Source organism: Bidens hawaiensis, unplaced genomic scaffold, assembly GCF_021521415.1.
Source record: "Bidens hawaiensis isolate Kalapana, Puna unplaced genomic scaffold, B.hawaiensis_p1.1 tig00014720_1, whole genome shotgun sequence".
NCBI lineage: Eukaryota > Viridiplantae > Streptophyta > Magnoliopsida > Asterales > Asteraceae > Bidens > Bidens hawaiensis.
Genome location: NW_027492291.1, coordinates 566,782 through 636,147, shown reverse-complemented (window position 1 = coordinate 636,147; position 69,366 = coordinate 566,782). Strand labels below are relative to the sequence as shown.

At 36.1% G+C, this 69,366-nt stretch overlaps 4 protein-coding genes and 2 pseudogenes across 5 annotated transcripts; 4 read left to right on the top strand and 2 right to left on the bottom strand.

The window, feature by feature from the left end:
• Nucleotides 1-9,182: 9,182 nt before the first annotated feature.
• On the top strand, nt 9,183-19,599 carry LOC143547461 (protein GIGANTEA-like). The gene is made up of 15 exons (XM_077038880.1): nt 9,183-9,351; nt 10,774-11,072; nt 11,198-11,269; nt 11,850-11,904; nt 11,992-12,134; nt 12,202-12,461; nt 13,135-13,190; nt 13,436-13,682; nt 13,762-13,912; nt 16,790-16,978; nt 17,060-18,505; nt 18,575-18,643; nt 18,744-18,962; nt 19,046-19,138; nt 19,236-19,599. The coding sequence occupies exons 2-15, from the start codon at nt 10,986-10,988 to the stop codon at nt 19,470-19,472; spliced, it is 3,324 nt and encodes a 1,107-aa protein (XP_076894995.1). The 5' UTR covers nt 9,183-9,351; nt 10,774-10,985; the 3' UTR covers nt 19,473-19,599.
• Nucleotides 19,600-20,142: 543 nt separating this feature from the next.
• LOC143547462 (UDP-rhamnose/UDP-galactose transporter 6-like) lies at nt 20,143-21,949 on the bottom strand. Its single transcript, XM_077038881.1, has 4 exons — nt 21,819-21,949; nt 21,517-21,701; nt 21,235-21,435; nt 20,143-20,796 (listed from the first exon to the last, which is right to left on the bottom strand). The coding sequence occupies exons 1-4, from the start codon at nt 21,934-21,936 to the stop codon at nt 20,326-20,328; spliced, it is 975 nt and encodes a 324-aa protein (XP_076894996.1). The 5' UTR covers nt 21,937-21,949; the 3' UTR covers nt 20,143-20,325.
• Nucleotides 21,950-25,260: 3,311 nt separating this feature from the next.
• Nucleotides 25,261-27,741, top strand: LOC143547438 (uncharacterized). Its single transcript, XM_077038863.1, has 3 exons — nt 25,261-25,549; nt 27,026-27,106; nt 27,229-27,741. The coding sequence occupies exons 1-3, from the start codon at nt 25,391-25,393 to the stop codon at nt 27,493-27,495; spliced, it is 507 nt and encodes a 168-aa protein (XP_076894978.1). The 5' UTR covers nt 25,261-25,390; the 3' UTR covers nt 27,496-27,741.
• A 1,036-nt stretch (nt 27,742-28,777) lies between these two features.
• On the top strand, nt 28,778-31,363 carry LOC143547459 (light-harvesting complex-like protein OHP2, chloroplastic). Its single transcript, XM_077038879.1, has 2 exons — nt 28,778-29,205; nt 31,118-31,363. Exons 1-2 carry the CDS (start codon nt 28,829-28,831, stop codon nt 31,230-31,232), a joined length of 492 nt encoding a protein of 163 aa, XP_076894994.1. The 5' UTR covers nt 28,778-28,828; the 3' UTR covers nt 31,233-31,363.
• Nucleotides 31,364-32,028: 665 nt separating this feature from the next.
• LOC143547460 (amino acid permease 4-like) lies at nt 32,029-34,147 on the top strand (annotated as a pseudogene). Its single transcript, XR_013137774.1, has 5 exons — nt 32,029-32,383; nt 32,466-32,693; nt 32,765-32,858; nt 32,964-33,178; nt 33,352-34,147. The product of XR_013137774.1 is annotated as an amino acid permease 4-like (transcript).
• Nucleotides 34,148-34,292: 145 nt separating this feature from the next.
• On the bottom strand, nt 34,293-36,807 carry LOC143547436 (putative glucan 1,3-beta-glucosidase A; annotated as a pseudogene).
• Between the last annotated feature and the right edge of the window lie 32,559 nt (nt 36,808-69,366).

The following is a 69,366-nucleotide window of genomic DNA, read 5'->3' as shown; positions in this document are numbered from 1 at the left end:
GCGCAGCAAGGCTACACGCACAAGGCACTTAACTCTTAAATAATTCAGTACTGTCACCTGAAGAAGGAGTGAGCAAGCCGGGAACACTCCCCGCACAAATGAGCCAGTCCGTACGATACTGGAGGATCTTTTGTACTGTACCTGACGAGGTATGGACAAAAGATCTGACCAAAGATACGACAGCTCACTGACAACAGTATGACGAGCAGCACGCTCTTGTACCGTATGTCACTATCAGCCGCTGCCTACTCACCAACTTGTCGGAGGACGTGCATAGCCTGCAGTTGGTAGAACAGGAATAGTACACAGCCGGCCTGGTCACTATCAGCCGCTGCCTACCCACCAACCACCAGCATGGCACGTGCGTAGCCCACAGTTGGCAGAACAGGAATACTATTCAGCCGGCTGTACCTGCTTGGAAACCTACCTTCGGCTATAAATACTCCAACACCTTGGAATGGTATGGACACATTACATTTCCTTATCACGTCTTATCTTTTCTAGCAATCTCTTAATATACACTTATATTCAAGAGCAATCTAGTCTGATTCTCACGCCGGAGGGTGGTCACAAGGAGGTACCCCCCCCCCTTCTAAGTGACGAGCTCACGGTGTCTGTTTTGCAGGTCACCAGAAGAACCATCTTTGCCGGACATAACCCCTCGTGGGAAACATCTATTTAACCCCCAGATTATCCGTAATCTGCTCGGGGTCAATTAGTGTTTCTTCACCATGCTTGATGCTACTTGGGTTCATCAATCCATAGCAACACAGGTGCAAGTGGGAAGAGATTAACTTACACATGTCTTTGGCTAGGCTATGTGTCAGAACTTAGCCATACACGCATTTGCATGTCTGTATCTAAAACTTCGTTGTTATTGGACGTAACTTCCCGAGTGCATTGTCATCTTGGAGCCTTTAAAAATATATTTTAGCATACGCATACCGCAATATACCGTTATAATAAAAATGTTGTTATTTTCAGTGTGAGAAAAAAATATTGAACTATTAATTAAATGTACGAAATCGTCTAAGATGAATGGAACGGTATGCTGCCATAAAACTTCACCAATTTTATAATGACATCGCATTTTTACTCATTAACAATTTTCAAAACTCATATTTAGTGATGTTGGTCATTTTTTAAATATCTTAAACAATGTTAATATTTTCTCTCTTCTCTCCAGACATGCATGGCGCTCTGTTTCTCTCTGACACACACGCGCGAGCGCACAAGCAATGTTAATATATTCTCTCTTTTCAAGTTTTCATCGGTTAATAGTATTTGATTACTGATGTTTCAGCCCCTATCGATATTGGCAGGGTTGTTGTAGCCGCTAGGTAAACATGAATCAGGTAAGCAAACTCATATAAGTTTTAAGTTTTAACAACCATAAGGCTATGTGGTACGAATACTAATTCAACCATTGGTGATTTGGTGTCCTATGTGGCATATTGGGGAATTGAGGACCCCCCCCCCCCCCCCCCCCCCCCAATTTGTGGTTGGTTAGTTGGCATTTGGCAAAGGTTTTTGAAGAATTCCCCAAAACATTTCACCAATCTTCATCCTTTTTTTATAGTAATTTTTCATATTAATAGTGTTTGGTTAATAATTTGTATTGTTAATTAAAAGAAAAACTATATACATAGGTTTGCATAAAAGAATTATGAACATCTCGATATAAATTTAATAAAAACCTTTTTTTTTAAATAAATTTTGGTCTCGTAAACGACTTTGACACGTGTTTGAACCGATAAATTTAGTTTAATATGTTTACATTTTTGAACTACGCGGCGATGATGAAAACTCAAATTCATATATTTGTTCAATTTTATGTATATATAAGTTGTGAATCAATGTTTTCAATTTATTTAGTTGGTAATGTTTTATGTAGGATTAATTTTTGTTATATTCAATGTCAATTTTATTTTAGATATATTAATAGTATTATTTTATTTGAAAGGGGAAGGAATTGATCGATGAAGTCGTGAATTGAGGAGTATTCCCTTGATATTGTGAAAGATAGTGGAAATGAGCGTGTGTGATATGACGATGACGTGACAGTTTAAAAAATTGGTAATTAATTTATGATCCGTACCAGATAATTCAAAGAGATATTAATAGGTAATTATTATTGAACCCCCCCCCCCCCCCTGTTTTGTCATTTTCAAAACCCCCCTCCTTGTAAATTAAACATTACAAGGTGCATTAAAAAATACATATAGGATATGCATTTACTTTACTTTATGGAAACGCTATAGCAGTGATATTAATATCATATCATATAAGCAATTCCGGCACACGATATCCTTCCCGTCGAGGTTTTCGGAAGTTCAATCCACATTAACAATGTACAAATCTGTTACAGAAAACACTCGTCAAGTTGGTCCAAACTTTGTGAAGAGTGGGAGAGGAAATCCGGAATTAAGGAGGGTCTCGAGAGAGTGGGAATATCGCCCTTCTATTGGGGTACCAGTCTTCCGCCTTGTCTTCATACCGTCCACCCAAACATGCATGTTATTATTGTACGATATATGTGATTAGCATGAAATTATATGTTTTATCAGTTCATGTCAACGGAAATAATAATCAACTAGATCACCTTACAATGTATATGGACAAGTCATGGTTTATCTTAGATGATAAAGCTTGTAATTTTGTGAGTAATAATAAAAATAATAAAAGCTAAACTATCTTTTGCAACAAAAATTCCTTTTTGGCAACTTTTTGATTGTTAATGTAAAGAGGCATGCAAGTTGAAGTTGGGAGATATTTATTTCGTACCAACCATGCAAGTTGAAGTTCGAAGATATTTATTTCCTACACGTTGCTCGTCTATTTTCCAACACCAATGTATGAATCTCAATTCTCAAATGAAGGGACCTTCGACGTAGCCACGTAGGGGTGTTTTTCAGGTTTTTAGGTTGGGTTCTTCAGGTTTCAAAGTGTAACATCGTGAAAATTTGGAGTTTAAAATGTAAACTTTCCAAAGTATAGGGATTAGATTTGCCAAATTCCAAAGTTAAGGGTTTAAAATGAAAATTCTGGTTTCTTGTCCTATCGCGCTACGCGACGGGGCAAAAGACAAGCTCATCGCGTACTGCGATGGGATTTGGTCAAAGCTTCTAGACGAAGTCAACAGCGATATGCGATCGCTGTTGAGCCTACGTCATCGCGTACCGCGATGACGTGGCCTAACACGTCTGACACCTTTTCACCACGTGTCCACACGTGGCACACCGGTAGCCACGTGTCCCGACACGTGGCAACACGTGGCACATCGTCCGCCACGTGTCAACACGTGGCACGTCGCCACGTGGCAGACCTACTGTGTGATTCACCTGGGCTACGTCGCGGTACGCGACGGGTGCCCAGGAGGCGGTCGCGTACCGCGATTGGACCCCATAAAATGTCTATAAATAGCAGGTCCGGGATTTCATATTTTCACATCCCAAACAGCTCTCTTGCTTCTCTCTAACCTCTCTCTAGGATCCCGACAATCATATTAACGACCCACCTCGATAAACGTGTCATAATCCCTCGATAAGCGTACCCGATCCCTCGATTTCCGTGTCGACATTTTCTCGAAGTGCGTGCCACCCTCCACCCACATACCAAGAATGTCGTTTGTTCTCGAAGTACGTGCCAACGTGTGTTGAAGATTGGCGTTCATAGATTTGCGTGTCGAGAAAAGAATTGATCGAGAAGTAAAGCGGCATTGGAAGTGCTGTTCGAGTTCATAGAGTTTCCAATACGCCAATAAGGCTAGGTGTAATGTTAATTGAATATAATATAATTTTATATTAAATGCTTAAGCCTTGAGTCGAGGTTATACTCGATACCTCGATAAAAAGAGAAATAAACATAACAAATAAATGAATGAAAGATAAGATATTGGATATGATTATGTATATATGTGTGTAAGTATATATGTATGCTCTTTGTTATGAAAATATTATTTAATGAATAATGAGTATTCTTAAATAATAAAAGAAAAAAATACGTTTCTTTGATAAGAAGAAACGTTGGGTTTTTAATATAAACTAAAGGTTTATAATTTACTTTTAAACTAAAGGTTTTAAAGTAAAAGAAAATGAACTAAAGGTTCATCGAGGTTGAGATATTAAATAAGACTAAAGGTCTTAAGCCGGATCGTGTATCCGACTAACAAATATTTATACTCGTACTATAGGTGCGAGATAAAGAAGGGAAAGACCCTTGGACGGTGAGTGAAGTCGATCCTAAAGAGAAAAGGTGAATACGCCCCCAAACTTTTACTTATTTAAAAATGAGTCAAACTTGTTTTATGAAATTGTTTACAAGGAACTATGTGTTCCTAAAACCGTTATAAATAAAGGGTATAAACCTAGCCCTTAGGCTGTGGTATACGTATGTATGGATCCTTACATAAGTGGTACTATGCGATGAATGGGCATGATCGCACCACCCTTGGTCGTAGGACGCTCTCCTGCAGGGAGTACGACCGTTGTGTATAATTACGGGTACTTAACTAAGTCGAACGTTGCGGTGTTTGCTGAGGTGACCTAGAGTAGAGGCTTGTGTTTATAATGTGTTATTTGACTTTGTTATTCCTAAGCCACGTTGGGCCGAGACAGACGTAGTCTCGAGGGGTAATAAAGTAAAAGAAAGTATTTTTGCGTCAGCGTGTTCACCAACATTCGTTGCTGACGTATTTTATTACATTTTGCAGGTGAACAAAGTTAGAGCTTGGAAATGACGAAGTACTATGATATCCGATGGCTCAGATTTATTTTGTAAACCTAAGTGGTGGTTTGTAAATATAAAACAAGTAATGTTTTGTTAACAACTATAACGGGTATTTTATAATCCCGTCTTTTAATATATGAATATTACATTTTGATCCTTAAAGATTTATAAGTCTTCCGCAAACTAGCGCAACTCTGATTTATTTACAATTATGGTACCAACTATTGGGTCACACGCCTAGGCCTAAGATGGGGGTGTGACACAAAGTTTAAATTTTGACCCAAAACTTAACCCAAATCTTTCACGGTTTTTTCAAGTTTAGGTTCTTAGGTTGGGTTAATCGGGTCTCGGCTATCTTAGAAAAAAACAAAAATATTAAAATTAAAGCAACATATTCTTATTCACTCGTAACGTAAATAACCAATATAACATGATGAAAAAAATCCATAATTTAAAAATCATAATCATAAATCATTTAAGCCATAATAAAACAAATATCTAAACCATAGCTCGATTAAACCTGCTACTGTCAGGTCCTTGCCTGCTATGCTACTACTAGGTCGATGTCGTGATTAGTTAAAAAAACAACTAGAGGTGACTTTTTATTATCCAGGGTGTTCATACAATTTAGTTGCTAAGGATTACCTTATTTGACTATGCTTTAACACTATATAATTCTGTTTTCTTTAGACAAGTGTAAAATTTTCAACTCTTACATCCACTTAAACTATACACGTTAAACATGTATCATTAATAATATAAATCTCCAAATAGCCTTTTGCATTCAAATTTTATGTCGATATATTATACCTAAAATTATATTTTGTTTTAAAACTAAAAGTTTATTTTGGGTTTCTTGGGGTTGGCCCGAAACCTATAAATCAGACCCAAGAATCAACCCGAATTACTTTGGTTCGGGTTTAGGTTAGCATTTCCTCAAGTTCAGGTTAGTTCGAGTTCGGATTTTCTTGGATCAGGTTTCGGGTAAAGGTGACAATCCTATTTTTTTAACGTGTCCTCTAAGGTTTAGTTTCCATTTTTTTAACGAGGAAATCTTATACTTTACATCCAATCATTTTTCCATTCAGAAAAAATATATAAATACAAAACAAAAAGTTTCCAATCATCTATAATTGGCCTTCTGGTTCAGTTGCATGAGATGATCAGTGATGATTAAGGTTTGGCATCTTCATAGTTTCAGGTTCGAAACTTGACTTAAGTGGGTTTTCCTATAGTGTAGAGTTTCCTCCTTAATGGTGCATATTGCTAGGTGAATTAGGCCTGAAGTCTAAAATCAGTATAGACAGTTGAAATCCCGCCTCAGAAAAACTCACTCAGGTATATGGTAGTTTAAAACGCCGGTAAAAAAAGTTTTCAATCACCACTCTAAAATGTACAACAAAAATAAAACTTCATGCTGTCTACATTCATAGGCTAAATGACCGATAAAATCAACACGGTACTTGTACCGATAAGAAACATTAAATTATAAAGAATATATGAGATCAATTTAGTTCATAAATATATATAAATATAACGCTCCCTTATAATCTTAAAACGGTTTTAAAAGAAACAACGATATAAATATAGTAGTTGTTGTAACATCATGAAAATTTCAATCCAAAATCGTCAAATATTCAAAGTTAAAGAACCAAAAATAAAAATGTGTTTTCGTAACCCATCGCAATACGCGATGAATCAGAAGACAACCTATCGCATATCGCGATGGGTATGTTACAAAGCCCAAAAATGGGCGGTGTCGCGATACCCCAAAGCCAACTCGTCATCACGTATCGCGATGACAAGGCTAGATAGGTGATGACACGTGCCCCCGCCATGTGGCACCACGTGTCCAGCCATGTGACACACGTGGCAAGGCTAGTTATGACGCGACATGGCTATTCGCGATACGCGATGACCTACGAATGGTCACGTATCGCGATGCAATATAAAAATAATATATTATGTCGCTGACCCATCGCGATACGCGATGGATCCACGGCAAGACCCATCGTGTATCGCGGTGGGTCATCTAGACAATGCCTATAAATAGGGCAACCAACCCTCATTCATAACTCACACCTCTCACTAGAAACCTCTCTCTACCTCGTAAAGCGTGCTACCGACCCAACGATTATACCTTGAAAAATGTGCAAAAACCCGACGTATTTCTCGAAGTATGTGCTATCACAAGGTGAACCGAAGTTCCACCTCGAAGTGTGTGCCGGCGAATCTCGACGGTCGACGTGCCTCGATTTGCGTTCCAAGAAGTGTTGATCAAGGTTTCTCGATAAACGTACAAGTGTGGAAGTGTTGCCCAAGAGCCTAAGAGTTTGTAAGCCAATAAAGGTAGGGGTTATGACTGATAAATTATTATTATTATTATTATTATTATTATTATGCTTAGACCCTAGTCGAGGGTATACTCGATACCTCGAGAATAAACAAAGAAAATATAAACAAAAGATATCGATATAAAAGTAATTCTTTGTTATTAACATTATTTGAGTTTCTTAAATAATAAGTAAAGATATAAAGTATACGTTTCTTCGAAAAGAGAAGAAACGTAGCATTTAGAAAATATAAATGATCGAACTAGAGGTTCGAACATATTTAATAAAGAAAAGATATTTTGAATAAAGGTTCGAAAAGAAAATATAATCGAGGTAAAGATTATACAAAAAGGACTAAATGTCTAAAGCTAGATTATTAATCTAGTAATAACAATTGGTTATACTCGTACTATAGGTCTGATATAGCAAGAAAATACAACTCGATCAGTGAAGTGAAGCTGATCATTTAAAAATGTGAATACGCCCAAAACTTTTATAACTAGCTTAATCAAGTCAATTAATTTGATTACATGAGATTACGTATCTCTAAAACATTATGAACAAAAGTAATCGCTGGCCCTCAGGCTGTCGTGTACGTTTGTCTGGATCATTTAATATGTGGTTAGACTGTGGGCACACCGCGCCACACCTGGGTAAGCCTCCATCATGACGGACCGGACCTAAGTTATGTCCGAGAGAGGATAATCATGTGTATACTGATGGTAGCTAAGTAACCTCGAATGCTGTGGTGTTTGCTGAGCGGTTTCGAGTTGAGATTTAGTTAATAATTGTGATTTAGTTTTTAACTTGATTATTCTTAAGCCACGATGAGCCGAGACCTAAGTTATGTCTCGAGGGGTAATTAAGTAAATCAAATATTTTATGCGTCAGCTTATTCACCAACATGTGTTGCTGACGTATTTTTAAACTGTTTTAGAGGTAATGAAGAATAGACGCTCGGGATCAAAGTGGCCACTAGGCGATCTGATGGCTCAGATAAATCTTTTGATAAACATACGTAAATGGTGGTTTAACAAACAACGAATCTTCTGTAAACATTAAACATGTATTTTATAATCCCGTATTTTGATATGTAAATATTATATTTTAATCCACGCTAATATTTCCGCATCAATCTATAACTCTGATTTATTTACAAAAATGTTACCAACATTAGACATACGCCTAGACCGTAGTTTTGGGTGTGACAGCTAAGCAGTTAATGCGGGAAAATATCGGATATCGGTTAAGGACCGATATATGAGATATCGGTTATTGCAGTGAGATATCGGTTGGATATCGGTAATTTTAATATCATGTAAAATTCATATATATACATATATATATAGCAATTTAACACTAATAATTCAGTATAGTCACCTACCATTAACAAATTAACCTTTTGCAAATTTCAAAACTCTAACAATCGTAACAAGTAAGAATAATTAAAACTTAAAACACCAACATTGAACACTAAAAGTTGATAACTATGACTTAAAATACTGATATCGGGAATACCGGTGATATATCGGTCAAATATTAGTCCAATAACGGTCAAATATCAGTCAATATCGTTGATATTATCGATACTGATATTCTGAATTGATATTTTGACTTATATATCGCGAAGAGACCGATAACCGATATATCGGTGATACATCGACGATATCAAGTGTGACAGTTGTGTAAAACCCAAGCCTTAACGATCAGAAGACAAATTACTCGAGACAAATATATAAACTACAAAACCTACATGTGTAGACTAGAAACTAGAAAAAGATAATAACATGGAAACCCACTTAAATCACTATGCAATCCAGCCATCCTTTTCACTTTGAGAAAACTCGAATATGCCTTGAAGTGTCGACCGGACCGGACCGGACCTTTCCCTCATCGACCCCACGTGATAACAAGGACACTAATGGTATTTCATGTCATCATAATAATATCAATCACCCACTCCAACTCAAACTCCAACTCAACGTGGCCGCCTTAAGGTGAGAGGAAAATATCATTGCCACGTATGCAACACTTAGATCCCTAATCTCTCACACACACACAGCTAAAGATCTCCTTCCTTTACTTTCTCTCTCTATAACTATTTTCTTTATAAAACTTATTTGTATTTTCTCTCTCTTCTTTCACTCATAATAATAATAATAATAATAATAATAATAATAATCAATCCCTAGCTTTAGCTTAGCTTTGCTTTGCTTTCTTCTCCAAACTTTTAACAGTCGCTGTAAATCGATAACCAACTCCATTTCGCATCGATTCTTCAAGCTTTCAGGTACGTGTCTTGTTCATTCTGTTCAAATTCTCGTCTATTTGTGTTATGTTTTCGTTTAATTGCTGTGTAGATTAGCTTAACGCTTGAATTTGTGTACGACTGTACGTGTGGTGCCTTTTGCGGCGTTAATGGTGATGAATTCGAGTTAATTGTTGTTTGTTAGTGAAATTGATGTCGGTGTGATAAGTTTATGCAGAAGATGAGGAATTCGTCTTTGGTTTAGATGAAACTGAATCGAAACTTTAGTTTAACTTTGATGATTAGTATTTAGTAGTAGTATTATTAATTTGTTACAGGTATTGCTAATTTTATTTAATGTTCCAGCTATTGTTGTTGTTTCATTTTGTTATAGGCCGTTATTAGAGTCCGCGGAGGGTGAGATGTAGGCAAACCACCAGGGCGAAATAAGAGAAACATAGAGTTCTACATACAAACTCAAAACTACATAGAAAGAATAGTAACTTTAGTAATAAAAACAACAAGTAGTACAAATAGAGAATTAATATAAAAATATACTACGATAGCCTCCAAATAACAAAGGAGGTGAAAGAGTATGATACTATAAACAAAACATCATAGGGAGACTACAACAATATAAGGTACCCCCGCTAAAGGTCCTTAACCTTAATCCTACGTCTCCAAGAAGTCTTAACATCGACCATGACCTCAATGAGGTGCAAGTCTAGCAAATCACACCTAATCATCTCATCCCAAGTCAATTTGGGTCTGCCTCTACCCCTTCTCTCTTCTATACTAAGGGTTTCAATTGATCCAACGGGAGTCGTTGCCTGTCTTCTTTCCACATGCCTAAACCATCTCAATCTTCCTTCCCTTACCTTATCTGATATACTAGTCACCTCTAGTTTTTCTTGAAAGACCTCGTTTCTTATTCGGTCCAATCTTGTTTGCCCACACATCCACCTTAGCATCCTCATCTCTGCTACCTCCAACTTATGCTCACATGTCTTGTTGATGGCCCAACACTCTTTTCAGTATAACATTGCAAGTCTAACTGCAACTTTATAAAATTTCTCCTTTAATTTAATTGGGAACGATGTCCCCATCCCTTTGTACAAACGATCCCAAGTACTTGAACTTGGTTGATTGCGGAACCACGTGGCCTTCAATGGTGGTCTGAGTGTTACTAAAGTCAGTAAAGATACTCGGTTTTTGTTTAACCTGGTTATATAGGATAGAAATTGAATAATTTTGTTTTATATTAGATTTTAAGATGTGTTGAATACTTTGATTTTAAAGGTGGTTTGAGATAAATATTTTTGCACATGTTATGCTCTTTGACCTAAACTTATTATTTATATGTTTTTGTCAAATTTGAGACATTCATTTCCTTCTGATTTACGCAGTTGATTGTATTAACAGTAAATCTTACTTTACCTGATGCTGGTTATTCTATGGTTACAGGCTTTAATGTAGTGTTATTTCAACATTTTTAAGTGGCTCTTGGTTGACTCCGGAATTGCTGTTGTAGATAAACTGCTTTATAGAGATGTTGGCTGGTGTATACAAATGTTGAATTACAATCTTCTTATTCTTGATTGGTAGCAGTGAAAGATTTTAAGCTTGCAGCTTTCACCTTTTCTCTGTCACCAGAAAGACAAGGTGAAGCTGTTCATATGGCCACTACATCTGAAAAGTGGACCGATAGTCTACAATTCTCTTCACTATTTTGGCCTCCGCCACAAGATCTAGAGCAACGAAAGGTATGATTCACACAGTTCATTAAGTTGAGATATTGTATAATATTTGCATCTACAAGTTGCTTGCAGTCTACACATAAGTATTTGCTTGTTGATTACATAGGGTATTCAGTTAATTCTGTATGCAGGCACAAATTATAGCATATGTTGATTACTTTGGCCGATTCACATCAGAGCAATTTCCTGAAGATATAGCCGAGGTAGTTCTTTGGATTAGTTACATATATACCTTACAAAGTTGAAGAATTTTATATATACGCAACTGAAACTAAAAATATCACATATACCCAACTTTCATGAATTTTTACTTAATGACCAATCTACCCCTTAATTTTATATATATTTATTAAACCGTATTTTTATTTGTATTTTGATCGACATCAACGATAAGCAAGCGGACCGAATCGTTGTCTCTCTTCTTTTGTTCTCTCGACGGAAGATATTCGAACAATCAAATGGGCAAAAAAGTTTTTAAGCTAAAAATGTGTAGATAAAAAAATTGAAGTTAAAAATCGGCATATGTGAAATTTTGAAGTTTTAGAAAAACAAGGTGTAAAATGGTGTCATTTGTTAGATTTTTTTAATGAATTGGGCATATTTGGTATTTTAACTACTTTGTAAGGGCATATATGATATTTTTACTTTGTACTTCTACTATTAGACCATGTTTTGTCTTTATGGCCAGTTGAAAACAGACAGGGAAGATTCCTGTGTGTAATACATTCTGCAGACTGAGAAGATTCTTTTGTTAAATTGCTCACTGATATATTTGTTTTGCAGTTGGTTCGCAATCGTTATCCAACAAAGGAAAAACGTCTCTTTGATGATGTCTTGGGTATTGTGTTCCATGCTTATGAATTTGCAGTTTTACTTGATTGGATTTTTGTAGCAAACTATTTTTCTAACTAATCTTAACTTCCAGCTATGTTTGTTCTTCATCATCCTGAGCACGGGCATGCTGTTATTCTTCCTATAATTTCATGCATCATTGATGGCACAATGGAGTATGAAAGAAGCATTCCTCCATTTGCTTCTTTCATTTCATTAATCTGCCCAAGTGCTGATGTAAGTCAACTTTATGCATGACGAGATGTGGTCAATTAAGATTTATAATCTAGTTTCTGAAACGCAGAATGAATATTCTGAACAATGGGCCCTGGCATGTGGAGAGATTCTAAGAGTTTTAACTCACTATAATCGACCGATTTTTAAGTTTGAACACACACATGGCGAAACAGAAACTAGCCAAGCATCAACAAGCAACTCTACAGATGGTGAATCTTCTTCACAATCCGTGCATCAAGAAAAGAAACCACTAAGGCCCTTATCCCCTTGGATTACTGATCTTTTGCTTGCTGCACCTCTCGGTATAAGAAGCGACTACTTTCGTTGGTAAGTGGGAATCTGATCATTGTAAAGTAAACTTTTTATAACTTATCTTCTTTAAAGATTCTTCTACGCCGAGGACAGTTTGTGTTGGTCGTTTTTTCAAGGAATCTTGAAAATTTGGGGTCTTTGTTAGCATTTGCTAGAAGGAATTTTGTTACAGCCGAAAAAATTGCTTATTAAGGTTTTAGACTCTCTCTGAATGCTTCATTACATGGACTTAAAAAGTGTAGTGCGTTGCTTTAGGGCTTGAATTTGTAGCTTCGTTCTTGAAACCACACTGATGTATCATTTGATTGCTTGCTACTATCCTTCCAAAATCTGGTGGATCAGTTTAATGATTTTCTGAAAACCGACAATAGCGGGTCAGTTATGGTTTAACAAAGTTTCCATACCCGCCAAAACCTAACCAAACCAATTATATGTATTTCTTTCAATATTACAGATAATTTGCATTCACGGGTAACCAACCCGCTATAACCCTCAAACCTGATTAACCGAAACCGACATAACCAATCGGTTATGGTTATCCTTTAACCGACATCTCGGTTATGGTTTTGGCCCAAAACTGACCCTAAGTGACCATGCACCCCGAATTAGCCTTTCCCAACTTATTTTTCTTCTTTTGTATTATATACACTCTATTCTGTGAGCTTATTAAACCTTTTCATATTCATAGGTGTGGAGGTGTCATGGGAAAATATGCTGCAGGGGAACTTAAACCACCTTCTGTCGGTGAGTGGACTAGATTATATGTAACCAGTTTGTAATCTGCTTGCAATTAAGCTAGAATGCTTTTAAGTTTTGCATATTACATTAGGATTGATAATCATAGTTGTGAAGTTTATTAGTATCAATGTGTGTGTGATCATCTTACTGGCAAGAGTGTTGGTAGAATTTTATTTATATGGCATTGTGTTGGTAGATATCTATGAACTTTTATTGTTGACAGAAGAATAACATATATGCTTTATGTTTAGTGATGGCTTCTTCTCGTGGATCCGGAAAGCATCCTCAGTTAATGCCATCTACTCCTAGATGGGCTGTTGCTAATGGCGCTGGTGTAATTTTAAGTGTATGTGATGAAGAAGTTGCTCGATATGAAACTGCCACTCTAACTGCAGCTGCTGTTCCCGCGCTGTTACTTCCTCCACCGACAACAGCCATGGATGAGCATCTTGTTGCAGGCCTCCCTGCACTAGAGCCTTATGCAAGATTGTTTCACAGGTTATAAAGCAGAATACCTGTTGTTTTATTACTTAACATCGTGACTTCATGTTTCTAACATCTTTATGTGATATTTTAGGTATTATGCTATCGCTAGTCCAAGTGCCACACAAAGGCTTCTTCTTGGACTGCTAGAAGCACCACCGTCATGGGCCCCGGATGCTCTTGATGCTGCTGTTCAACTTGTAGAGCTGCTCCGAGCCGCAGAAGACTATGCATCTGGGATGAGGGTAAGTTGACACTAAGGTTTAATGCTAAAGTTGTTATTTTCACTGGACTATCTCAAAACTGCCAATATCATTGCTAGGGGTCTTCATAAACCACCAAAAATGACCAAATCGCCCAAACGGTAGAAAGTCAGCCGGTTTGAAATATTAATGGTCTGCTTCACGGTTCAGTTTTAACCATTTGAAACTTGGAACGGACATGTAAACCAATCCGGCCGTTTAACATCTATCTTTTTTATTCTTTTTTTTAATGTTAGGAATATAAATTTTGTTTATATATCATATTCATGAACTACCATTGTCATTTTTATATTTTAATACATAATATGATTTTGAAAAAGTATACCTTTTTTGTCTAGACCCATCAAATGGTGAAAGCTAGCTGGTTCGGCAGACCCAATCAACCCGGCCGGTTCTGTTGTCTTTCCAAAACACAGTTAGTGGTTCGACCCAAAACTTTTGTTGAAACCTGCTAAGCCGGACAGTGAACGCCCCTAATCATTGCCATTTGAGTGTTACTTAAATGTTGATAGACCCGCTCATGGGCATTTGCTCATGTGATTTTACCCTTCGGCTGAATCTCATAAAGGCAATTTTGTTGTATTAATTGTTAAAAGAATTCTGCAAGTACTAATGGACTTTCAAAATTATGCTAAATTTTGATGAGGTACACTATAATGATGCTGCCATCTGACTGGTCTATGGCCTACAATGGAAAGTTGGTCGGGTCTTTGCTGAATTCACCTTGTTTTTTTTTCTGGTTAAAATTGGCCTGAGTTCTATGAACTTTCTTGTTGCAAAATGGACATTGCTTGATATACTCAACAGTTTCTATCCATAATTAAAAAGATACATGACTAAAACACCTTAATTAAACTATGTCCTTAGCTATTGCAAAACCAGTGAATCACAATCAACTCTACATGGGTTGTTCTTACATGCGTTTATATCCTCTTTCTTTATCAAACCCGTTCCCATAGACTAGAAAATCACTTGACTAACATGCTAACAGCTGACTGACTCACTAAAACATAATTGGGGAGTTATAACATGAATGATGACAAATAGGGTTGTCAGTTGTGTGCTTATATGATATAGTTACTCATTGAGAAAATAGTATGGCGTTTGCACATTCAGTTCATTACAGGAAGCCAATAATGTTAATCGATCCCGCGGGGTGCAACCACATAATAGGCATATAGAAATTATTGTATGTCAAATAACATGTAAGTGTATTTTCACATGGGATCAGAGCCAAGTTCCTCCTAAACGAAAGTTGCTACCGCCACCAGACGTCACGTCTCATCAACATTTATGAGACGCGGCCTGCACTTAATAACCCTATCTGCCAAAGTTCTATCAGAATTGGCAACCACTTTCCGACATCGCATATCAATTCTGACGGTCATCTTCCGCTGGCGTTTATCAATTCCGACAGCCATCCTCTGCCGCTGCGTATCAATTTCGACAGTCTCCTTCAGGCATCGCGTATCAACTCTGGTAGTCTCCTACCACTGTTCATCGATTCATCAGCGTTATTCCAGCACCGTGTGTCAATTCCAGCAGCCACATTCCGATTCCGTGTGTCACTGCCCAGTGTCCACCGTTGTTTCTATCTCATATTAACCCGAACAATTTTATTTCAGATCTGTTTTTCTTATTCACAGCGAGTCTTTTTCAGTCTCTTCTGGCCTCCTATAATCAGCAGAGCACATTAAAATCTATTATTACTTTGTAAGAGAAAAGCGTTTACATATGAGATTGAATCTAGTTTTCCAACTCTAGTGATCAACCCGCGTAGGTTGTTACCAAGTCTATCATGATCCCTGTGATGAAGATATAGTAATAAGCTTGGAAAGCTTGATGTATACCCTCCATCTTGAAGGGGAGTGCTAGAATATATTAGGGTTTGCCGCATTAAGCCTAGGCTCATTAGCCCATTAGGGTCAGGGTTTAGCATTTAGTCAATTTATACTACAGTTAGATTGTAACAGATTATAAGTATTATTATCAATAATATTTTATAACTCTTTACTTTCATTATCGAAAAACATAAACAAAGGCTATATATACTAAGTACTAAGAAGGAAATTACCCACTACTTTACTGTTTGACTCAAAGGAATACCCTCTAATCCACTAATTGACTAAACAATGAAACACAACATAAAGAAGCTAATGTATGGCACTAACTAAATCGCATGACCCATACAGCCATACTCATCCCACCTCTGTTTGCTCCCACTGAGTCTATGCATGCGATGCATGGATGTGTGTACACATCTCATACTTTTCTAAAGACCCTTCGCTTCTGATTGTACAAACTGAAATCTTAGTTTCAGTTCTTTCATGCAGACATACTTGTTGGAAGGACGATAGACTGTCAATGTCATAGATCCAAAGGTCCCAGGTAGGAGTCTCTTTCTGCTTCTCATTGGGCCGACTAAAATAAATATTTGTTCAGAAAACCTTCTTGAGCGAAAACAAGTAGAACAAAGCTTCGTGGTGTTTGGAGTTATATTTCAACATAAGCACACAACTTCCCTGGTAAATTTAGTTAAACTTTGGTTAATATACATATAAATCTAATGTATGGAGAATTCAGGAGTTCAAGCTACTAATCATGTCATTCGTAGCTTTGATTTTTTTTTCTTTTCTAAATATGTTTACTTAATAGCTTTTTATGATAGATAGGCTTTATTACTTTTTACTTGAGTGCTATGACTATGAGTAATGTACGTCGTTGAATATGATGTCTAGTTATAGTTTCAGTTGTATATATAATTCTCTGTTTGTGATGTTAGCAATGATGTTTTCTTCAAACCGCATAAAAGTTATAACTTGTCTTTGTTGTTTTTTTTGTTTTGTTTTGTTTTTGTAGCTTCCGACAAACTGGATGCATTTGCACTTCTTGCGTGCAATTGGGATGGCAATGTCTATGCGAGCTGGCATTGCAGCAGATTCAGCAGCTGCTTTACTTTTCCGGATACTTTCCCAACCTGCTTTGCTTTTTCCTCCTCTTAGACCAGTTGAACCTACGGGTGATTACATTTCAACCCATAAAAAACAGGTATGAATTACATACACCCACTGTCATAATGGTAGTAATTGTTTGTTAAATAAAATTAAAAACTCAAATTATATTTATCAGAGACAAATGCCAGCATCTGAAGCAACGATTGAAGCGACTGCACAAGGAATAGCATCAATGCTACGTGCACATGGGCCCGAGGTCGAATGGAGAATATGCACAATCTGGGAAGCTGCTTATGGCCTAATTCCTTTGAGTTCATCTGTAATTGATCTTCCTGAGATCATTGTTGCAACCCCTTTACAACCACCCGTGTTATCATGGAACCTATACATTCCTCTCCTTAAAGTTCTTGAATATCTGCCACGTGGCAGCCCATCTGAAGCTTGTCTCATGAAGATATTTGTTGCTACCGTTGAAACAATCCTTCAGAGAACATTTCCAGCAGAATCTTCATTTGAGCACACAACAAAAACCCGATACGTTTTCGGGTCCGCTTCCAAAAACCTAGCTGTGGCCGAGCTTCGAACCATGGTTCACTCGTTGTTTCTAGAATCATGTGCCACGATTGAGCTTTCATCTAGACTACTTTTTGTTATTTTGACCGTGTGTGTTAGTCATGAAGCTCAGCTTCATGTAGGTAAGAAACCAAAAGGCGAAGAGTTGGAGGGAAAACACGGGGGTAAAAGAGTAAATAAACAAGGACCCGTTGCAGCTTTTGATTCTTATGTTCTGGCTGCTGTTTGTGCTCTTGCGTGTGAGCTTCAGCTTTTTCCTTTAATTTCAAGAGCAAGTAATAATCATTCAAATGTTGAGAATGCTGAAAATGCTGCAAAAGGTACAATATTGGTTAAATCTTCAAATGGTTTCCAGAATAGTATCAAGTCGGCGGTTAGTCACACTCGTAGGATATTATCAATCTTGGAAGCACTTTTTTCACTAAAACCGTCTTCTGTTGGTACATCTTGGAGTTATAGTTCAAATGAAATAGTAGCTGCTGCTATGGTTGCAGCTCATATTTCTGAGCTCTTTAGACGGTCAAAAGCTTGCATGCACGCACTCTCGGTTTTGATGATGTGCAAATGGGATAAACAAATTCACTCCACTGCATCTTCACTTTATAATCTAATTGATATTCACGGTAAAGCAGTTGCATCGATTGTCAATAAAGCAGAACCGTTGGATGCACCCGTTCCAAATAATCATCCTCTCGTATCATTAAGCGGTAAAAAACGAACTAACTGTGAAACGGGAGAGTCATCAAGCACACATCAAGCCACTGTAGAAACAAATGACAAAGTTTCTAAGTTATGTGATGACATGGACAGCAGCTCTGAGAAGGGGATAATGAATTTTCCATTTAATGCTTCAGAGTTAGCTAATTTTCTTACGATGGACCGACACATTGGATTTAATGGCAATGCACGGGTTCTTTTAAGGTCGGTTTTGACAGAGAAACAAGAATTATGTTTCTCGGTTGTGTCGTTGCTCTGGCATAAGATGATTGCATCACCCGAAATGCAACTTACCGCAGAAAGTACCTCGGCTCAACAAGGATGGAGACAGGTAATCTTTTCAGTTTTTACCATTTTTGATGTGTTTTATGTCAATCTTGATTTTTGTTTGTTTACACAGGTGGTTGATGCACTCTGCAATGTGGTATCAGCATCACCAACAACAGCTGCAACTGCAATTGTTCTTCAGGTCCCCATTTTGTTCATCTCTAAATGTTTCTAAGCAATGTTATCATTATATTTTATTTACTTTTTAGTCACTTTTGCGCTTTTATGTATTTGCGTGTCAGGCCGAGAGGGAATTACAGCCATGGATCGCTAAAGACGATGATCTCGGACAAAAGACATGGAGAATTAACCAACGAATCGTGAAGTTAATAGTGGAGTTAATGAGAAAACATGACACCCCCGAGTCACTGGTGATATTAACCGCTGCATTAGACCTCCTACTGCGTGCCACTGATGGGATGCTTGTTGATGGAGAAGCATGCACCTTACCACAACTTGAGGTTTTTAACCTTATTATTTTTTGCTAAACAATAACATATAGACGAGTTGTTTAAATATTTAATATAGACATGTCTTGTTTCAGCTTCTGGAAGCAACAGCTAGGGCGGTTCAGCATGTGCTTGAATGGGGAGAATCTGGGCTGGCCGTTGCAGATGGTCTGTGTAATCTTCTCAAGGTAAATAAACAAACAAAAACAACCGTTAATGATGATGAATCATGGTTTAGAAACTGAAAAGAAGGATTAATTATTAATATAATTGTGTTTGTGATAGTGTCGGCTGGCAGCTACAGTACGTTGCCTTTCTCACCCGAGTGCTCACGTGCGGACCTTAAGCATATCGGTTCTTAGAGCCATTTTGCATGTGGAGTCCATAGGCACGGACTGGGAAACGGAGCTAGGGAAATGTGTAGCCTGGGAAGCTCACAGTCGAGTTGCATCCGGAATGGCGATTGATTATCTGGATATTGCTGCAAAGGAGTTGGGGTGTCCAATATCCGAACAGTATTAATGATGATGGGTTGTATAGTATACATGGTTGATTTATATTCACAACTTCATCTTTTATTTACAAATAGAGATGTATTTGAGATGTAATACTTATGACACCTTGGATAGTACTTAAACCTATGTTTGGACTTTGGATAAACTTATCTCTAACTATGTTTTCAGTTTCATGTTTCCGAAAGTAAAATATTTCCTTTTTACTGCTTATCAGAAAATAAATTTCTTCTTTTTATAACCATGAAAACCTACAACAAGAAACTTATGAAGCCAGTCAGTATCCTGCTAACCAATGTAACCGTGTAATTCACAGCCTACAAGTAGATAAACTGGTTTGATTTTTTTTTTCTACTCTCTATTATGTTCTTTTTTAATTCTTAATTCTTGTTGAGGTATTTTATTATTTCTTGTTTCTTCTATTTTGTAACACGTTTTGGTGATAAATTAGGAACATTTTTAGCTAAGAAAGTGTGAAACTCCAAAACTTTACATTGGTTATGTTTTTAAGAAAGTAAGTTATATTGAAATTGATTTTAAAACAAGAGAATCAATTCTTCAACTTAGAGATGTACAAGTTAATAATCAACCCTCAACAGAAAATGAAAATAAAAATATTCAAACTAGCCTTTCAAGGCATTAAATGTATCATAAGAAGTAATAATACTCAACAAAAAGAATAAATAATGAGGTTTGCATCTTTCCAACAGTCTGGACTACATAAATATCACTACAGCTTATAACCCATCATAGGCTAAACATCAAGAAAACTAATTCACCAACATTCTCATATCAGAAAACCGATAAAAATAACAATCATGGTAATTTAATCAGAACAAATTTTGCTATCAACTAACTATTCTTTAAACCTTCTCACCTGCGGTTGAAGTTTGATGACTTGTTTTAGGAAGCAAATGTGCGTGACGTTCTTTGCCACCGGGTTTTGAAGATGCGATTCCATACCAAATCATACCCACTATGGCTATAATCATCCCAACCACCACATGAAGGTTTAACCCTTCTCTTCCAAAGAATATGAAACCTAGAATCAAAACCAGTATGGTTTTCATATGCCCAAGAACTTGAAACGAGACAGCTGTGAACCGCCCGATGCAGATAAACTGACTCAGATTCGTGCCTACTGCAATCGTGCAGGATAGCAGTATCAACACCATAGATGGTAGATCATATTTAAACATGTCGACTCTCTTTTCAGTTAACCAGTAATCCAAAAACGGGCCCAATATTAGAAGAGATCCAGCCTGGATAGGTGCGGTATGGCCCAACAGATTGAAGGAACTTAACGCGTATTTCCTTTGAAGATAATGAACATACTGTAGTGTACATTTATAATCAGTCAAATTGTTGCTCAAGAAATCAAGAAAAGTTTTTTTTTTAGAATCAGTGAAAAGCGGTGATCAAGAAATTAAGAAAAAAAGCAAAGTAAAATAAAAAAATTACATCAGTGAAAATGGTGATCAAGAAATCAAGAAAAGGTGCAAAATTTACATTTAAAAAAAAAGTCAAAACTGGTAATCAAGAAATCAAGAAAAGGTGCAAAATTTACATTTTTTTAAAAAACCAATCAAAATAGTAATCAAGAAATCAAGAAAAGGTGCAAAGTTAATTTGTTTTTTAAAATCAACGAAAACTGATGATCAAGAAATCAAGAAACGTCACAAAGTTTTAACTTTTTTAAAATCAGTCAAAACCGGTGATCAAGAAATCAAGAAAAGATGCAAATTTCGGTTCATTATTCTCTAAATCCTTACATATTGCTGAAGTGATGTACTCCATACTGCAACGAAAGCAGCACCAAAACCTTTGGCATTAACGCTCACATCGGTAACCGTGCAGACGGCAACACCGAGAAGAACCACCAAAATACTTAGTTTCGTGTCTCTTGAGTATCGAATCTTATCAAACGCGACTTCAAACAAGCATGATACAGGGATCATACTCAACTTGGCAATCTGACATTAACATTTAAATATAAATCATTTAAAAAATCAAAATGCGGGACCAACTGATCAAAGTCAAAAAGTGAAAATTACCTGGTAGAATCCAACTGAGTTCCACATAAGACTGACATTCATTCCAACAATCGAGAAATTAGCAAACAGGACAAACTTTATAAGCTCTCGAGTGGGAAGATGGGAAGGTTGGATGTAACCAAGCCACCTAAGAACAACGGTCATCAAGGTGGTGGTTACAAAGTGCAATCCGGTTAACGTTGTTGCTGCATATAAACATACACGTATCATTAGACGGAATACACATACACAGTGTCAGGATCAAATACAAGCAACTCATGTTAGAAGTTGTTTGTACCAGATCTCACAAGTTCGATAATTACCAAAAGTGAAGCCATATGTGGCCATTAAGGCTTTGTTGACAATGATGATCCCAACAGAAGTGAGGATGTTGAACATCCATGCTGCAGCGTCTACGGCTGCCTTCTTATATGGAGGCATTTTCGATCAACTTCAATTCCGCATCAGAATTCTTGTGTTGTCACAGCTGATTATAGGTTACAAAGATAATAATAATAATAATACCTATCAAGAAAGAAAGAAAAATGTTGTAATTAAGTAGCAAATACGGAGACTTTAACTTAATAATTATTATTTATGCCCCCCCAATTGAACAGTAAGAATAAAAACTATGAACAGATTTAATAAGATCCGTAATTAATCAGATCGATAGCGTTTAATGAAAAGAAACAGTAGAATAAATAATTTCAGATCTAGAAAAGAAAGATAAAGTTGTTGGAGGTGATTGGATGTCGTACCTGAATTATATGATGATTTGAATTGAATCGAATCGAATCGAATCGAACAGAATAGAATTGAATTGAATTGAAATAAATAAATCCGGATGGATCTCCGTCGATTGGTGTGAGTGTGATGTGATGGAGAGGGGCTGCAATGGAATGTTTTACTCTATTTTTATTTTTTATTTTCTTACAACGGCTGTCTTTATAACGTTGAGAGTTCCGTTCGGACTATATTGTTTTAATCTGACTCACGCTAGCTTCAGAGTTTGATTTTGACGTTCTTTTAAAAAACCTTACCACTGCTACTTGACAGTCGTTGTCCACATAAGCAAAACTCTCTAGCGTAATACATAGTGAGACTAAAACTCAGGTGAGATCGAGATTCGAACTAACAACCTCACAAAATCCAGGGCTGTCTCCGATAATGATAAAAAAAATTTAGGCCTCGTGCGAAATTTTTTTTGGGCTTTCTCCTTATAACATAAACTCATTGGTGGTGGACTCGTGGGGCGATATCCTTTAAATAAAACAAAACACTTTCCCTTAAAAAAAATAATTAAAAAAAATCCCCAAAGAGCTCAACGAGAGTGCCTGACATGTTTCATCAATCATCATCATAAACCCCTTTTAATTCAAGGTCAAGCTTCACAAAAAACGATTTTGCAATAATAAAATTTTACCATAAAGTTCTACCAACATTACCTAAAAAATCAATACTCAATTTTGCAAGCCATAGAATTAGATCAACTCAACAATAACAAATAGAAATCAATCAATCATACCCTTGAATGGCTTCGATTCCTTGGTTTGCGGCTTTTCTCGACCTCCGCTAGTTCAGGTTATCGTTAAAGTATTTTTTTAAGGGGTTTTTAATTTAGGACTATTCTTTTAAGGGGTTTTTAATCTGGGCCTATTTGTAAGGGGTTTCAATCTGAGTCCTGCATCTCTATAATAGAACAATTTAAAATCTTTTGGGCCCTTTGAAATTTTGGAAAAAACCGGCCCTGCTCAAATCCTTTATCGTCAATATTCAACCAAAGTGTCACAAATAGAGATCGAACTTGGATCTCTATTTTTATTGTATAATAATAATAATAATAATATAGTGAAAAGTTTTCACTAGTATATCAAAAAGCTTTATAACCATGTACCCGATATCTTCACCCATATCATGTACTACCAATGACATCGGCCATCAACTACAGCCTATAGCCCGACCCATGCTATCTCAATGATCCATGTCTTCACATAACAACTAGCAATATGGATTACGAACTCCTCTATCCCACCTTGTTTCACTACTCTTTTTATCCAATGATTGCTCTTCACCTCCTTGTTTACTAACATGTTCAAAATTTGGGTTTCAATCTATGTTCGTTTCAAAGTCGAGAATCTTGTTGGTTCTAAGGTCATAAATGAAACATTTGTGTCAGACTTGTCCATTAAGTTGAAGCATTTAGGATTATGTTTTGTATAATACATTAATTTATAAAATTTGGAGAAGGGATCATGTTAAAATCATTTAAGACATTTGTCTCCAGAGAATGGGAAAGAGAGAAACCAAAGGGTTGGGTAAATGGAAGGGGTGTGTGTGGTACGGTTCGGTGCGGTTATTGATTAAAATTGAACCAAAAACTAAAATTTCGGTTTTATGATTTTTTAAAACCGTTTGGTTTCGGTTTTTTCGGTTTTCGCTTTTTGGTTTTTGGGTTCGGTTCTATTTTGGATGCGGTTTTTTCGATTTTGCTAATCGAGCCAAAATATTTTGGGGGGAAAAAAAACTTGATCCAAGATATTGAAATTGGACATGATATTTTTTTTTTCTTTAAACTAATGATTGATTGAAATTGAATATTTGGACTTCAAATATTAAAAACTAAGAAGGGATACATTTAAAACCAAAAACCAAAATCAAAATTAAAAGTAATGGTATTATTAGTTATTAACCATATGTAGCAACCAAATATATTTGTTATTAACCATATGTTAAAACTAATTAAATGGTCGTCGGTAGATTTTGTTTTAATGGTTACGATTAAGAGACTATGGTTATTTCATTTTTTTGGTTATTTCGGTTCAGTTTGTTTTTTTCGGTTCTTCACAAAATACAAAACCGAACCAAAACTAATATTCGGTTTTTGCTAAAGTTCAAAACCGAACCGTCGGTTTCTAATTCGGTTTGGTTTTTCAATTCGGTTTTTTTGGTTTTGTCGGTTTTGGTTCGGTTTTGTGCACACCCCTAGTAAATGGGAGAGATCGAAAGAGATACCAATGAAAACTTTTTAGTATGATGAAAACGTTGATACGATGATTGGTGAACACAAATTTTATTTTTCATTAGTCTAAATGCTTCTCGTTGTGAGTATTAGGGAATGGCTATTTATTTTAATCTTAATAAAAATTTAATGTTAATTTAACAAAAATAAGAGTAAAAATAAATAAATTAAAATGCTAAGGGTTGATTGAAACTAGGGCTAAGCATGGTTCGGTTTGATCATTAGACAAATCGAAACCGAAGTTATCGGTTTTTTGAATATACAAACCGTTCGGTTTTCTGTTTGGTTATAGTCAATTTTTTTTTTCCAATTATATATAGATATTATAAAAAAAGAATTAAATTAAAAATGAAATGATGATTTTAAGCTTGTAAGAGCGTATTAGAGTGCCACATATATATTGAACTCAAAAATCAAAAATAGGCATGAGTTTCGTGGAACCATATGTATACAAGGTTGTTAGAGTAGTAGAATTTAAAATTTTAATCAAAAAATAATTAAAGTTTAGTCCCATTCGTCGATTAATATTTTGGTTCAGCCTTTTCAGTTCGGTTCAATTAATTCGGTTTTTTGCTCGTTCGTTCCTAATCGAAACCAAAACTTACGCCTTAACTTTCATGTTTTAGAATTGGGCCTTAGTTTCTTTCTTCCTCAGAAAGAAAAGAAGCAACGCGTGAGACACACAAAGAGGATACGTATAGATAATAATAATAGGTTAGGGTGTCTCTCATCCGTCTTCCTCATATTCTCTTTCATCACCGATTCGCATAACTTATTATTCATCCATAAGAAACACAAAATCCACGCGAATCCAATCCAATTCATTCAAGTAGGTTAGGGTTTCTAGGTTTTGAAGCTAATTATTATTATTATTGAATGGCAAAGAAGCGTAAATCGTTGGCCATAAGCCTTGACGAAGTGGATCGGACGATGCACTCCACCTTTTGCACCGCCGCTAACTCTCTCTCTCAACTCTATTCTCAAGCCATGGCCCACCAAAAGCTTTCCTTCCTCTCCGGTGAACGCCATGGATTGGTACTATTATTATTATTATTATTATTAAACCCTAGTATTTTTTTTTATAAATTGTTTATTATGAAATTAGGGTACCAATACACTGAATGTAGCACATGATTTGTTCTTATTTTTTATATGTGTTAATATAGGTTGTTGACAATCGATGTAAATGATTAGCTAATATTCATAGGATGTTCGAGTTCAAATTGAATTGGTTTAGAAAGTGATTCTTTAGATAATTGTTGACTGCATGTATGAGATGAGTCATTGGATGGTTTTTAGTTGTATCATTGAAATGTGAGGATTATTAATGAACACTGTTTTATCTATACAAGACTTGTAAACAAATATGAGTCGGGCAATACCATGCTTAACAGAATATTGTGGTTGACCTTTTATAAGTTCTTGACAATGTTTTTTTTTTCTTTTTTGGTTGAATGGTGATGGTGACTCTTGTTTTGACTTTTAAGTGGTGTTTTTTTTTTGTGTAAAATTTAGTTTTTAATACCTGATTTAGTAGTTAGTACTAAAAACATTAACATAGTTTTGAGTTATAAGTTTTTTTTTTGTTTTTGTATATATAATATTTGTTTTCCCCAAGTTTTTTTAGTTGTACACATTGAAATTGTTTCATGTCTAGTGCATTGGCTTTCAAGACCTAAACGCTTTGGAGCGCCTGGCACTTTTAAGACCAAAGTTGGTATGGACATCTGATGACAACTTATCATGGAAGGATTTACAGTTGTAATATCAGACCTCTCATACCGACCAAGATTGTCTGTTTTGCCAAGGTGTTACAACAGTATAATGTTAGTTTATTACTTTTGTAATATGGGTTTGCACAACTAATATTAATAATTTATTGCTTTAACATTTTGCTATAAAATGTATTCTAAACATCTTTTTAAGCAGGTGCTTTTGGAAAATGAACAATTAAATTGATATAGCATAAAGCTGTATAAGTCATAATGTAATTGAGCCAGTGTTGATTGTTGAATTTCATTATGTCAAATTATCTGAGGGAAAGATTAAATTGGAATTTTGGTTAAGAGTATTTTTTTTTTTTTTAATTATTCCTACCATAATTTACTTTGATATTTGGCTGTGGATTGATAGTTGAATCACAAAAGGCGAGGTTTAATGTTCATTTATCGCTGTGAATTACAGACTTACAACACAGCCATATATTTGTTTAATTTGCTTTTCAGTATCTATCAATACATTTGATTATTTTCAATGACTAGCTCACCATTTTAGTTTTTTATTTAAAAGTATTTAGTGTATAATTGTCATACTGCTGTGGTTAGTAAATTCGTCACAGCTTAGTTTAGTGTATTTTCTCTGTGCCTCTATTTAAAAGTATTTAGTGTGTTTTCTCTATTTTGGTATATGATGTGCAACTTATTTATTAAATTTGTAATTTGGAACATGTTTAAACGTTTTCACCATCTGTATAATTAACTTTTAGTTATTATATCATTTGATATTGTGTAGGAAAAGCTGTACCAATGGATATCCAAACAACAAGGGGAAGGTTTGAGAGTGACTTCTGATGACGTACTTGCCTATATTCAGGTTCACATTTCCTCAACAGTTATCAACTGTACATGAATTACTTTACGATATCAACAACTATTTTGGTATAAAATTCAACAATCGACGGAACATGGTCAATTATCAAGTGCATTTGTCTGCAGGGTGAGTTGGAATTGTATGTGGAAGAGCCATCAATGACTCCAAGAAGTTTACATCAGCAGCAGCATAGTCAGGCTTCAAACCCAAGCCCGTTTACAAATTCTGGCCCGTCAAATCTTCCAAGTGGCGGTGATCAACAACCAAGGAACTACATTTTCTCGAATGCTTTATCAAGCCCAGTTCGTCGAAGCCTTCAAAACTATCATATATCTCATCAGAATCGAGATTCAGTTGACTCTTCAATGGACATTAACGAATCTACTCATTGAACGCTCATGCATCTGTGATGGCACTGGCAGTGGTGTTGGTACTGTAAACTGGTTGAAAGGTTTGCCGAAGAAAATTGGAGCATCGATGAAGGTAAGGTTCGGTTGGGTTGGATCAAAGAAGTAGTAGTTTTTTTTTCTTTTAATTTATTTTCTTATGGTATGCTGTATTCATAGACTTGTGTGGATCTTTTCTGTTTATGTTACATGTAAACTGATTTACCTGTGGTATGACATGTTTTATGCTTAGATTGTTTTATTTCAGTTATTGTGAAACCAGAAATTATAGATGGAATATACATATCAGATTAGCCGACACGTCAGATTTAAAAAAAAAGGCTATCAGCAAAGTTGTTAGGAACGAAAATAATATAAAGATGAGATGGGAGATCAAAACTGTTACATGAATTCCAATCTAAGTGATGGTCCAATGGCTTGTATTTGTATGTTAAGCTTTTGTTAGACAAACGGACGGAAACAAAACGGACGGAATTTCGTGTCTGTGTTTGGGAGCTAATTCACAGCAGCACAGTAACAGACACTAACGAACACGAGTAAACATAAAACAAACACAAACGAACATATAAAATTTGAGAATGATAATTAAATGAGCACAGAATCATACAAATATCCAGAAGTACACCACATAATATTAAAAAAAAAGCTTAACATTGTAATCATAAATGCAATTATATCAAAATATTAATAGTAAAAAAAATATAAATGAATAAAAATAATAATAATATCCTAACAAACAAAGATATATGTAAATGAAAACCGGATGGCCATAAATGAACGTAGCCTGACGAACATTAACAAAAGAACCTAAGCTAATACATTATCGAATGTTCACAAATATATATTTAACGAGCACATTTTTTGTTCAATGTTCATGTATATTTGTTAAGCTTACCAAAAGAACTTATATGTTATGTTCATTCATCTATTTAAGGGTAAACATAAACGAACATTTCGTCGAATGGTTCACGGATACTCTGGATAAAGGGAATATTATTAGTATTTGTATAATAATAATAATAATTATAATAATAATAATAATAATAATTATTATTATTATTATTATTATTATTATATAAATAATATATATTGGTTTGGATTTTGACTTTTGACTTAAGGATAAGAGTTTTATCAACAGAGACCTGTCAATTTGAGGGAAAACTTGGCAACACCTTATCCGCAAACACTTCAGTGATTCTCAGAACAACTACACACACCTTCTTCATCTCATATGACAAACAAAACCCTAACTTTCATCATCTTTTTATTATTATTATTATTATTATTATTATTATTATTATAATAAACCACAGCCAAAATGTCACTGGCTTCAATCCAGTACATCCGAATCCCCAATTCTTCTTCATCAACATCAGCCGGTGGTGGTTTTCGATTCTCTGCAACCAAGCCTACCGTACTTACTATACGCTGCACTCAAGCCGATGGACCGTTACGAAGACCTTCCATTGCTACTCCACCTGTAAGGCCATCCGGTCCACCGTCGTCAACTCCACCACCACCAACACCGCCTCCGTCGAAGCCAGTGGCGGAGACAACTCAGAGCTCAGTAACGTTGGAGTATCAGAGGCAGGTGGCTAAAGAGCTTCAGGAGTATTTTAAGCAGAAGAAGCTGGAAGAGGCTAATCAAGGCCCCTTCTTTGGTTTTATTGCCAAAAATGAAATCTCTAATGGCAGGTTTGTTTTGTTTTTTTTTATGTGCTTTTACTTCTTTTGCATTACAAGATATACTGACAATTACTTAATACTTATGTAGCATATGATTATAGACACGTCCATTTAATTGTATTACACTATTACCCCTTAACCTATCATCGGTCAGTCCGAACTACTAGTGTGGCAATGGGATTGTTATAATGTTGGTGGGGATGAGGAAAAGGAGGAAGAGGAGGAAGAAGTTGGTTGCCGCCTTCCAAGCGTACACTAACGGTGGGAGTAGTTCATATTTTGTTGGTGACCATTTGGTTTTACAGAGCATGAGTTGCTTCGAGACGTTTTTGTCACAATAGTAGAGGCATGAGGCCGAAGCTTCACGTATGCAAGATGTTTGGTATTAAAAAACTACTAGATTAATTTTAACTTTTTTGGAACGACGACTTTTTTCTTGTGTATTATTAGGCCACCACACTCCCCGAGAGCCCCGTTGCCCCACTCTGGCCAGACTATGTTGTCTTAAGTGGCCCACGCTGGCTTCAGAGTTTGGCTTGGACGTTCCCCTGTGAAACCATACCTTTGACTGCCACTTGACAGTTGTTGTGCCACCACCAAGAGCAGAACTCTCTGGTGTAACAAATGGTGTGACAAAAACCTGATTGGGCTCGGGATTCGAACTGACAACCTTGCAAGACCTAGCTCAAATACTTCATTGCCATAGTCCACCAAAAGTGACACAAGTGGGTATCGAACTTGGGTCTCCACCGGAGAACCTAAACCTCCTACCACTAGACCACAAGTGGAGTTGTACTAGTAGATTAGTTAAAGGTAGTTTTTTAACTTGTTAGTTTTTAACCTGTTAGTTTTTAACCACGAAAAGTTAAATGCAAAACAGAAGAGAGAAACAAGCACTAGGTACAAATAAGAAATTAAGCTTCTTTCCTTGCAACCAAAGCTCCACAAGGGCCTCTTTCCTCCTACGGACATCCTGTTGCTAGGAGTTAGGAAGTAGTTTCACTGAAATGACATACCATATTTCACTTTTAAGTATTATTTGGTTAAATATATTTACATAATATATACCTGGTTTAGACGCGTACAGCGAGTCAGCTTAGAGTGACTGGTTCGGTCACTCCTATGCCACTGGGTAGAGACCAACTGCATTGTTTGCAACAAGTGTATGTGATGAAGGGAAATGACACAACCACTTATGAGTTGTGACCAGTGGGATCTTGCTTGAGAACACACATATATGAAAGCAAATCAATGGATAACATATAAACCTGTTAGATGAAAGGGTCGTGTGATGATGTGCCTCTGAGATCAAAGGAACCCGAGCTCTCATCACAAGTCTGATGCATGATTAAGACTCAAGAATTTAACGTTGTTGAGACATCACAATACTGGATGGATGAGGGAGGCTTAATGCCGCAGTAGGCATCCATGGCGAGGTCATATTTTACAAGGATGCCTATATCTAAAAGTCGTATAGATTCTTTAGACAAATATTTCCTATTTATTTAACTTTTAGAATAAACTGGTTGCATTATAATATGAATTATAATGCTCTATGTTAACTTATATATCAAAACTCATCTAGCCCATTTGTTTTAAGCTATAGTTATAATATCGTATTATATATTTATATATGTTCAACATCAACTTGTGCAGTTCATTCTTATATTAAAGAAACTTTAACTAATTATACATGCATTGTACAAACATGTAATGATTTAAATCTTTAGACTTCTTTTTTATATTTTCTTTATGCGACAAGTATAAAGACCAAGTTGCATACATAGATTTGTCTCCCTAGTCCTCTCTAGACGAAGAATTTTGCTTTCATATGCTTTTGTTCTTGACTTTATAGTAACGCGATAATGATATAAATCTATAATAATTATGTGATTTGATGATGCTTATATGAATGGTGTAGATGGGCAATGTTCGGGTTTGCTGTAGGAATGTTAACAGAGTATGCAACTGGATCAGACTTCGTTGATCAAGTCAAGATTTTACTGTCCAATTTCGGCATTCTAGATTTGGAATAGTCACTCGTGTTTGTATAATTTCTTGTAAAATCTACATATATGTATGTATGTATTCAAACTTTCATTTTTTTCATCTTACACTTAATTGTAATCTATACGTACTATCATACAAATTCGCTTTGGAATCCTCACCTGTTTTATTCATATCTAAGCAGATTAATAAATCTGTTGGATCTTATGACTGCCTGACTGGACAATGAGATTCCTCTTGTATCATATTCCATCTTTTAACCTGTATTCGTCAATACCTTTTCTTGATTCATTCTACTCTTTTTGACTCTTATCTGTATTGGAGGGAGGATTACTGTATTTTTCTTTTTTTAATTAAAAATCCGGGACAATAAATTCAATCCTAACTTATCGACGTTGTCATCAACTCTGTGGTGATGATAAAGAAAGTCGTCAAGATAAAATGTCTGTTGAGCAAGTAAAGATAAGGCGATCGATTTATCAAGTTATTTTCTTGTATTGTGTTATGGTTCAGCAATCAGGATCACAAAGAAGAAATATTTGTGCTAGTGTGCTACTTGCTTTATAATATTATAAAGTTCCCCCAAAAAGTATTCCTATGTGTGTGTATAAAATAAAGATAAAGATATGCAGCTTGGGTTTTATGATATCTGGTGAAAGTTACAAAAATAAATATAACAATAACAATAATTACAATAGCCTGGTAAATCTTAATATGTGTACAGTTAAGTAACCAACGTTGTAAATTATTACAGTATAACTAACTAGTAACTAATTAATTACTTAATTAAAAGTAATAATCAAAATAACAGTATGACAATATGATTTTGATTACTTGAACCTAAAATTTGTGAAATTCTGTAAAAAAGAACTCATCACTAAACTTCAAAATCTAGTATTTTGGCAAATTTATGCTCCATTTGGCATGTCCCTCACACCTACCTCATATATAAGCAGATTCAATTCAAACCCAAAGGTATCAATTCTACACATCCATCAAAATTTCAAATCCTGCACCAAGTTTTATATTCTTTTAACAAATTTTATATATTTATAAGAAATTATGAAAATCGATGAAAATAATGCACCAAACTACCAACAAGGCTTTGAAGTTTCGGGGGACTTCTCTTCGCAGGAATCCTCCAAATTCTTTGACGACGATGGCCGTCTTAAACGAACTGGTAAAACTATATATCTTCACATGTACATTCATATTTGTATGATTTATTATGATATATAACTGTTTCATTTCATTAAAAACAGGGACTCTATGGACGGCTAGCGCACATATTATCACCGCAGTCATAGGCTCGGGTGTGCTGGCATTGGCATGGGCCACCGCACAGCTCGGTTGGATAGCGGGACCCACTGTTCTTTTTCTTTTTTCTTTTGTAACTTACTACTGTTCTTGCCTTCTTGCTTCATGTTACCGTGATCCTATTACTGGCAAACGAAACTATACCTATGTGGAAGCCGTTAAATCCAACCTCGGTATGCTAAATTCAGCTTCAAATACAGTTGGTGCAAATCAAGTTTTGAATTCTTAATATTATTTTTTTCAGGTGGGTTTAAGTTTAAGATTTGTGGGTTCATTCAGTACTTTAATCTTGTTGGAACCACAATTGGATACACCATTGCTGCCTCCATTAGCATGATGTGAGTGAATATATATATATATATATATATATATACACACACAATATATGTTGTTAATTAATAAGAAAGTTTTTACTTACTTGTTATAATTGTGTAAAAATGAAGAGCTATAAAGAAAGCAAGTTGTTATCATGACAAAGGTCACGATAGTCGTTGTGGCGTATCGGGGACTCCATTTATGGTACTGTTTGGTGTTTTGGAGATCTTCTTTTCTCAAATCCCGGATTTCCATGAGATTTCATGGTTGTCGATGGTGGCCGCCATCATGTCCTTCACCTACTCTGCCATCGGTCTTGGCCTTGGGATCGCCAAATTTGCTGGTAATGGTTCATTACAGAACATTAAATTATTGAAAAACTAAAAGAACAAATCTAAACCGTTAATATTTGTTACTGATGGATCATATGTACGTTTAATGTTCTTAAATATACACATGTCTAGGTTATACGTTATGTACATAAAACAAACTAATTTGTTCAAATGTTTTTAACAGATAATGGAGAAATCAAGGGAAGCCTAACCGGTATAAGTGTCGGGGAAGTGACTCAAACACAAAAAATATGGAGGAGTTTTCAAGCATTCGGCGCCATTGCATTTGCCTATGCATACTCCAACGTCCTAATCGAAATCGAAGACACAATCAAGTCCCCACCACCTGCTACCGAGCAGGAAACAATGAAGAAGGCGACGCTAATAAGCGTGATCACAACCTCTATTTTCTACATGCTTTGCGGATGCTTCGGTTATGCAGCCTTTGGAGACCATGCACCTGGAAACCTCCTAACCGGGTTCGGGTTCTACGACCCATTTTGGCTAGTTGACATTGCAAACATTGCCATCATTGTCCACCTTGTGGGTGCATATCAAGTTTTTGCACAACCCATATACGCATTCGTTGAACGAACCGCGGCAGAATATTATCCTGAAAGCAACTTTATCACTAACGAAATAAGCTTTCCGATTATGGGATATAATTACAAACTGAATATGTTTAGATCAGTATGGAGAACTATGTTTGTGTGTATGACCACCTTAGTTGCTATGTTGATGCCGTTTTTCGAAGATGTTGTTGGGATCCTTGGAGCCATTGGATTCTGGCCGTTAACGGTTTTTTTCTGGTTGAAATGTATATTGTTCAAAAGAAGATACCAAAGTGGAGTTATAAGTGGGTATGTTTGCAAACGTTGAGTGCAGTTTGTCTTGTGATTTCGGTTTGTGCAGCTGCGGGTTCGGTTGCTGGAGTGATTAAAGATCTCGGTGTCTATAAACCGTTCAAGACAATGCACTAATAATGATGATGGAATGAAGGTTTATTTACAGGACATTACAGAATTAAGTAAAGCTGAATATTTTGTTGTTTCAGTTGATTTGTTCGTACTTTGTATTCATGAAAATCTTATCATATTTTGTATTCATGAAAATTTGGTTACATTTCTAAAGGTTTATATAACCATGTTTTATCATCCATTCCATACTCCAATGTTTTTCCGCATTCTTTAGTGCCCAATAAGCCCACCCGAAGCTTGCATGCCCGAATACTTGTTGAGCCTTCGCAAACCTTTGGTAATCTTTTTTAGTAACTCCTTTTACTTTCCACTCGGCCACCCATTCTCCTACGAAAGTTAGTGGTCCATCTGATGTTGTGATAGCTTGTAGCTCGTTGGAACGGTTCAATTTGATGAAATCGATGTTTTGTTCAACAGTCATATCATCGAAAATGTCGTTAAATAGATTGTAATAATGAACATCAATAACCACATTCTTCATTCCACTCGCAATAGGAAAGAGTTATTTAGAATCACTATAGTTAAGTCGGTTTGACAGAACCACAAAGACATTGGGAGCATGCTTTCGTACAACTTTATAGCCAGCTTCATAGTATTTGGTCAGTTTGTTTAGTGGCACCTCTGGTGCAAAAGGCTCGTTCATGAGCTCAACCGCGTATGAGCTTGTATTGTTTGCGTACCTAGCAGTAAAGAACTCAATGACACGAATTGTTTCTTGTATAGTTTCATCCGTTTCTCCCCACTCAATATAACCGTCCCTAGTACCGCTATCACCTTCAAGTTATATTTCCTGTGCACAAAAATGGTAGATTACAAAGTTATATTAATGCTTTCATCAAGAAACATATATATGCTTGAAACAAAAGAACATATGCATACTCTGCCCATAAGAAGGCCTTATCAAGGTATTGCAAAGATCCTCCTACAAAAGGCTTCGGCGATGTTGGATCACTCGTAGTCCACCATCCTACCGGAATTCTCACGCCATTTAATCCGCTCCTTGCAATGAAGCGGAAATCATTTTCTACTATGAATGTATCCCAGTGATGCTGAATGGAACCACAAAATAAAGGGTGAGGCTTTATACATATTACATACCATCTAGTCTATTACTCAACACCTCTATGAAAAAAAATCATACTTTCATGACTTTTAATGCTTTTAAAGGACCGTAACCGTTAGTCACTTGGTAGTCTCCTTGCAATCTTTGGACGATCGTCATCTCAAAGACCGAAGGATCATCATCACCCCATTGCCCGTCTCCTTTTGAATCAGCAGTCACAAGATCTTCTGTTTTTGCCTATACAAACCACACGAAAACAAGTCTCAGTTGTAACAATCACTAGTCAAGAAACACAACATGGTGACAAACTACGAACCTGCACGAAATACCCGTTTGGGGCTCTCTAATCCTTACGCGATTCAGATCATCGGGTTTTCTAATAATGTTGAATATACCAGATGTTTGATAATCATTTGAAATAGCAACCAACTTGATCCCTGTTGAGTCAAGTCCTAGAAACTGTTTGTTAAACACGCGTATGTGAAAGCTGGTCTCATTGATCCTCCACAACTGTACAACACAACACAACACAAATCAAACCAACTATTTAACTTAACTGCATTTTCACAACTTCTTTAATTTTGACAACAGCATTACCCGAAAAGTTTCCCACCCGGGGGAAGCCGCCGATGAATGATTTGCAACGATGATTGTACCTCCACCATGCTCTGCGGCTAGAAATTTTCCGGTCCTTTTCGATTTAAACTGAAGTCCAGCTCCATCCTAGTCACCATCATCATTTTTAAAAAAAAATATCAACCCTAACACACAAAATTTAAAATCATGTAATCTGAACAATGGCCCGCTAACCCATTTATCTAAACGTCTTAAATAGTTGACGGGTAATAATCAATCTCTAAACGTGTTAATCAGGTTGATGGGTTGTAAAATATTGGTTTAAGAGGTTTGCTAGTCGACTTGTTTAAATAACCAGGTAGCACAGGTGGACAACACCCATTTAATTAAACAGTTCAACATGAACACAACTCGTTTTATAAATGAACTAGGCTATTTGTCCGTGTGACATACATGTTGAAAAAAGAACTTAAAAAATAAATAAAAAATATAATACATGACATGATTATTTTCGTGTCATGATTATTCAAATAGTAATATATAAACAATTTTTTAATGTTGTAAAATGATACTTTAATGTTGTCAACCCATGACAAGATTATTTTCATGTCATGTCAGAAATTGCGGACCCAATTTACATGTGAAAACATGTTAAACGGACACATAAAAGCCACCGTTAAACATACTTTTGGTAAAAAAAAACACACAAGTTGAGTAAAAAACAAACCAAGAAATCTTTGTTGGGGGATGTCATCAAAGAGGGAAGGTTTTATCCAGCCTTCAGTGACTAGCCAGCCTCCAAGACTAACGGCTCTGATCTTCTGGTTGTTTGTGTCCAACGTTGTTCTTCCGTTGGATATTATGAACAAAGCAAACACAGAAACAATCCCCAGTAGTTGACCTTTTGGGTTTGTTGTAATCATTTTGACTATTTTTGTTCAGTCAACAACAGCTATGAGTTTGAAGGTTGAATACCTTTAAATCAAAGGTGTGTATATATAGGAACAACATGGTACATTTGTGTTCACAAGTGATCATGAGACCATATCAAAACATGTTTTTTTTTCAATTTTAAATAAGAAAATGATATTACATCATATTCATCAAATATAACAGCCATCTAATGTTTGAATGATAACAGTTGAGGATAAGAATAGCTTTTTATTAGGAAAAAAACATAACTATTTATTGGGAAAAGGCCTAATGATTTATTTATTTATTCATTAATAATGTTTGAATGCTAATAGTAAATTAATTATGTATTTATTTTATTTAATATGATTTCCCATTTACTTTATTTTGTAATTTTTTAATTAAGTAATTAACCTTTCAAAATCTATATGATACTTCACCGATGTCTATGTTAGTGTTGTGTTTTCCGCCGAGTCATGTGGGCATCCCTCTAGCTAGCAAATATATGCATACATCACACATTTCTTAAATTTTAACCATATTTACACTTTTATTCTTCAAAACTGCCCAGTTATAATTCTTATATGTTATAAAATATTTTGTCCTGTTTTTATAAAAGATATTTTATTCTTTAATTCATAATCATATATCTTTTGTAATAAAATATTTTATCATGCTTTCTGGATGAACCAATCATGTAATTTCTTATTAGTTTTGTACTTTATCATTTATGGGAATATGGGGGGGGGGGGGTATAAAACTGTTTGTAACTGATATTACATATATGTAATGCAGGCTACACATATCACATATTACATGTAGGTGGTAATCTGACTTATTACATGTACGTAATACGGTATATTGCATGTATGTAATACGACACATTACATACAAATTATCAATGTAATCTATCATATCTAGCTTCTTGAAGAAAGATGGCGATGAGGTTGAACAGTGAAAACCAAAATGTCCTCTGTGAAATTCATTGAAATAGAGAAAAGTACACTAATGAATCCATTCACGAGCCGAGCTCGAGCTTTGAAAATAGAGCTTGAAACGAGCCGAGCTCGAGCTCGAGCTCTGTGTAAGTTAAACGAGCCGAGCTCGAGCCTAGTCGAGCTCGGGCTCGGCTCGTTTGCACCCCTAGAAATAATACAACGATAGGAGAAACAGTGCACACTATCTGTCTTGTTGTAACTGAACTTTGTTATGGGCAAAGCTGTTTCCTTGGATTATGTTAATATGGTCAAGAACCAATTAAGGTTCTGAAAAAGCATAAAAAATCTGTTAAGAGAAATAGTAAATATCATAAACATCTAAATGAAGCCATTGTCGTGATGAAAGTCTATTGAGATCATACGATGTTTAATGATAAATTGATAATTTAGTTGCAATTCCATTCTAATATTCTATCTTGAATTGCATTTGGGCCTGTGAAAGATGAACGGGCTCAACGGAAAAGAAAGAATTGTTGGATCTTTGTTTGGGCTGAAGGCTATAGTTGGGCCTGAACTGTATTTGGGCTCAGTGGATCATGCAAAATAAAATGAATGGTTACTGGCCATAGCCCATAAGTGTTATTGGAGGTGGACCACTTGATCTGCATTTTGGAAATACTCACCAATGGACATTTGGACCAATAAAAGAATAGTGTGAGATGTGTAAAATGTTTGGGACCGGTTTTAGGCAAACCGAACCGAACTGAACTGAACCGGTTTGGGTTTAAAACCGGTTTCATCCAAACCGGTTCCTAAACCGTCAGTTTCAGGACCGGTTCTCCTTAAAATCTACGAAACCGGTTTAAAACCGAACCGGTTTGAGAAAAACAGGTTTAAAACCGGTAAAACCGGTTTATAAACCGGCCCGAACCGACTTGACCAAGTTGCTTCTAAACCGGTTTATAAACCGAACCTGTTTGAGTCAAACTGATTTTGACCAGCCATTGATCAAACCGGTTCGGTTTGGGTTTAAAACCGGTTTTGGACTCACACGAAGTATTGGGCCTGGGTTGGAATGGAACCCCCGTATCATCTTCGATTTATAAGTAAAAAAAATTATCAATTTTTGCATTTTACCCGGTTAATAGATATATGAAATGAATACGCAGACAGAAATACAGAATAAGTAAATAGCTATTCACCATCTATATCTATTTCCTATATTCTTTTCAAGTGAGAGTGAGTGGAAAAAAAATATATTATTTAATTAAAAATAAATAAAAATAAATATATATGAGGAATTGTATATGCGGGTTACAAAACAAATTTTAGAAAATCATTAACATAATTACACAAAAACATACTATTTTTTCCACTCATTTTGTATTAAATAGTACTTTTTTAATTTTAGACCTTTATTACTATTATTTTATTCTCATCCACTCGCAACGACTCTCAAATAAACATTTTTTTTTAGTTTTAATATTTTATATAATACAAAGCGAGCTACATCTGAATAATGGTAAGCGAGCAACAAGCTGCGCCGCTATCCCTTTTTGAATCGCAAAGCCTATCCTACTAAATATAAATCCTTGGTTCCTCGGGCTCTGCGAGTCACTGTGACCACCTTCTGCACTCGCTCCAAGAAGCGAACCGCCTCGGGAGCTAGGGATCCAAATGTGTCGAAGGCAAAGGGAATGAACACGTGCTGAAAACATTATAAAATTACATGGGATGAAAAGTGTATCTTCAACTTTACTAATTAACGAAAGTTTCTCCATCTTTTCTACTCACAACTACTCTATACAAATTGGGTAACTCAGTCACAATAACATGAAGGACATGCTGCATCGCTCTAATGACATTTTGTTTTGGTAAATTATTTAGATTTAGAACGAGAAGATGTGTTCATTTACGATTGGACGGAGAGAGGCTATAAGATGATGACTAGCGTGAACAGATGCTCTTCCTTTGCTTTCATTGTTTTTTAATCTTATTACTATTTCGTGCAAACATATATGCCCCCACCATACCAATCACCATTCATAGTTTCTTTTGTGTAACCACTCTCTACAAATGGTTACCAAACTAGTACATCAACCTAACACTAGCTAGCGTGTACAAGTTGAGTTGAGTTTGTGCTAATAAAAACACAACAAAACAAAACAAGAAAGATGTATATATGTGTGTAAAAGCTAGGCACGTAAACAAGTGAGAAAGAGCTAGCGCGCATGGAAAAAAACAAATCGTTTCCGTCTTCATACGCTAATGGTTTCGGCCAAAAAGATGATGGGTCAAGATCGTACGCGCTCAATGGTCCACTTGCTAGTGATGGAGAGATGAAGAGGAAGAAGAGAATTGCGGAGTATAACATGTTCACCACCGGAACTAAGATGAAATCTGTTGTCAAAGATAGCTTCAAGTGGATCAAGAACAAGTTTACGGATTGAAGTCTTGTTGTACGTGTTTTGGCTTACTCATATATATATTCATCATGTATTGAATTTTATCAAGACTCAAAACTAATTATTAACTTTATTTATCTTCTAAATATCAAGATTCAAGATTCAATTCTAGATATTTATATTGCCATTTTATTCTTCCATAACAAAACAAAAGAATAAATATGCAAGACTGTTTTATGATCAACCGATTAGAATATATATATATATATATATATATATATAGGGGATGGTTAATGCAAGAAGTAAAGTTATAGCGAGAAGTGCGAGAAGTTAATCTGGACCACTTATTTAATTTTTAATCTTGAATCATTAAAATATATAAAAAGGTTATTAAAGTAATATAAATGTATTCTCTCTCCAATTAATATATATAATTAAACCAATACAAGTTACATTTCTAACTAATATAATTAATATAATCACATTAAATCCATAAAACAATAAATTAATCTTCATGATTTTTTACTCTATCTCTTGAATTCACCCTACACAACTATAATATTTTTCTACATCTCAACAATTTTTTTCCTACATATCTTTAGTTTTTTCGTACACATCTAAATATGTTTCCTACACATTTCAATTTCTTCGTACGCATGTTTTTCGTCCTACACATCTTCAAATGTTTCCTACGCATATTTAATTTCTTCTTACACGTCTTTAATTTTCTCATACATATCTTACTTTTTATTCTACACATATTTAACTTTCGTATACACAATATATTTTTTTCCTACACATCTACAATTTCGCCGAACACGTTTTTCTTTCGTAATACACGTCTTCAATTTTTCCTACGCGTATTTAATTTATTCCCACGCATATTGAAACTTGTCCTACACATTTTTAATTTTCTCATACACATCTTTATTTTTTCCCCTACACATTTCTAAATTTCCCATACGCAACTTAATTTTTTTCCTACACATCTTTATTTTTCTCATACACATCTCATTTCTTTTCCTACACATTTCTAGTTTATTTGTACACATTTTTTTCTGTCTTACACATCTTCATTTTTTTTTTCAAAATAATAATTAATGATGAAAATACTATTTTGCTTAAATGTTATAAACTAAAAACTTTTTATTGGTGAAAAAAGAGCAAAATCAAATCTTACACTAACATATAATAAAATAAATAAATTGTAACTTACAAATCATAAATTATTGAGCTTTTATTTAGGGATATATGATATTAATTAAATGATGAATTATTTTATTCTACCTAAACTACCCTATTATTATTAATTTCAAAGTCTTTCAAGTTTTATTAATTATAATTAATGCAATAAATTTTCAACCATTGATTAATAAACTAATGATTGAGATCACTTCTGCCACTTCTCTCTATAAAATCACTTCTGAAATGAACCTAATCATATATATATATATATATATATAAATTGGATGTGGCTCAATGGTAGAGCACTCACTTTATTAGTGAGAGGTAGGGGGTTCAAACCTCACTATCACCAATTTATATGAGAGATATGAGGGATGACCCTGGCTAGCTAGGGTTCGAGTCCTGATCTCACCCGGTTTTACCGGATCCTCGCTGTCGTGCCATTTGACGGGCGTGGGGGTCGGGTTTTATCCGGTGAATCCCTCAATAGGTGGACCACTAGGGGCTCCGTCCGTCCGGACTAGTGGCCGGCTCGGGCTACCTTTAGCCAATGGGGGCTGCGTACGGAGTACCCGGCGTTACTTAGTTGGTCGTTCAAAAAAAAAAGAAAATATATAAAAATAATAAAATAAATTTAGATATGTGAAAGTTTCGGCGACTCTTAGATATTTCGAATGACTAGACTGTAAGGCCCCGCTACGGGTGCCTCACGTTGGACTTCGGATTTACTCATAAACACAGTTCTTAAAAATCAGAGTTAATTAAAACATTTCGCGAAACATAAAACATCAATCATTCATTACAATTCTTTTCAAATCTTGTCTTTACATAACATAGAACATCATATCACTTCTTCTTCCGATGCCAGTCTTTTAAGTCCATGCCATGTGTCCCTCTCTCAAGTCAGCCGTTTCATTCTACTTACCTCCGTGCATACTAAAAGTCAGCTACGCTGAGTGATTTCTAGCTAATTAGGCAACATACATTACATTCTCATACATTCCTTCACTTATCCGAAGACACGTATCAATACCCTAACCTTGTGTAAATATCCATAAGAGGAACGTCACGTAATATCTATTAAAAGAACTATTACTATTGCCTATACTATATATTCTCAATAGAAGGAACCACATATATATATATATGTATATATATATATATATATATTATCCATAGAAGGAACACTCCATATATTATCCATGGAAGGAACACTATACATTATCCATAGAAGGAACTCTATATACTATCCATAGAAGGAACACTATACATTATCTATAGAAGGAACTCTATATATTATCCATAGAAGGAACGCTGCATATTATCCATAGAAGGAACACTATATACGTTATTATTTAATATCCATTTATGGAGCATAAACTTTATTATTTAATATCCATTTAAGGAACACTAATAAGATTCACAGATCTTATCTACACTATCATTTTCCGGGTCTATATCCAATAGAAGTTAGAGGGATTTTCCATCCTAACTTACTATATCATACCTAGAACCCGCATACCGTTCATACACTTGCTTCCATATACCATACATACAACTATAATCACATTCATTGGCAATACGTGCAATATCCAAATATCATTCACGCACCGACAAGCATTCATCCATAATCTCAATATAATATTTATCACATAAATCATCTATGGCATACACTTACCATTTAAGGTAAGTGTATTAACTATCACATCGAGTATGCATACAACCCCGAAAACATAACAACGAAATGGGGCTAGAAACTCACCTGGATCCTGTTATGTTCTCTGTTCACTGTTATTCCTTTCTGAGCTCTGCTAACTGTATATTAATCACGCATATCAATACTTGTCCTAATCATATTATTCATATTTCAGCATAAAATGGCTAAGTCTGGTCTATTCTAATGGCTTTATAAGGCATAGCCTTGTATTAGATTACATTTTACTTAGAATATATTTTTACCCTCAAACACTAATGTATTATAATACCCTTATGTTCAAATAGAATACACTTGGAGAGTCTTCCGTTCTTTCTTTCTTTACAAGTCAATTAGAATACAATCTCTTATGCAGACTCGGTATGTTCTAATACATGGTGCAATCGAATACACTGTGACTATTCGAATGTATGTATATATGTAAGCAAACCATCATGCATTCGAATGCATATATATATATGTATGCGAACCATCATGCATCTGAATATATATATGTATGCGAACTATCATGCATTTGAATAAATGTATATATGTATGCGAACCACCTTGTATTCAAGACCATCCATGTATTCGAGTTTATTCAATGCATTCGAACGTGCATAGAGTATTCGAGTCTAATCAATGTATTCGAACCAAGTATTGTAATCGAGTAGGTACAATGTATTTGAGTTATATTGTATACTAGTGTAATCGTAATCATGTAAGCGAGTCTCTATATGGTAATCGAATGTAAGTATGTATTCGAATAAGGGATTGTAATCGAGTTTGTTCAATGTATGCGATAATGGCCAATGTATGCGAATCTGTTTATGTAATCGAGTTTAAGAGTTGTATGCGAGTCCATATTGTAATCGAATTACCCATGCATTCAAATTAGCACATTGTATTCGAATTTAGTAATGTATTCGAATGAGCTGAATTGTAATCAAATGGGTTGTAACAGTTTGGTCCTTTAGGGACGTTTTTCGCGACTTTAATACTTTATTATGGCCCTATATCATCCCATAAATGTTTCCTTAACCGTGTTCGGCTAAGACTTAACCTGGTTATCCATAAAGCTTGGACCTTTATGGGTTTGAAACATTCAAAGGTTAGATCTAGGGTTTCTTTATGAGCCGTATATATCCACGAGTTCGTTAAGTTCATTTTGCACATCAGGTTTGTAACTTTATGATATATCTAGATCCGATCTACTATAGGGTTAAGTTTCATGGTAAACCGTTCATAAAAGTGTAACCTTTAAGGATAAAGGACATACCTTTACGCGTTTTTAGGCTACGATTAGCTTCAGGTATGAACAATAATCTTGTATCTTGCTTGTATATCAAAGATCAAACAAGATCTAGGCTTGGTTTCGTTCTTGGATTTCTCTCTAGCTTGCGGCCGTGAAGGGTGGTGTATGTGTGTGTTTTAGAGTGTGTAGGGAGGCTATGGTGTAGAGATTGATAGAAAATGGAAAAGATTAGGGTTTTAAGGGGTATTTATACCCCCTTAAGCCCATGGACCTAAGGCCCATCTTTCCTTTTTTGGTCCATAATTAATTCCACCTAATAGCCTACTTATCCTTCCATCTTTGTTATTTTATTCTTTTATTATTTCTCTATTAATCCGAGTAAACTATTACGCCATAAATAAATAATATATTAAATATTATTCTTGAAAATCTCGGGATGTTACATAGACGATTTCCTTTTTTTCTACTGAGGTAATCAAACATTGAAACTGACCCGGATGGCTAGATCATTTTCGGTATGTTGTAGGGATGGATGGTCAAAAAAGACTAGTTTTATTTTTCTGAAATGTAGGTTCAAAAAATAAATATAAGTGGTACATTCCAAGTAAATATATATTTAGTTGTGAAAGAATGAGTATATTTTTCTTATGTGTTAGTGATTATGGGGAATATAAATTCAGTGGAGCTTTAACCTTAGAAGTTATTTATAATAAAAATAATGAATTTGCTAAAAGAGAAATATGATACGTAACGAATAGAAAATATTGTACATATTAATGATAAACAATAGTGCTTTTGGTAATACTATATACATTAGTAAACGTGAACATGTGCATTAGAGGTGTTCAAAACTATACGAATCCGAATTCGTATCCAAATTATCCGATTATCCATATCCGAACTATCCAAAAATTCGGATATCCGAATCCCGGATATTCGAAAATTCGGGTTCGGATTCGGATAGTAGTTTTCAGATTTTTCGGATATCCGAAATATCAGATTTATCCAAATTATCCTGTTTTTTAATTTTAATATTTTTTACTTTTATTTTATATTATACACAATAAGGAAACCCTACATCACATATCAAGTCATAACTTATAACACAGAGGTCCTTCATAGTTCATAGCGGCGCCTCCTTGCTCCTGCATACATCTACAATCTTTCCCTCGTTGGTCCACCATCCCCATCGTCACAGCCTCACAGATCCATCGTCGCCATCCACCGTCACCATATACCATCGTCACATGTCCACCGTCACCACTCGCCATCCATCACAGGTTCACCGTAGCCATCCATCATCGTCACAGGTCCACCTTCGCCATCCATTGTGTGTTATTTGGTTGTTTAATGTTTGGTTTGTTGGATTTAGAAACTTGTTATTTGGTTGTATGTTTGGTTTGTTGGATTTAGAAACTTGTTATTTGGTTTTTGTATGTTTGATTTGTTGGATTTGGAAACTTAAATTCTTAAGATGATATATCTTTTTTATTAGTATAACAAGGTTTTTTTTTATATTTCTTTTTCGGATATTCGGATATCCGCAGTTCGGATACCCGAAGTTTCAGATTCGGATTCGGATAGTGATTTTCACTATCCAAAAGGTTCGGATATCCGGTTTCGGATATCCGAAACTTAAGATATCTGGTTTTGAACCTCCATAATGTGCATATTGTTGAATTACTTGTATGTGTATTTGTATGTGTTATGACTAATGACACGTGCTACAAATCGTAACTATAGCTCATGAAATACAATGGGAGAACATATTTTAATTATATACAGGATAAAGTAAATATATTTTACCAAATATATTTATTCACATTATACGAATATATACTCTTACAAAAATCACATAGACACGTCGTCGATTGGGCGTCGTGTCAAACATTTAAACAATAAACATAGTCATAACAAGACTAACCAAATTGGATGAATCCTTGCATGCATCAACGAATACGTTGAAACACATATTATATGGACTCTATGGTACTCCTACGTGTCATGGGATACGAGTAGATTGGATTCTTTTTGGAACTTTGTTGTCAGCACGTCCGTTCATCAATCAAGTGAGTTTCACGGCCCCTTTTTTAAACTGGGGAAAAGCATACAAATACTCGTTTTTTATACGTTAATAAGAAACAAGATCCGACCTTTATGTTTACATGAGTTATCGTTTGGATCCATAAAGTCCTCATATCGTTTATTTATAACCATTAGCTATGTTTTAGCCAGAGATTCTATGAATAGTACTATTGGGTTTGACAACCCCCAGTTATGGTTAGTTGCTCTAACTACAGATCCGTATGGTCGAATGATTGCATAGTGTCTACTCGTTGCTCGTGAGGTACGAGTGAGGGGCGAAACACCTGTGTCTTGGTTTGGTTATGCCTCATGTAGTTCATATTTATCGTATTCTTTGCTAGCTTACGATAGGTCAATCGTTACTTGTTTTTGCTTATCGTATACTTAGACGCATTTACATACTAAGAAGTTTTACAAACTTGTAAACGCTAAAATATGTGAACTCACCAACATTACGTTGACATTTCAAAGTATGTTTTTCAGATACTTAAAGCACAATCACTCAAGTGTAAATCATCATTGGATAACATGCACACAAGTGTCGGATACGCATTTTGGAGGATTTTACTTGTATAATCCACGTCTTGGGTCATATGGGAAAAATCTTAGAAACAATGTATTTTAATAAATGTTTTGAAACTTAAACGCTGATTTTGGGATGTAAACTCTGAAATTTGTGTGTTTATGTTTGCAATAATCATATGCTTTGACAACCACATTCGTCACCCCTCGCGATTCCGCCGAGGAGGGATGTGACAGTTTCAGATATTATTAGGTGACATGTGAACCGTAGGAAAGCCGTTAAGTGAGCTAAAAGATATAAATGCATATGCTTAACCAATTAATTTCGTGGAATTAGTTGACTATGGTTACTCATACAATTGCAGGTATGAGGAGATAGATGATGAAATCACGAGAACGTGGGCAAAAACGGTGAAGAAAACGGAGTTGAAACGAGAAATATATGAAGAAATCAAGAAAATGAGAAAGAGCTCCACCGTAGGCCACGGTCCAACTGATAAAAAATTTGGAGTTCTGGGCACCGTGGAGGCCACCATGGCCCACGGTGCGGAGCTGTAACTACCGAAAACCTTTGTTTTCATTCCTTTTTTTGTGACTTTTCACCTATCTATCATTCTAGAACACCCTAGAGACAAATTTGGAGTCAAGAACAATATTTTGGTGATTGTAATTATTAGTTTGGTGTTTGTGATTCATATACATACTCAAATTGATGTGATGATGATGAATCAAACTATGTGTGGCTAGTTCTTTTTGTGTTCTCTCCCGAATTGTAAGGTTTTCAATTGAATACTTGTGAATCGTTTATATTATTTGTGGGATAGTACTTTGATCTTATGATTGTATTGCTATGGTGATTGTGAGTTTGATTAGTAACTGTTAGTATAGTATAATTCGTGTTCTTGTCTATCAGGTCTTGGTGCCATAGGCAATCGGGATTTATTGGAAGGGAATTATGGTTAACTATACTAAACTGATTATCGAGTGACAACCTTGCGTTTTTTACAATCCAAGTACTTAGTCCTCTTTTATCACAATCAAACGCATTCTCATGAAATATGTCTGACGTGAGGTTGAAGACTCACTCAAAAATAAACCGATTACAACTAATTAGATAGCGGTAAGCGGGTGTCGAACACAGAGAGTTTGTGGAAAATGTGTCACTAAGGTGTTGTTTGTTTTTGAAGACAAAATATGTTTGCAATCTGATTTCATCTGATTTAATGTCTGTAACTGAAGATGTGGTCTGAAGGTCTGCAATTTAAAAATATAATACTGTTTGTTTTATAAACTGGAAATCGTCTGCATAACCTGAAAATTAGTTACCTATCATATATATTATAGTAGATAAAGTCATCTAACGTTTGTAGACTGCTAAAATAATTGGTAGTGGTGTACGAACTATGGAAGTGGGTGGTGGTAGACAATTGTGGTAGGCGGTGAACGTGGGTGGTGGTGATGGACGGTTGTGGTGGTGGATGGTGATGGTGGCTGACAATGGGTGGTGGTGATGAACGGTGGTGGACTATGGTGGTGGTGGATGGTTGTGGCGGGTGGTGGTGGATGGTGGTGGCGACGGACGGTGGGTGGTGGCGGTGGCGGGTGGTGGTGGATAGTGGTGGCAGTGGTGGTGGCGACGAACGGTGGGTGGTGGTGGTGGATGGTGGTGGTAGTGGACGGTAGTTGTTGCCGACGGGGGTGGTGGTGGTGATGGGTGGTTAACGGTGGTGAGTGGTTGACGCTGGTGGTGGTGGACGATGGGTGGTGGTGGCGGCAGACGGTGGGTGGTGGTGGTGGACGGTGGTGGTGGCGGCACACGGTGGGTGGTGGTGGTTGACGGTGGTGGTAGGTGGTGGTGGCGGCGGAAGGTGGTGGTGGGTGGTGGTGGCGGCGGACGGTGGATGGTGATGGTGGTGGCGGACGGCTGGTGGTGGTGGTGTTGGACGTTGGGTGTTGGTACTTGGTATGATGTTAAGAAGTGTGAAGATGGTGAAAAAAGCTTATTTTTTAAGACAATAAAAGCAGTTTCAGATCTTTTTTTTTGAACAAGCAGTCTTCAAGAGCTTATGTCTGCGCGCCCGCAGACATAGGCTCTTTGCAGACCTTATAAGCAAAAACAAACACAACCTAAGTAGCTTTGTAATTAATCTATATTAAACTAAATGCAGAAAACTTATGAAGTAGCCGATTATAGTGCTGATCACACCAGTAAATAAGTTTGGTTTTTAATATAATTAAGCAAATAATAACTTTCAACAATTAATAAAGACAAACCACACCCGGGATTCAAGTAAGCAACTTAACAGTAATCTCATGCAACTTAACAAAACTATCTTAGATCAATACAAACTGACTAACGAGCTACACCATAGACATCAACAATTGCTAACAAATGACACTGGTTATCAAAAAGTCCTTGCTTGTGTGACTCAACACATGACACTGGTTATCAAACAGTCCCTGCTTGTGTGACTCAACTAAGGGCAATTGCATGCTTTATTGTATTCGACTAATCAAAACAGTCCTATAAGAAATTATTATAGCAACCAGCAAATTAATCGTTCTGATCAACGTAAACCTAAACCAATTGAATGCACGACAATACTAAATATCTATACTCATAGATTAATCAAAAACAGTTACTAATCATTCATTCTAAATACATGAGAAATACTGAAAAGTTACAATACTCTACATCCCCGGGTATGATTCGAGAAGCCTAGCCGACCATCGTCATCGATAGGTCTTCAATTATAATGAGGAAGACCATTAGGATTGATCAAAATATATCTGGTAGCCCTGGAATTCACCCAAAATCGCCTAACAGCTTCTAGAAGTCGTAATAATTGATTAGGGTTCGTAAAATAGAAGATATTTGTCAAAACCCGATTTTTCACGTTTTTTATGTCCATCGCGTATCGCGTTGGTCATAGACTCATGATGTCGTGTGCCGAGACCTAAGAAGACCTTAAATTTGGATTCCTCTCGTTGAGAAGCCCAAAATTCATATATTATGGGTCCCGTAACTATTTTCTAGCCCATGATATACTCGTTTTACTTCTTGGTTGCGTTTTGTCAACCCATCTTGTTCAGTTTTAGCATCGGCTTATGATTTCTCATCCATACTCTTCCCGAATTTTTTTAACACTTCCCAGGACTAAAATTTATGCTCTGGTCTTCCCGAGATATCATTCCATGCTCATACAAGTCTCAAATTTAGTATCTTAATGATCAATTATCTGAAATATACAAACACGAATGAAGTACCAAATTTCTAATAATATACTCAATAAAACTACACAATTAACACACTAATATATATATATATATATACACACACTATATAATAAATAAAGGTTCTTAATGCCACATGACATCACATAAGATAGTTTTTAACAAAATTTTCCCACATCTCTCTCTTATTAAATGCATTTCCCTTTTTATTAATAGTCTTATATTTAACTCTTTTTTTCCTTCTTAATCAATTATTTTCTCTTTTCAATAATTATTTTTTAATTTAAAAATTTAATACAAACATAGATATATTATTTAGTTTTATATAAATATGTTGTATTAGTTATTAATATTAAGCTTTTATAAGTAACAAATTTTCACGTTGATTTAGATAAAATAATTAATTTCAAATAAAGAAATTTTAACTTTATGTTTGTTTTCCAATGAAGATTAATAAAAGCTAAAGTCAATCACTATAGATGGTTTGATTTGTTTTTGAGACAACCTGTTTTGACGCATTGTAAGTGATGTGTTTCATTATCTGAATTTGAAATAAAAACAAAACGAGACTACTAATTTTGATATGTAGGTTAAAATTACAAATATTGTGTAAAAAATATTTAGAGATTTATTAATTTTCAACAACTTTTTATTTCTGTATTGTGTAATATGTAATTTATTCTACCATATGTTATATCTTTTTATCATTTGACATATTACATTGTGTTATTATCTAAACAAATTTATTTATTCTAACTCGTGTTCTACACGGGTCTTAATGCCATATGCCATTACATATGAGTGATCCTTCAAAAATTTTCCCATTTCTCTCATGTTAAATATATATTTCTTTTTTTTATTAATTGATTTATATTTTATCTTTTTTTATTTCAATCTATTATTATTGAGTGAACTGCGGTTTTCGTCCCTATGGTTTGTCAAAATATGCGGTTTTAGACCAATAGTTTTCCCTCATCTCTCTCACATTAACTACACTTCTCTTTTTAATATTTCATTTTCTATTTTTAATAATTCTATCATAATTTAAAAGAATTAATACCATCATAAATATGTTAATTTATTTAATATAAAATGTATTGCATTAGTTATTAATATTAGATTTTTATAAGTAACCAATACGAAATGGTGGGTTTCTTTAACCGATTAAAGTATCAAACATTGTTCATGTCAAAACAGTTTAAGATTAAAATGATATAGAACTAAGTTTTGAAAAAAAGTTGCCATTTACAACTAAGTTTTGATATAAAAAATAACAAACAAATAATTTATGATTTACGAATTTTCTAACAACTTTTTATTTTCAAATTGCGTAATGTGTAATTTTTACAGTATTTTATTATATGTGATACATTTTTTTTTATTTCACATTATGTTATTATTTAAAAAATTTACTTATTTTAACCCGTGTGCTACACGGGTAACTAACCTAGTATATATATATATATGGTTGGTATCATTTAAGAACTCCAAAAAAGTTAAACTGTTAGGAACTCTAAACAACCAAACATTTTTTAAAATTTTTTTATATACTAACATTATTGAAGAGTAGTTTTATCATATTTTATATAAAAAATTTTTATTACATATATAAATAACAAGTTTACATATGTGTAAAATTTATGTACTAACAAATTTACATAGGTGTAAAACAAAACATAGATATGTATAAAAACTAATTTTCAAAATTGTAATCGTAAATATAGGTATAAAAAAATGATAAAGCTGCACTCAACTAACATTAACATACAAATTTTTTTATGAAAAACATTAGTTTTTAAGGGTTCTTTCAAGTTCTTAAATAATTTAAGGATTCGGTAATGATACTCATCCTATATATATATATATATATAAAATACCCTACCATCAAGAATAAAGTATTTTTATAGGTAATCGTTCATAATCGTTTTTCTATATTTGTTTGGATATTCGTTGAATAGAACAAAATCTCATCCTAACACCTTCCATAGTTAATGGAATATACTTGTTTGCATTAATGGATAAGATTTCATGTCTATTAATTTATTTTTAAGATGTTTGTTTTTAATAGTTTTATTTATTTATTTATAAGATACTTGATCTTGAAATATTTAATATGTATGTACACTCTCTAATAAAAGACTACATAGTTTGTCACTTGTCACTTCCACATATAAATTTATAATAAATAATAATAATTACCACTAAACCTCACATTTCCTTTTTTTTCTTTTAATATCTGAAGTTCATAATTATCTATAGTTTTATATATATATATATATAAAACATTTATTCAAGATATACAAATTAACTCAAAATTAATTTAAAGTTTGAACTTTATTACTTTTGTATGTTCATTAAATTTTGTTGTAGTTAAAAATAAACATATATGACTTCTTATATCCCATACCACTGAATACCCATAATAATTCAAACTAAACATATCTTTACTCTCTAAACTGAACTTCATCTCCGCCCTCTCAACCTCGGTGTCAGTACAGAATTTTTTCATAACCGGTACTTTCAGATCCTCGCACTTCATAGCCTTGATTTCCTCTTGACTCTTTCTCTGCTCAATGGATTCCCACCAATACATCACCTCATCACCAAATGAATGGGTGGCGTAACCAACAGCTTGGTCAGGACAATACTCGATGATTCGGATAATTTTATCCATAGCGGTTATCCATTGGAGAGTAGCGATTGCGTCTCCCAGACCAGTCAGCTTCGGCGGGTCGCATCCCTTGAAGGAATTATAGTTGCACCCACCTCGGCCTCTTTTCCTGCCATCGGCTTTCACAGAATTAACCCCACTCGAGACCTCTCTCTCTCCTTCCTCATATCTCCTACCATCATCACCCTCTCATTCAGCGGTTCTTTCATGGCTTCGAGCAGTCCCTTTAGGGGTCAGGTTCTTTACAGCAGTGACTACTGCTTGAACAATAGATGCTTAAATCGCGGGATCCAGTTGAACCCCTTCGTTGTTGTTCATGTTTATTTATTTATTTATTTATAAGATACTTGATCTTGAAATATTTAATATTTATGTACACTCTCTAATAAAAGGCTACACAGTTTGTCACTTGCCGCTTCCACATATAAATTTATAATAAATAAGAATAATTACCACTAAACCTCACGCTTCTTCTTTTTTTTTCTTTTAATATTTGAAGTTCATAATTATATATAGTTTTATATATAAAAAACATTTATTCAAGATATACAAATTAACTCAAAATTAGTTTAAAGTTTGAAATTTATTACTTTTGTATGTTCATTAAATTTTGTTGTAGTTAAAAATAAACATATATGACTTCTTATATCCCATACCACTGAATACCCATAATAATTCAAACTGAACATACCTTTACTCTCTAAAAAATGTATGTATATATCGGTTTAATGTACAAATTATTTAACTTTCATTGCTAGTGTTCTACACTATTGTAGGTATGATTAAATCAAGGGGCATTTACATATTTCTATGTTTCCCCTCCTTAAAGTATATATATTACATATTTATCCATTTTATAAAAATTAACGTACTAATTTACTATTTTACCCTTTATATTAATAAACAAAAAACAAAAAGAATTACATATGAATGTGAATGCTCTATTTTTGGAAGTATACTCAAATTACTCAAAGATGAACCAAATATACAAGGGTAAACGGAGGAGTGCTCATCGTCTCCGAAGTGGAACCACCGCACCACAACCACTTCATCCACTCCCTCGGCCATTCTCCTTGATTCCTAATTCATCACCAAAGACAGAGAACCACCACACACGGCCCACCACCACTACCATCTAGTTTTACCAGTTTGCTCGATCAGTTTTCTTGTGAATACCACCATAGTCAATTTTTTTTTAGATCTGAAGTGAAACCCCACCCAAACAATTAGTATGATCAAGATTTAAGCAACTGTTTGATTTTACAATCGTTTGAGAGTTGCGGCGGCGTAACCGGTGGAGCTAGGTAAATTGGGATGGCGGAAGAGGAGATGGTGAGGAAGAGATAGGATTTTGAATTAGGGTTTTTCATTTGCATGAGTGGAAAGAGTAAGTTGGAAAATACGGTGGTGGTTTCCGGTAGTGTGAAGCGGCCGGAAACTCGCCAGAGAATCAAGACCTGAAGTATAGGTTGAAAAAGATGATGTGGGTTTAACTATTTAATTATTATATTTTTTGATAGTCTGTTTTTCTTTTTAATTTATTAGTTGTAAGGAGCATTTAAACATTTTAAAAGGGTAGAAGAGCAATTTAATAAGAAAATGACAAATGTGTAATTGACTTTTTAAGGTTGGGGAAATATATAATTAATGGTCTTAGTAAGGGGATACAAGTAAAAATACCTTAAATCAATGACAAACATGTATGATTTATGGTTTTAGTACTCTCATGATGGATTCAAATAGTAAAGTACACTACTACAAACTCAAGCATTCATTATTTATAAATTTTCTAAGAAAGTGAATTGATTCAAAATTTAAGGGTCTTTTCTTGCTTTTCGTTTATTTAATTTGTGTTAAAAACTAAAAACACTTTAGAAAATAAAAGTGTGTTGCTTATTTTTAAATTGTTGTAAAGACTATTACACAAGAAATGTGTATTAAAAGTGTTGATATGTTTATTTATTGTATATAAATTATATATTAAATATTCTATTTTCATGAATTACCCATGTAGTACATGGATATCGAATAGTACAACTTATATAAGAATACATAAAAAAAATTATTAACTAATCTTTTAAGATATTGTTTGACCTAATATATAAGACGTCTTTCACATTGTCCCCATGGTCTAAAGTATCATATATCGTTACATTAGCACAAATAGTGTAATACTATCAATATAACCCGCTTCTATTAGAAAATGACTCCAAACATTTTTTAAAGGCCAATGTATTATAAAACAATCATGGACCAACTACAATAAACAAGAGTCCATAATTACAAGAAATAAAATGGTACAAAAATCAAACTACAACTAATTATCTATAAAATAGTTTAAATGTTAAATATCAGACTTGTTACTTGTAGGGTTGTGAAATTGTTCGGAACAGCCGTAACAGAACCAAATCGCAATCGGGATTGGTACCAAACCGCTACAGAAAATGGTTGAAAATAGAACAAGAACATAAATTTGTTATAGTAAGCATTTTGGTTATAGAGCCGCTAAAATGGGTTCTCACTAATAAGTATTAACAAATAAAATATACCTAAATATAACTTTTGGTGGAGGTAAAGGGAACCTATGAATATTTTTGGAACACAAATTGTGAAGATAGGCCGTTATTTAGAATTATATATAGGGATTCTAATCGTGATCTTAATCTTATTAAATATATCGTGATCTACTCTCATATTTCAAAATCTATGTTTTTTGAAAAACTATGAATAACCTGTTCTTAGCAGTTCTTTCATTCTTTAGAAGTTCAGAACTACAAAATCTGGAACCCAAGAACCGACCCTACAATTCCTTTGACGATTCTATTACACCGATTTGGTTCAGGTTCCTTGGTTGGGGCAAGCTCAAACTGTTTGTTTCTCACCCTAGTTACAAGGCAACCTTTCTCTATTTTCTCAACATGCATAATGTCCAAATACACTAAAAACATGTCTTCATTTTAATAAAATGTCATTAAAAAAATTAAACAAGTTTTATGGAAAGTAATTGAATTCCACTTTAGTGATGTTATGAATTTATTAATGGCGTTTGATTGATAATGATATTATATCATGAGTAAAGATAGGGAGCGTATATCGCGTTTATTAATGTCCTGAATCGAGGGGTGTAGGAAAGAGTAAAGATAGGGAGCGTATATTGCGTATGTTATGAATTTATTAATGTCCTGAATCGAGGGGTGTAGGAAAGAGTAAAGATAGGGAGCGTATATTGCGTTTGGCTTCTTGGAATGTAGGAACATTAAATGGTAAGTTGTTAGAATTGGTAGATGTGCTTAAAAGACGTAGGGTTCAGATAGCATGCCTCCAGGAGACTAAGTGGAAAGGACATAGAGGGGCTGAGTGTAATGGGTATAAGTTGTGGTACTCGGGGTCTGATGGAGCTAGGAATGGAGTGGGGTTTCTAGTGGCTAAGGAAATACACACTAGTGTGGTGGAGGTGATAAGACATAATGACAGGATTATGGTGTTGAAATTAGTACTAGGAGAGGAAGTAGTGGCAGTAGTCTCCGCCTACGCGCCTCATGTAGGCCTAGGGGATCAGGAAAAGAGAGAATTTTGGGATTGCCTAGACGCAGTGGTAGGGGGCATACCAAGGGGGGAGAGGATTTGCATAGGAGGTGATTTTAATGGACACATTGGTAAAGCTAACGATGGTTTTCAAGCCGTACATGGGGGTTTCGGTTTTGGTGATAGGAATGGGACCGGAACAGATCTTCTAGAGTTTGCAGTGGCACATGACCTAGGTATTATAAATTCTTTTTTTAGGAATCGAGATTCTCATTTAATCACTTTTAGCAGTGGCGGACGCGACACGCAAATTGACTACCTTTTGATGAGGCGAGGAGACCGACGTTGGTGGAAGGACTGCAAAGTCATACCTGGGGAGGCAGTTGTGACTCAACATCGACTACTAGTGACTGATATAGCCTTCAGAAATAAGCTGACTGTTCGAGAGAAGAAAGGTACACCGAGAATTCGATGGGGAAATTTGAAGGACGAAAATCTCCTACTGTTTAAGGATAAACTCATACTGCATACGCGGGCTCGACTAAATGGGGACTCAACTCATATATGGGAAGCTATGGAGACAAAGATCATCCAAGTAGCAAAGGAGACTCTCGGGGTCACAACAGGAAAGTCAAGTGGGCATAAGGAGTCTTGGTGGTGGAATGACGCAGTGCAAGACAAGATAAGGGACAAACAAGGATGTTTTAGGGAGCTAATGAGGTGCACGAATGAGGAGGAGCGAGTGGAATTGAGGGACAACTACAAAACGGCAAGATAGAGGCAAAGAAGGCAGTGGCGGAAGCAAAGAAGGCGGCCTTTAAACGGATGTATGAAAGTCTAGAAACAAAAGAGGGGGAACATGCTATGTTTAAGATTGCCAAAGCCAGGGAGCGTAGAAGGCAAGATCTAGGACCGGTGAAGTTCATAAAGGATACAGATGGGCATGTACTGGTCAAGGAGCAGGACATCAAGCTAAGATGGCAAACCTACTTCCACAATCTTTTTAACAATGGGAGAGCTTACCAAGAAGAACATGACAACACAAACTTTCAACGACAACAATCGAATAACTGCTACTGCCGACGGATCACACGAGAAGAGGTGAAGGACGCACTTAGGAGGATGGGAAGGTCTAAGGCGGTTGGCCCAGACAACATACCCATCGGGTGTGGAAGTGTCTGGGGAAGGAAGGAGTCATGTGGTTAACTACTCTGTTTAATAGTATTTTCAAATCAGGTAAGATGCCAGACCAGTGGAGGAGCAGCGTTGTAGTTCCTATCTATAAGAACAAAGGAGACGCCCAATGTTGTGGTAACTACCGAGGAATCAAACTACTAAGTCATACTATGAAGCTATGGGAAAGAGTGATTGAGGTTAGACTTAGACGAGAAACTCAGGTTACGGTCAACCAATTTGGCTTCATGTCGGGGCGTTCCACCACAGAGGCAATACACCTTATAAGAAGATTAATGGAAAAGTATAGGGAGAAGAAGCGTGATCTACATATGGTGTTTATTGACCTAGAAAAGGCCTACGACAGTGTGCCACGACAGGTGCTCTGGGAGTGCTTGGAGGGTAGAAGAGTGCCCAAGAAATACATAGAGATAATTATGGATATGTATACCAGGAGTGAAACAAGTGTCCGTGCGCCAGTGGGGGATACTGATTTCTTTCCTGTAGAGGTAGGTCTTCACCAGGGGTCAGCGTTGAGCCCGTTTCTTTTTGCAGTAGTCTTGGATGAGTTGTCAAAGTCGATTCAGGGGACTCTCCCGTGGTGCATGATGTTCGCAGACGATATTGTGTTACTTGCTGAGAAAAAACAAGATCTAAACATGAGGCTTGAGGAGTGGCGAACAACCTTAGAGACAAAAGGTTTAAAGATTAGCCGATCTAAGACGGAGTACCTACACTGTGATTTTGGTGAGATAAACGACAGTGAAGACGCACACATCACAATTGAAGGGCAGGTGGTCCCGCAGGTAACGAAGTTCAAGTATTTAGGATCATTTGTACAGAGCGATGGGGAATTAGACAGTGATGTGACCCACCGAGTTCAGGTAGGATGGTGTAGATGGAAAGCAGCCACAGGTATATTGTGCGACAAGAGTTTCCCGACTAATCTGAAGGGAAAATTCTATAGGGTGGCAGTTAGACCTGCAATGCTATATGGAACAGATTGTTGGGCCATCAAGAAGGCACAAGTGCGGAAGATGGAGGTAGCAGAAATGAGAATGCTACGTTGGATGTGTGGGCACACAAGGCTAGACAGAATAAGAAACGTTGTGCTTCGCGAGAGATTAGGGGTGGCGAACATAGCAGACAAGATAAGAGAGTGGAGATTGAGATGGTTTGGACATGTAAAGAGAAGACAGATGACGAATCCTGTTAGATCCGTAGAAAACATTACTATAGAGGGGAGGAGGGGTAGAGGACGACCGAAATTGACTTGGGATGAGAGGATTATGCATGATTTGATAGACCTAAACCTCTCCGAGGACATGGTTGAGGATAGGAATTCGTGGAGAAGTAGAATTAAAGTTAAGGATTTTTAGAGAGAATTTACCTTAGGGCTTAGACTTAACTTATTTAGGTCACATACCATAATGGTATTTCCCTTACATATTTTATTATTATTATTATTATTATTATTAGCTTTTATATTGCGGTTAAACTGTGACCTTATTATTAATATTATTATAATTAGTAGTAGTTTTTTATATAACTGTTAAACTTTGATTTCCTTTTTTTTGCTTCATACACATGTTCTTAGAGCCGGGGGTCTCTCTGGAAGCCACCTCTTTATTCCTTTGGATAGAGGTACGGTGTGCCTACATCCCACCCTCCCCAGACCCTACCTATAGCCCTGCTGTCGGTGGGATTTTACTGGGTATGATTGATTGATTGATTGATTATATCATGATATAGGTTTAAGAGTTTACGATCTAGCACAGAGTAGTTTCTTACGAGACATAGAGTAGTCTCTCACGAGACATAGAGAAGTCCCCTAACAGTTCGTGACTTGGTGTTTGAACTGTCCTTGGGACAAATATGGACCAATTATGACCATGTGCTTTGAGTATATGATGTTATGTTCCAGCTTGTTTTCTTTCAAGGATTTTTTTATTAAAAGCCTATTTTATTAAAACTCGAACCTACTTTACGAAGATGATATTTTAACATGTGTATCAGTTTGATTGAGGTAGCTAGACATGGATTGGATCTCTTGGCTAAGTGCTGACGGTGCCTAAGAGTTTGAAGATTGGCATTCCACTTTAATGTCCTATTTTTTTCATATGAGCCTTGTTTTAATTTCGTTTTTAAGTTTAATGTATTTTCGTTGCATGGTTTTAAAACCAATTAACTTTCCTAAAAGTCAATTAGGGTATGAATGAGAAATTGTGAGGCACCTTGATTTTGGGGCACTACGTGTTGCTACCATAGTCACCATGTCTAAGTTAGCCCGTCCCTTATTTTCTTCTAAGGATCATATGAGTTGATCAAATGATAAGGTTCAGAAGGCATTTGATTCCTCTATTGTTGTAACCAAGATCCTATTTCACTAGCAGAATTCGTAGCACTTTCTGAACAACTTGATCATAATTGTTTAATTATATACCTACTTTTATAGACATTATTCATCACTTTGGATAGAAAGATAGATTCATCGTCATTTTCTTTTGGATAGAAAGATAGTTAAAATTAAATATGATTTTTGTTACTTATAGAAACTAATTCTTAACTAGATTTTCTTTTGGATTACTCAATCATGCACCATAATTCTCCTCGTACTTTGATAAATAAAGATTTTGTAGAATTCGAATAAGCCTGGTTTTCGATGAATCGCGCCGACATCAATTGATTTATTTCGTTAGGATTCATGAAAATCAATAGGACAATTTAATGATAAATACAAAATCGAATATGAAATCTGTTCTGAGATATGTACCAAAAATAGAACAAAGACTATCATTATATATGGGAAGAAACATAAAAAATGTATGTTGATGGTTAATAGTTAGACAATTGTATCCGTGGGAAACATATCTGCAAAACACTATCACAATTCACAAGTAAGTCAATCATTGGTAACTGAAATGTTGCTCAATGGCCAAGCTACCATTGATGAACGGTTATAACTTTACTAACAACAGATGATGATTATCGATGACCATTTACTATTGAAGGAACAAGTTTCCAGTAATCAGTATTAAATAGTGATAACCATACATGAAACTTTCCGTAAATCGTGGAAATCAAGAAAAACTTTTAGTAGCACCTCAAAAAGGTAACACGGACGCCAAAGAGCGACCATGTCCCAAGTTCAAAAGTCTAAGAATGATCACTTGCTAATTATCAGATAAGCAACCTGAAAGTATTGTACCTTGAGTGCTTCTAATACTCTTAGTTGTGCTATAAAGTATAAGTTCATGAACTATCTCACCATTCTAGCCATTATCGTTGTAGTGAATGACCCAAATTTAACCGTGAAGTATAACCATGCTCTCATTTACAATACTTACTATTTATAGGAAACTCATACCGTAGAACATGTTCTATAATCGTTCATCTTACTATCTTTTTGTAATGGTAAAAGGTCGATCACACAACTATAATGATTTCCTTAAAATCTCCATTTGATGGAAAATTGTTACTATCTAAACCGTCTATTTATGAGAATGATATCTTTCCTACTAAGAAGGTTACAAAGTTTTATGTTTAGGCCCTTTAGTTTTTTAGCTTGAATCCCTTAATAGGTTGATTCATGGACTTATGTTAAATTTTTTGAAAAGTGACATTTACAAAATATGCTTCACTTGATACCAAAAAACTACCTTTCTTTTGCTAATCACAATTGATCATAATTATCGCATGTATAATCAAAGTTTAACTAATTCCATCTAAATATTAAACATGTATCCTAAAAGTTTGATTAATTTAGTCTAAATTTCAAAAATAAAAAGAAAATGATGCAAGCAACTAGCCCTATAACTTCCTTGCAATCCATACATAACATCGGTTCAGAATAATAATCGGTATGTCATTAGACAAATGGCAAACTCAGTCCACAAGGCTCCCACATATATGGGTGGGTTGGTGTTAGGAAGACTTGTGCCTTGTGTACACTTCTCTGATTGCCTTTAGGTTGTTGTTTTAATACAACTAAACCCGTGACGTTTAGATCACATGTCAACAAAATTACCAGTTTCATAAGATTTTCCATTGTAAGATTTATAACCATAGTACAATTGCATGCACAAAAAATTCACAATATCATAAATGTCTAAATATTGAAATAAATATGGATCAACGCAAATTCCCAAAGCCTATCACGAATCATATATCGTATAATCATCTATTGGTTGTTCCATGAAACCTCAAGATTCATTCCTTTAGATTATGTATTTGACATATTTGATTCCTCGAATTGCTAATATTCAGTTTTATTATGATATATTCATAAATAGTACATTTTGAAAAGTGAAGTTCAAATTAATACTTTGATTTATTTATCTCTATATGCTTTCAGTTGTAGTTATGCTATATATGTACTTAACATATATTTTGGTATAGCTGGAATTTTAAATTTTGATTATTTATAGATAAAACTAAGTTTTACAAGCCAAAAGTACACCTCCTTTAATGGAAATACATAACATTTGTATATAGATTTTACATGTGGATTTACAAAATTGCGTCTCGTGGCTGAAGAAACACTAATTGACTCCGGACAGATTACGGATAATCTGGGGGTTAAATAGATGTTTCCCACGAGGGGTTAGGTCCGGCAAAGATGGTTCTTCTGATGACCTGCAAAACAGACACCGTGAGTTCGTCACTGAGAAGGGGGGGTACCTTCTTGTGACCACCCTCCGGCGTGAGAATCAGACTAGATTGCTCTTGAATATAAGTGTATATTAAGAGATTGCTAGAAAAGATAAGATGTGATAAGGTAATGTAATGTCATATCCATACCATTCCAAGGTGTTGGAGTATTTATAGCCGAAGGTAGGTTTCCAAGCAGGTACAGCCGGCTGAATAGTATTCCTGTTCTGCCAACTGTGGGCTACGCACGTGCCATGCTGGTGGTTGGTGGGTAGGCAGCGGCTGATAGTGACCAGGCCGGCTGTGTACTATTCCTGTTCCACCAACTGCAGGCTATGCACGTCCTCCGACAGGTTGGTGAGTAGGCAGCGGCTGATAGTGACATACAGTACAAGAGCGTGCTGCTCGTCATACTGTTGTCAGTGAGCTGTCGTATCTTTGGTCAGATCTTTTGTCCATACCTCATCAGGTACAGTACAAAAGATCCTCCAGTATCGTACGGACTGGCTCATTTGTGCGGGAGTGTTCCCGGCTTTGTGCGGGAATGTTCCCGGCTTGCTCACTCCTTCTTCAGGTGACATTACTGAATTATTTAAGAGTTAAGTGCCTTGTGCGTGTAGCCTTGCTGCGCGGGTAGCCTTCCCTGATGGCTAGTATCCGTTGCTGCGGAAACAGGCGGAGTACGTCGACCATTGGGAGGCTTTTCCTGCGGGAACAGCTTGCGTACTGCGCGTAAAGACGTCACGTCTCTGAGTATGGTGAGTCCTGCGGATCCAGTTGGTTTCTGCGCAGACGTCTCTTCAAGGTGAGTCTTGCGAGTTTAGCCTTTGCGCAGACGTCCCTGTTGAAGGTGAGTCTTGCGGGTTCAACTGCGCAGACGTCCCTCTTTGAGGTGAGTCTTGCGGGTCCAACTGGGCTCTGCTGGGACCTACCTCTTCAAGTCCCCCCAGTCCAATGTTCTTCTCATGAATTGTTAATAAGTGAGGTGAACTTTTGGACTCAAGCAAAGGGTTTTGAAAAGGGTTTAGTTTTAAGGTTTTCCATGGGGATTCTTCCCGCGGAAGTCCTAATGTCACGTGCAGAAATTCCCGACTTTTCTGCTTGATCTTTGGGTATGATGCGGGTAGGTCTGTAACCTCCTCGCAAGTCAGGAGCGTTGAGTTCCACTTGTGTAGATTCTCCTTTTGGTAGTTTTGAACATAGTGATCAATTATGTTAAAACAACTAATTCCATCTTGGAGCTTCAAACAATCTAGTTCTCGACATTCCCGCTATGCGGGGATGTTATTCCTGTTTCCGCAAGCATGGCCCAGAAGATCCTTCTTGGTTTCAATTCCCTGTGGAGTGCTAGGTATGTGAAGGGTTTCGCCTTGACACTGTACCCGCACTCGTCTTATAGTTACTTTACTTCCAATGTATTCTTGGCTTCAATTTCCTGCGGGTGCTAAGTATGTGAAGGGTTTTGCCTTGACACTGTACCCGCACCCGTCTTATAGTTACTTGGTTGCCGAGGTATTCTTGGCTTCAATTCCCTGCAGGTGCTAAGTATGTGAAGGGTTTTGCCTTAACACTGTACTCGCACCTGTCTTATAGTTACTTGGTTGCCAAGGTAAGGGGTATAGTCCCGCTTACTTTTGAATCTTTTTGAATCTTTTTGAAATTCGAAGAGTTGGTGAAAGGATAAGAACAGTCCAAACTGTTGAAACGTCGTCCGACGGTTTCTTCTGGCAGTGTCAGGACGTGCAGGAAGTTATGGCGACGTGACAGTATATGGTCATTCCAGACGCTTTTTCAGGCGCGTGGGCGCGAATTTTCGGGCGCGTGGCCGCGAAGTTTACGGCACGCGTCCTGTCAACAGCTATTGCCAGCTTGCTTTTTCCACGTGTCATAGTTTCATTGCACCAGTGTTTTCCTCTCTCTTCCGCATTAAATTCATCGCATTCATTGCGATGAGTATATAAAGGGAGGAGAGGATGCCAATCGTGATCTTAGTCTTTATTAAAGATATCATGATCCTAGTTTATTTCATTCAGATATCGAGATCTACTCTCGTCTTGAAAAATCTAGGTTTTTTGAGAAACAAACTATGAATAAGCTGAGTTCTAAATATCAGGGTTAATTAAAAACTTTCACGGAATAATAAAATAGTGGTACAATCATCCATAATTTGTCGTTTAAAACATAACGTAGAATATAGAAATAAAACATCATAACCAAATCCTCAGATGCCAGCTTCGTCTAACCCTGCCATGTGTCCTCCTCAAGCTAACTGCCTCATTTTACTCAACTGCGTGCATACTAAAAGTCAGCTACGTTGAGTGAGTTCTAGTAAATACAATCAACATACAATACGTTCTTATATTACATACTTGTCCTTCTTTACTTTCTTTCATACATATGTATGTATATACTTTCATTCTTTTTTTTCATACTTTATTTCTTTTATAATTCATATTTTATCTTTCATTACACACATACTTATACGTTTTAAAGAGTCTTTCACCCTATAACCTCACAAATATTATTAGGGTCTGCCACCATCCTTCACAGATATTATTAGGGTATGCCACCCTTCTTCATAGATATTATTAGTGTCTGCCACCCTCCTCCTCCTTCACAGATATTATTAGGGTCTGCCACCCTCCTTCACAGATATTATTAGGGTCTGCCACCCTTTACCGTCAATTCCTTCATTTCATACTTTTCTTTTCTTTTATAAATTTACATACTTTCTTTCATACTCATATTCTATATCATACATACTCCATACACACAACATATATATAAACAATCATATCATCTAACTATCTCCTGATAGTACATGCAATATACGAATATCGTTCATGTACCATCAAGCGTTCCTTTCATAACATTCACATATATCATAATAGGCATACACTTACCACTTAAGGTAAGTGTATCGAGTATGCACACAACCCCGAAAACATAACAAGGAATGGAGCTAGAAACTCACCTGGATCCTGTTGCGTTCACCATTAATTGTTATCCCCTTCCTTAATTGTGCACGGCTAACTGTTAAATATGCATTTGTTAATTAACTGTATAATTATTTAAGTTGGCGTTTTAATTAACCAACACACTCCCTAAGTTGGGCTTGTTTTATTTAGATGGGTTGTGGGCTTAAAGCTCATGGATTTAGTCAATTCAGACCCAACTGTCTATTGAAGCATCTAGGCCCAACTAGGTTCAGGCCCCAACAGAACTGGGCCAGCCGAGAACCCTTGGAAGAAAACCTATGCTGACTGAGATCCCCTATTTGACCGAGATCCCAAGTTTGCTCGAGATCCCAAACTTGGCCGAGAACATGGGTTGACCGAGAACCTGGTCACCGAGAACCCGTATTGACAGAGTTCTCGCGTTGACCGAGAACCCCAGATGGAGGCTCAGGTCACCGAGAACCCTGGCCTGATTCTTTCAGCTCAGATTCTTATCTTTAAACCCAATCTATAATGGTTAAAGGTTCAAAATTGCTCTTTTAACCGCCTTTCACCACCATTCCTAACCATTTAACACCCATTAACCCCACGACTTGAAGGTCTAACTGGTTTTAGTCTCAAAGCTTGAACCTTTAATCATAAAAACGTCCTTTAAGCTAGATCTAGGGTTTCCTTCATGAACCGTATCTAACCATGAGTCCATTACGTCCATTTTTAATCATCAAGTTGTCAACTTTATGTTTTATCTAAACCCGATCTAGTCTATATCCAAGTTTCATGGCTAACCGTTCATAAAAACGTAAGCTTTAAGATCAAGAACATACCTTTAGATGTTTGTAAGGTCACGGCTAGATTGATATGAGATCTTGGACTTGTTAGCTTACTTGTATGATCGAAGATCTAAGGTTACTATGCTCGGTTTATGGTTTGGATGATGGCCGACGGCTATGGGAGGTGTATTTGGCTTAAGTGTGTGTTTTAAGGTGTGTAGAGAGAATAAGATGGATGGAAATGGAAAGATTTAGGGTTTAAGGGGTTTTTATACTCCCTTAAGCCATGGACCTAAGGCCCATCTTTCCTTTTTAGTCCATAGTTAATTCCTTATAATTAGCCTACTTATCTTACCATCTATTATTTTATTATTTCTTTTACCCACTCAATTAACTTGTCCATCATAAGAGATAATATATATAATATTATTTATTGAAATTTTGGGATGTTACAAATCTTCCCTCCTTAAAGAGTGTAAGTCCCCCCGGGGCGTCGCCGATCGATACGAGATCCGCACAAGGTCTAGGAGTGCGGAATCCTCCTAGACTCGTTTATGGTGTAGAAGACGAAGAACACGATTACACACAAAACACATACACGAACAAACACACGAATGGGATAAACACATCTGCAGATCCTTTCATATAATAATCATAACTCGTTACACACCAAACACGAAAACAAATGACGGCCGACCCGAGGTGAGCTCTACCTCGGGCCGTCCCAAACGACTCTCCCTCTGGATTTCTCTCTAGACAATTGAACTACACAAAACACACTCTAATTTTCTGGATACTCAAACCTAAACAAGACACGTATATATATATCGAAACAACTTCGCGGGCTTGGGCTTGGGCCAGTAGGCGAAGTTGTCCTAACTTCGCCTATGGCAGAAGTTGTTACAACTTCGCCGTAGGCGAAGTTGTTCTAACTTCGTTTTTCGTTTCCGCTGATCAGAATTGCATAGCGACGGTCACAAAATGCACCAACAGACTCCCCTCTGACCGTTGCTCTCAATTCTAACAAACACAAAAGATCATCTGTTACAAAACATGCACCAACAGACTCCCTCTTAACTGATGATCTTCTGTTTGTTCTTCAACCAGCCGTGTCTGAAACTGTCTTGTAGCTTCACAAATCTACCAATCACCCAGCGTCTTCCATATCAGATCTCCCCTTCAGTGTAAGCTTCTCCGACTATATAGATTGAGGTCTTTGAAATGCATGCATCCCCGTGCCTAATTGATCATCTCAACCAATCACGTGAGTCCTTCTGACTTCACCAACACGTGAAGTTGGGCTCCCTCCACAACTTCACCAACACGTCGGCATACGATAAGGTTTAATCTTCAACTACTCAACATCAAGTGATCAATTTCATCACAAAACCACCTTGACAGAATCTAACACACATGACCATTAATTAATCCGAAGCATCTTCAATCACCAGGGATAACGATCAAGAACATATAACACTTTAATTCCCGATTAAATCCAACTTGTTCCAGAATTTTCACTTTAATAAATAAGCATCACGTTTCAGGATCCAATTCTCGAACGCCTTGAAAATAACATAAATAATATGCTCTGACCGCAATCCAGTAATGACGAAAACCTTCAGTTCAATTTGACTTTCTTCAGTTGGTCAACCTAGAACAACTAATTCATTTGCCCACAAACACCCAAATATGTGTCAATATCCAGTTTCAATCAATATCCCATTCACAACCTCAACTCCATATCCAGAGTTGACACGTATTTGTTCACACGTAAGACCAAGAGATAACAAGTTTCACTCGTTGACTGAACAACGTCTTCGGTCTCACAATAATCGTGTACACCTGGCCATACAGACGAAAACTCCAAACACTTTTTTTTTTGGATAACTTCGCCTAAAGTCAACTTCGCCTAAAAGTCAACTTCGCCTCTCCTTAACTTCGCCTGTCCAAAACTTCGCCTGAGATAAGCGAACTTGTGAGGTAGGCGAAGTTGTGGATAACTTCGCTTGAGATAAGCGAACTTGAGAAGGTAGGCGAAGTTGTGGATAACTTCGCTTAACCTTATATCTTCGCCGAAACCCTACGAATAGTGACGGCAACTTCGCCTGATGAACATGAAGTTTTTGCAGGTTTGATTTCTGGATTTTACGAGGTTTGTGAAGGTGTAATGGGTTGTTTATGATGGTAGGAGGTGAGTATAACACAAAAACTCGATAAACACGTCTCGCGAATAGTCGAACGGAACGATTTCTACACCCGCGTGATAATCCCGAACCACAATCACGAGCAAAAGCTCTGATACCACTTGTAAGTCCCCCCGGGGCGTCGCCGATCGATACGAGATCCGCACGAGGTCTAGGAGTGCGGAATCCTCCTAGACTCGTTTATGGTGTAGAAGACGAAGAACACGATTACACACAAAACACATACACGAACAAACACACGAATGGGATAAACACATCTGCAGATCCTTTCATATAATAATCATAACTCGTTACACACCAAACACGAAAACAAATGACGGCCGACCCGAGGTGAGCTCTACCTCGGGCCGTCCCAAACGACTCTCCCTCTGGATTTCTCTCTAGACAATTGAACTACACAAAACACACTCTAATTTTCTGGATACTTAAACCTAAACAAGACACGTATATATATATCGAAACAACTTCGCGGGCTTGGGCTTGGGCCAGTAGGCGAAGTTGTCCTAACTTCGCCTATGGCGAAGTTGTTTTAACTTCGTTTTTCGTTTCCGCTGATCAGAATTGCATAGCGACGGTCACAAAATGCACCAACAAAGAGGTTTCGCCCCCGAAACCTAACTATCGTCTAAACAAAGCAGGATAAAACTTGCGCATCTCTTCCTCGACTTCCCAAGTGGCATACGATCGATCCCTTGCGGTGCTTCCATATCACTTTCACTAAGGGTATAACCTTATGACGAAGTCGCTTCTCCTTGCAGTCAACTATCTTTATTGGCTACTCAATGTAGTTCAACTGATCATCAACCTCAATGTCCACTAATGGCACGTGAGACGTGTCATCATCTAGGCATTTTCTCAGATGAGAAACATGGAAGGTTAAATGGATTCCTTCTAGCTCTTCGGGCAATTCCAACTTATAGGCTACTTCGCCCACCCGATCTAGAATCTTAAATGGTCCAATATATCTCGGGCTCAACTTTCTCCTCTTTCTGAAACGGATAATTCTTTTCCAAGGCGAGACTTTGAGAATCACATTGTCGCCAACGTTAAACTCAATCGGTCATCGCCGCTTGTCAACATACGACTTCTGTCTGTCTTGAGCAGCTTTCATTCTAGCCTTAACCTGAGTAAACTTTGAAGATGTCTCTTGAACCACTTCTAGACTTCCCATTTCTTTCTGACCAATCTCTCCCCAACATACCAGGGTTCTACATCGTCTACCATAAAGCATCTCAAACGGTGGAATACCGATACTTGAATGGTAATTGTTGTTATAGGAGAAATCTGCCAGATGCAGGTGATCATCCCAACTTCCTCCAAAGTCCAGTACACAAGCACGTAGCATATCCTCAAGGGTTTGGATCGTCCTTTCAGACTGTCCATCTGTTTGGGGGTGATACGCCG

What these genes read in the sequence shown, in the direction of transcription:
- LOC143547461 (XM_077038880.1), top strand. Translation starts at nt 10,986, where the DNA reads ATGGCCACTACATCTGAAAAGTGGACCGATAGTCTACAATTCTCTTCA. An exon ending in TCTCTTTGATGATGTCTTGG is followed by an intron (nt 11,905 to 11,991) that starts GTATTGTGTTCC and finishes CTTAACTTCCAG; the next exon opens with CTATGTTTGTTCTTCATCAT. An exon ending in GCACCTTACCACAACTTGAG is followed by an intron (nt 18,963 to 19,045) that starts GTTTTTAACCTT and finishes GTCTTGTTTCAG; the next exon opens with CTTCTGGAAGCAACAGCTAG.
- LOC143547462 (XM_077038881.1), bottom strand. Translation starts at nt 21,936, where the DNA reads ATGCCTCCATATAAGAAGGCAGCCGTAGACGCTGCAGCATGGATGTTC. An exon ending in CACATATGGCTTCACTTTTG is followed by an intron (nt 21,702 to 21,818) that starts GTAATTATCGAA and finishes GTTTATATGCAG; the next exon opens with CAACAACGTTAACCGGATTG. An exon ending in ACTCAGTTGGATTCTACCAG is followed by an intron (nt 21,436 to 21,516) that starts GTAATTTTCACT and finishes TGTTAATGTCAG; the next exon opens with ATTGCCAAGTTGAGTATGAT.
- LOC143547438 (XM_077038863.1), top strand. Translation starts at nt 25,391, where the DNA reads ATGGCAAAGAAGCGTAAATCGTTGGCCATAAGCCTTGACGAAGTGGAT. An exon ending in CCGGTGAACGCCATGGATTG is followed by an intron (nt 25,550 to 27,025) that starts GTACTATTATTA and finishes GATATTGTGTAG; the next exon opens with GAAAAGCTGTACCAATGGAT. An exon ending in ACGTACTTGCCTATATTCAG is followed by an intron (nt 27,107 to 27,228) that starts GTTCACATTTCC and finishes ATTTGTCTGCAG; the next exon opens with GGTGAGTTGGAATTGTATGT.
- LOC143547459 (XM_077038879.1), top strand. Translation starts at nt 28,829, where the DNA reads ATGTCACTGGCTTCAATCCAGTACATCCGAATCCCCAATTCTTCTTCA. An exon ending in AATGAAATCTCTAATGGCAG is followed by an intron (nt 29,206 to 31,117) that starts GTTTGTTTTGTT and finishes TGAATGGTGTAG; the next exon opens with ATGGGCAATGTTCGGGTTTG.